Source organism: Lactuca sativa, chromosome 8 (assembly GCF_002870075.4).
Source record: "Lactuca sativa cultivar Salinas chromosome 8, Lsat_Salinas_v11, whole genome shotgun sequence".
Lineage (NCBI taxonomy): Eukaryota > Viridiplantae > Streptophyta > Magnoliopsida > Asterales > Asteraceae > Lactuca > Lactuca sativa.
The window spans coordinates 112560072-112632160 of record NC_056630.2 but is presented as its reverse complement, the minus strand read 5'-3'; the positions used below and the strand labels follow the sequence as shown (position 1 = coordinate 112632160).

At 36.6% G+C, this 72089-nt stretch overlaps 2 protein-coding genes across 2 annotated transcripts; both read right to left on the bottom strand.

The window, feature by feature from the left end:
* Positions 1-18247: 18247 nt before the first annotated feature.
* Positions 18248-20133, bottom strand: LOC111880346 (zinc transporter 1). The gene is made up of 2 exons (XM_023876769.3): positions 19467-20133; positions 18248-18809 (listed from the first exon to the last, which is right to left on the bottom strand). Exons 1-2 carry the CDS (start codon positions 20098-20100, stop codon positions 18421-18423), a joined length of 1023 nt encoding a protein of 340 aa, XP_023732537.1. The 5' UTR covers positions 20101-20133; the 3' UTR covers positions 18248-18420.
* Positions 20134-45151: 25018 nt separating this feature from the next.
* LOC111880318 (pumilio homolog 2) lies at positions 45152-50047 on the bottom strand. Its single transcript, XM_023876739.3, has 9 exons — positions 48787-50047; positions 47273-48468; positions 47044-47185; positions 46849-46956; positions 46530-46742; positions 46327-46437; positions 46045-46239; positions 45771-45945; positions 45152-45687 (listed from the first exon to the last, which is right to left on the bottom strand). Exons 1-9 carry the CDS (start codon positions 49438-49440, stop codon positions 45650-45652), a joined length of 2832 nt encoding a protein of 943 aa, XP_023732507.1. The 5' UTR covers positions 49441-50047; the 3' UTR covers positions 45152-45649.
* Positions 50048-72089: the final 22042 nt, after the last annotated feature.

Genomic DNA, 72089 nt, shown 5'->3' with positions numbered 1-72089 from the left:
GATGATTATAGTAGATATGGTTATGTCTACTTAATCAAGCATAAGTCAAAAACCTTTGAAAAGTTCAAAGAGTTTAAACTGAAAGTGGAGAAACAGTTGGGCAGGAACATTAAGATGCTCCGATCCAATCGAAGAGGAGAGTATCTTAGTACAAAGTTCCTTGACTATCTTAAGGAATGTGGAATTGTTTCACAACTGACACCTCCTAGGACACCACAGTTGAATGGTGTGGCTGAGGGCGAAATCGAACCTTGTTAGACATGGTTCGTTCCATGATGATTCAAGCTTTGTTACCAATCTCATTCTGGGGGTATGCCTTAAAGACTACCACCCATATCCTTAATCTAGTCCCTTCCAATAAGGTTGCCAAAGCACATCACGAGATGTGGACTGGGAAAGTTCCTAATTTAGACCACATCAAGATTTGGGGTTGCGAGGCTTTCGTGAGACCTGAGACTCAGGAAAAGCTTGAACCTCATAGTGAGTGGTGTATTTTCATCGGCTACCCACATAAATCCTTCCGTTACCTCTTCTCCAGACCCAATGAGAATGTGGTCCTTATGGCAAGGAGAGGGGTCTTTTGAGAGAGAGAATTTATAAACCAAGGAAACGGTGGGATGCAAATTGACCTTAAAGAGCTTCAAGAGTCAAGTGGTGAAGGAACCTCAAACCCTAGCAATCAACTTGTGGAGGAAACTCGTGTTGAACCAACTGACGAGTCTGTACCTCTGAGGCGTTCAACTAGAGTTAGGAATACACCTGAGCATTATTATGGTTTCCATATTACTGCGGAAGGTGACACATTTATCATTGATAGTACACTGGTAAATTTGGATGAACCTAACAGCTATAGGGAAGCCATGGGAGGCCCTGAGTCTGCTAAATGGAAAGAGGATATGGACAACAAGATTCAGTCCATGTATGACAATCAAGTTTGGAACTTGGTTGACAATGTACCGGGCTGTAAGAAGGTTGGGTGCAAATGGATCTTCAAGAATAAGACTGACATGGATGGCAAAGTGCACACTTATAAGGCGCGACTGTTTGTGAAGGGCTTCACTCAAACTCAGGGAGTTGATTATGATGAAACCTTCTCACCAGTAGCAAATATTAAGTCTATTAGGGTTATGCTAGCCATTGCTACATTTCATGATTATGATATGGAAAATGGATGTCAAAATCGCTTTCCTTAACGGAAAGTTGGCTGAGGATGTTTACATGAGTCAGCCAGAGGGTTTTGTCAGAGCAGAGTACCCTGATAGAGTGTGCAAGCTTGAGAAATCTATTTATGGATTGAAACAAGCATCTCGCAGTTGGAATCTTTGTTTTAATGAGAAAGTCAAAGAGTTTAGCTTTTCAAGAAGCGAAGATGAGTCCTGTGTATATGTCAAAGCTAGTGGGAGTATAGCTAGCTTTTTGGTACTGTATGTGGATGACATACTACTCATAGGAAATGACATCCCAACTTTGCAGGAGATTAAGTCATGGCTTGGGAAGTGTTTCGCTATGAAGGAACTTGGAGAAGCTGCCTATATCCTAGGGATAAGGATATTGAGAGAAATGAGTAAAAGACTAATTGGACTTAGTCAAAGCACCTATGTGGACATAGTGTTGAAAAGGTTCAACATGCAGAATTCCAAGAAAGGTGACTTACCGATCCAGAATAATGCCAAACTGAGTAAGGCTCAGAGCCCGAGTACAAAGGCTGAGATAGCTGAGATGAGTCGATTAACATATGCTTCCTCTGTTGGCTCAATCATGTATGTTATGACTTGTACCTGCCCTGATGTAGCCTTTGCTTTGAGCATGGTCAGCAGATATCAAGGGAACCCTAGCAAGGCTCACTAGACTGTGGGGAAGAACATTCTCAAGTACCTGCGGAGGACCAAGGATTGGGTCCTTACCCTTGGTAGGAGTGCTGACTTGAGAGTAGTGGGGTATAGTGACGCTATCTTTCAAACTGATAGGGATAATTTCCGCTCACAGTCGGGCTGGGTCTTCACCATGAATGGAGGAGCAATTACTTGGAAAAGTTCCAAATAGGAGACAGTAGCTAATTCGACTTGTGAATCAGAGACATAGCAGCGAGTGAAGCGGCGAAGGAGGTGATATGGCTAAGGAGCTTCATCGGAGACCTTGGAGTTGTACCATCTATAAAGGAGCCTATGGAGATTTTCTGTGACAGCAGTAGTGTGGTTGCCTTAGCCAAGGAAGCGAGAGATCATGGCAGATCTAGACACATCGACAGAAAATATCACTTCATAAGACACAAGATACAAGATGGACTCCTTGTGGAAAATAGGGTATCATCAGAAGAGAAACCAGCAGATCCCCTCACGAAGGGACTGACTAAGGTTAGGTATTTGCAGCATGCGAGGCGCATCAGGTTGAAGGATGATATTAGTTTTACAGATTAGATAGTTATTTCTGAGACTTGTAAAATGTAATTAACATTTGATGATTAAATAAAAATTTTTGCTTATTTATAAGTAAGGTGTTGCTATCTTGTGTCAATTGTTTACTATTTTTTCAATTTTGCATGTTTTGACTTCCAGATAAATTACTTTATTCAAACTTTCCACAGTCAGTCATATGTTTGAAGTAGGTAAGAATCAAGACTGTCATGAATTGGGCTTGTAGATGTCTAAAGTGTTAGACATAGAAAAAGTTGTTGCAACATTCATGAGTGCTCATAAATTCTGAGTATTGGATTAAACCCATTCTCACTTGTATCACTTCATGGAATTTATCTCGAGTGATCATGAGATGATAATATCATATAAGTCTTCAAACCTAGAGATATGAGTTGTTGCCTATGAGTTGGTTGTGCATTGATTATACGAAAACGCATCAGTAACTTGATGTTATACAACGTGCATTTGTGTATGATTCAACAAGTAGTAGAACAAGCATACGAAGGTTCGTGTCGAGTTTGTCGCCATAAACTACTAATGTTTCGCAGATAGCAGGTTAAGGCGTACAGCCTTTTCGTTACACATGATATCGGCATGATGAAGGCTCAACCAATCCATGCCGATAATGACGTCGAAACTTTTAATTGAGACCAGCATGAGATCGATAGAAAATGAATGGCTATCTAAAGTTAGGGTACACCCTATGAATATACTGCTAGTGCTCTCTGTCTTTCCATTAGCCATTTCTACAGTGAACGGTTCATTAAGTGCTCGTGATTTTTGCTTAAGTAAATGAGCAAATTTTTGGTTCACGAAACTCCTCTCCACTCCACTATCAAATAGAATGCATGCATAAGACTTATCGAGGAGGAACGTACCAGTGACCACTGTGGGGTCGGCAACCGCTTCCTCATGGCCTATGGCCAGAACTCTTGCCGCTCCACTGGCAAACCCTACCTTCGGGCAGTTTCTCTTGAAGTGGCCTACCTCGCCACATCCATAGCAAGTTTGGCCCACTCCAGCACCGGGGGCTTGGTTGATTGGCTTCGTCGGAGCTTTACAGAAACGGGTTGTGTGCCCCATCCCGTTGCAATTCAGACACTGCATCTCCCGGCATGCGCCGACGTGATGGAAGTTGCACTTGTTGCACTTAGGCAAACTTCCAGTGTACTGCTTTACCGGAGCAGCAGCGGCAGGTGCTATCGCAGCATGTACTGCCACGACCTGCCTCTTCTTGGCAGCCTTTGCCTTCTTCTTGTCATCCCAAAACTTCCGCTTGGATTCAGCGGTTATCGCAGGTTCTGAGATGGCCAGGGTAGTTGTTGCGGCCGGGGTACGAACCCCATGGTCTATGAGCCGCTGTGCCAATTGCTTGGCACTATCAAATGTAGTGGGGTGTGATGCCAAAACATTTCCCTGGTATGGTGGCACCAGCCCCCATATGTATCTTTCGATCTTCTTTCCCTCTGAAGGAATCATGGTGGGACAGAGGGCCACCAGCTCGCAGAATCTGGCGGTGTAGGTGACTACGTTGGAGCCCTTCATGGTTAGGCCCCACATTTCTTCCTCCAGCTTTTGGATCTCGCCCCTCGGGTAGTACTCCTCAATCATGAGGTCTTTCAAAGTTTCCCAGCCCATCGCATTAGCCACTATAGGAGATAGTGACTTAACATGTCCATTCCACCATGTTAGGGCAATGACTCCGCCAGTCCCCTTGAAGGACAATGGATTGCAGTTGGTGAAGTCCTTGTATGAGCACTCTTTCAAGCACACCGGGATTTCACCATGAGTTGACAGGACAGGGGTTCCTCCTCCAGTGGAACCAGATGAATGATATTGAGCCATGGCTGTAGCCACAGCTGCAGCTACAGCAGCATTTAAGGCTGTCGTGTCGAACTGAGGAGTAGGTGGTTGAGGAGGTGGAGGAAGTGGTGTTTCGTTATTGAGGTTTCTCCTTGGATTTCTGCGAGGCGGCATCTTTGATCTATAGTTTATGAAGAAGAAAATATTGATAAGATTTCAATGGAAGAATTGATGAGAATGACTCATGGACTAACTCTCCATAGCCCAATGATACGATTGAATGGAAATCTAGAACTAATAGATGATCACATTTGGATAACAATTCCCATAAGATTAGGTACTTGTCAATATTATTGGAATTATAGATGTAATAAGTTCGGGAAAAACGGCCAACTGAAAGAGGCCTTACATCGACCAAAATGGGAAAATTTGACAGCATTACAACCTAACCAAGACCTAACAGGCCTATGATTTATAAAGATAGGAAATTAGACCAGAGTTTTACATAACTAGGTTATATCCAAAAGTGAGAAGTTGATGAGAATCTATCGGCCATGAGAACTACCAGAGTGAGTCCTTGATCCCGACAGAAGACGTTCTATGTCCCTCATGCGCCTGTCAGCTCTTGCTTGCTGAGCTCGAAGTTCTCTGACTTCAGCTTGGGTTTCAGCGAGTTCCCTCCGAAGAGCTGCATTGTGAACCAGAGCCCTTTCATGAGCAGACTCTAGTTGGCGAATGCGGACAGTGTTAACACCAATGTTGGCGTCAATCTCTAAGACTCGATTGATAGATGATTGACCCAGTATCGTGTTCCGCGAAATCCTACGAACCATGATGGGTAGGACTCTATCAGCAGAACCTCCCTCAGTGAGGTTGTAGAAACTTCTGTCTCCATTGTAGGGAATGGGTTGACCCTGTTCATGGCTCCATGTATTCAAGTTTGTTGCCCACAGAGGTATGGGTCCTTGAAATGCTGGACGAGGGCCAGGGTTTTGATCAGCTGGAGGCAGGTTGTTGACTTCTGGCTCTGAGTCAGAACTATCAGAAAAGCCTTCAGCTTCATGATCATCCAAAGGAATTGGGTGATCATCTTCTGGTTCATCTTCTAGCCATCCTGCATTGCTGTGGTTAGGATAGTACGGGTCTCCGGGAAGGTGGAATCCAGCCATTAAATCTACGCGAGAAGGGAGGTATAAGAATCTAGCACATAAGTAACTTATAGTAATGCAAAATACTCCTATAGTATTTTAAGTTTAGGTTTTATTGTTCTCATTGTGGTATTGTGGGTAAGTTTTTAGACTTGTTGCAACCTCACAACCACACTTAGGCACATGCTAGTCAACCCTCGGATAATATAGTTGATCAGGCTATATCTTCCTAGTTTTGACCATATGTCTCTATGTCTAATTGTGTTGCCCAACAATCGTAATACTTTTGTACTGTCTTAGTGACATTGATTTTAGTATGAATGTAGGCACGTATACTTAATTAAATATTTTAAATATTTAAAGTATAGACTCTTAGTCAGAGTATTTTATCCCAATGTATTTATAGTTAGTATATCTTTTATGGGTTGATATACTCAATTCACTATAAACAATGCTCTGATACCAATCTGTCACACCCCAAAACCATGAACGGCGGAAACATTCTGGGGCGGAGGACGTCATGTATAGTATCACAACAATGAATAGTAGTAAACAAGCAACAACATCATCCATTGCATTAATAATATAATTTCATACATGTGTGTTCTGTCAAGTTATACAGACACCAAAATATACATATCAAAATAAAAGATGAGTCTTGAACGAACTCCATCTTCTCAAAAGCCTGGCACCTGTACCTGTCTATTGGTGACCTGAGAATACAAGTTATTTTGAAAGTGAGTATCAGCTTAAAGTTGGTGAGATCATAAGTATATTAATGTATGTGTTTGTATGAAAGCATTTTTAAGATGTTTTGTAAAATGTTTGAACTCTCCTAGAAAACCCTATGTTTCCTACTAACTGTAGCCTTCTACCAAGGCATCTAGTGTCTGTGCGTGTGTCTCTTGTTAGAGTGTGTGTTTTCTCAATTCTGACTATCATTAACCAAAAATATAGTTTTTACATTACCGTGCATCGTGTGAATATTCACGAAGTGAATGTAATGGGAAAATATTATAGTACCGTAGTATTTGTAATAAGTGACTACCATTGTACTAACTACCTTAAAACAAAAGATGTTCAAAGTAACATGTGATCGACCTGTATCCTGCTACCGACTCTAGTAAAACGACGATGTAAGACGCCGTAAGAAATGACATTTGGCACCCGTAGACTTGCAAGTCCCACTGTAGCGAGCAGCAAGGTGTAGGATAGTCAATCCAATATAGATCTATACGCAAACTCAGACGCTCCCCAATTAAGGAGATTCGGGATACAAAATCGGTCATGGCAGGAAGTGTCATGACCCGCTCAATGGTTCACATAACTGCATAAATGTACATGTGATAAATGTGCTGACTGTAAGTGTACTCTTTCTCTGTCTAGCCTATATGTACTATAATGTTCTGCGTGTGCTAGCTGTAATGTATGTTATCTCTCTATCTAGCATGTATAGTTAATGTACTGTATGTGCTACTCGTACTGACTCATGAATGAACTGACTCATTTTATGTTTCATTGTTCTAGTAATAGTATTTGTATCTTCCTGTGCTACCCCTATGGTAGCTTACTAGTAATGTAACTGGTATGTATGAACCTGGAAGTATACCCTTGCTACTCAAGGGTATTGAACTAACTCGAAGAACCTTTATGACTATATATGTACACATGATATATAACTAATATATAAACGACCTTCGGGCGGATACCCGATACCTTACCAGACCACATCCTATCGGGGAAAAGGAAATAAAGCGAGTTGGCCTTCCTAAGCCTTTTAAACATTGCTTATATAACTATACATACATAGGCATGCCTTTGATAATAAGTATAAAAGAGCTTAAGTATAAGTATTTGATAATTAAAACAGTTTGTAGCAGAATAGTTTTATAAACAATTTGAACAGTAAGACAATCACTGGTTTTGTAGTTATTAATCACATGTGATTGATGTAATAACTATAAGTATTTAACTTGTATTCCCCCCTATGAAAGCATTTAAAAACATTTAAACCATTGATTAAGGGGTATGAAGTCACCTGTAGTGAGTGGTACGGATGAACTGAAGATGTAGGATTGCTAAGTGTCAAGTGAAGTCTTGAACACACTCTATGATCCTAGTTAACATATAATATCACATATATGTATCCAATTAGTCTTTAAACAACTAATAAACAAAGTCAAGACACCCTAGGGCATGCTAAACACCATATACAAGTGTTATAAGTCTCAAGGATTGCATCTAAGTGTTGTAGGGAAGGGCTAGTGTGTTTGGGATTCAAGGAACACTCCATTAGGGAGTTTACGGTTTTGTGGTCATAACCAAAAGGGTTTACGGTTGTAAACCCTTGAGTTTACGGTCGTAAGCTCACCCTCTTTGTGACCATTTGTTGTTTGAAGCCTTCTAAGCTAATCCAAGCATTCCTACTTCATGTTTAAGCCTTAGGAAGTGTTTTGTGGCATCAATACACTCCTAAATGGAGTTTATGGCTCATGGACCATTTCTCCATGAGTTTACTGCCGTAAACTCCGATGGAACATGGTTTTATGATGTTTTCAAGTCCTAAACACTTCAAGGTAATAGTCTAGGTTAGATTCTAGGCATAAGGAATAAATATGGGGCATTTATACACCTTTTGGGGTGTTTACGGTTTTGGGAGATCCCCAAACCGTAAACACATATAAATGTGAGATTTTTGTGCTTTTTGTGTGATAAACTCATCAAGGAAGGATCTAGACAAGTCGCTAAGGCATTGTGGAGCATCTAGGCACCCTAAGGCACCTTACTTGGTGTTTACGGTTTTGGGAGCCTCCCAAAATCGTGAACACCTTGTTCTTGGTGTTCTTGGGACATTTCCTTGATGTAATGATGTATAGCAAGATTTAAAAGACTTTAGGATAGTAGTACTTACTTTGTGGAAGCTTGAAATGAACTAAAAGTCCAAGAATACTAGTGTGTGTTCTTGGTGTTTTGGAAATCTAATCAAAACATGAAATTTGATGGATTAAAAGATGTATAAACACTAGTTGTTATGATATAAAAACAAATCAAGTCGATAAATACTCACGTTTTCGGGAAATCGGGCAAAAACCAGGATGATAGTTTAGAGTGTTTGGAGTTTACTCTTGAGGGTGAAAATGAGAAGTGATGTGTTTTGGGGAGTAAACTCATGCTTAAGCATGAGTTTACGGTTTTTGGGGTAGTTTACGGCCCAAACATAAATGTTTGGCCGTGAACTTCTAAGCTACGTGGTATTCGCGGTTTTGAAATTTCAAGACTCGAGGCGTTACATTCTTTCACCTGTTCATTTAAAGAATAATTATTATAATAGTCAAACGAACTTTAAATTTGTTAAAAACAAATAGAAATGAAATTGACTTATAATAAGAAGTGATTGACTTTTAGGGTTTGACCGAATGAAAATTTCGGGTTGTCACAGCCTGGCAGCCTCCTGCTCTCCAACGATGATCGATAGTGTTGCATAGAAACAAACTGTCTCATCTCCGTCTTGAGCATGCTCAAGTAACGAGTCATCTGAGCCTGCTCAGATGCAGAAAACTCGGGGAAAAACATAGCCCTCTCCGTGAACATCTTGCTGATCTTCATCACCGTCTCAGTACCCTGCCTCAACTCCAAATACTCCTAGGCCAACCTCTCTCGCTCCACCAGCGGAACATATCGGGAGTGGAACATCTCAGAAAATTTCTCCCAAGTCACAATATCTCTTTGCTCAGCATAATAGGAACTGGTAGCGACCCTCTACCAATCCTTTGCTCCAGTCCTCAAAAGGTTTAGAGCACACATGACCTTCTAGTCAGCAGGGCACAAGCAAATGAAGAAACATCCCTCCACGTCAGATACCCACCTCATGGTGATAATCAGGTCCTGCACCCATCGAAAGTCAGGGGCTTCGTATTGTTGAAGTCCCGATACTGAAAAGCCTGACCCGACCGAACACCCGCAGCGGCCACGGCTGCAGAGGCTGTAGCAGCAGCAGTCTCAGCAACGGTTGCATATTTGTCATCAAAGAACTCCATCGCGGTCTTAATATATCCAAATAGCTCCGGTATCTGATCCCGAACAAAGGCCACAACCTCCTCATGGAGAATCCTCCTAATCCTGGCATCCAACTCATCTGATCCAATCTGCCTGCCAGCTCCTGATCCTGATCTGGATCCTGTCTCAAATCGTCTCATAGTCACCATGTTGAAAAATACACTAAGAAGATATTAGATAATATGCATATCATAACGGGGAACCAACTCCGACGAAACCCTAGGGGCTGTGACTTCTCTATTACGCGTACGAGTCATGTGTTTTCAGTATTACAAGACCATGCTACCTTCCACACCTACCCGTAGTTGTCTTAGAGAGACATCACAACACCCTAACAATATTTACTAGCATACTCATACACTCAATCCTCACACCCTAGAGGAATGCTATATATATCTCAAAATTGGTCGGCTGACCTACATGACTCATCCATGAAACTTCCACCAACCCTTCAGCACTCATGTATGTTATCCATACATAACACTGGACCCTATAGACATTCGAATAGCTGATCCTACCCTAAGCCCTTCATCAAACAAGAACTGGAAATAATGCCAAACCAAACATTCTTAGGCTATAAGCTCTTAGTTATGTATAACCAAGATGCATACACTAAGCAACTACAATAATGATGTCAATTCCATTAGAGAAGAATCATGGGCTATCAAGCATCATATAATCATGCAATTCTATCATGCAAAACCTGAAGATCCCTAGCCTATCATTAGCATGTTGTTCTAACATATCACAGTATCAGATAATAATATGATATTTTGGGGTCTACTTACTGGCTCCAGTTGCTCGTACACATCGCATCCTCCTTGATTATTCTGAAAACCATTTAAAAATTATTTTGAAAATGTTTTTCCTTAGTTTGAGACTGGATTCACATGAGTGTTCCTCAACTTCACTCAAACCAAGGCTATGATACCAACTTGTAACACTCATAAAAATTCATAACAATTTAAACTTTTTCAACCAACCAAAATCATAATTGTTTATATTGTAGTTTTCAAAGTAATTTAGACATCAGATTTTTTTCCCAAAATCATAACACACAATATAAGGAGGTGCATGATCACGCCTTCGCCTTCCCGTGATCTTCTGAGGTACCTGAAATATAATCCAAAACTGTAAACCCAAAGCTTAGTGAGTTCCCCCAAAATACTGATACATAAAAAATGGCACAAAATAAATCACAGCATGCAATGGGTCCACAACTAACATACTGGATTACCCATGAGCCCACAGCATAAGTGTGGCTTGCCCCATCGGCCCACAGCTTATGTCTAGCTTGCTCCCCGGCCTGATCAGTCCTCGGACTAAATACTATTAAGCCCTCAGTTGAGTCGGACAAGCCTTTCCCAGCCCTCAGCTCATATCTGGAATGTTCATGAGCCCTCAGTATGAGTCTTTCACACCCTCCCTGGCTCTCAGCTCATAACTGGTATGCTCCAAGGTTTGTTGGCTACAATACGGAGCAGCACAACCTCAACCAAACCCACATGGTATGTCGACATATAACATATAATATCATATACAGATAAACAGACAATATCATAGGTAGTCCTATAGATTTACCAAACTAGCATATCAAAACTAGCATGCATATCTATTCCATACTCAGCATATCCACAATGTCAGGTTATCAACCAATGGGCCGGCCTTGGTGCCTTCAACCTGAGAGTACAATGAGGAAAACTCACCTCACAAGCATAGAACTTATATGGTCTGACTTTGAATCTTAGCTCACAACTCAAATGCCTACAACCATCAAATGACAATTCTATCAAAACCCAGAATACGCAAAATACCCTCAAGGCAGCTTGGTCAAAGTCAAAGTCAAGGTCAACGGCCTAGGTTGACCCAACATGCCGTATACTCTTTTTACCACGTCATGTTCCACGAAAAGTTCCACAAACAGGAAATCTTTAGCCAACATGTCATGTTTGCCAAATTCCCAACAGCTTAACATATTCAACTTCCTTTTCGACCCCAAGAGCACTAAGGCTTAGATCTTGACTACAAATGCGGTTAGGAAGGATAAGTTTGCAACTTTATCCTTCGGGACCGCAAGAAAGTCCAAAAACCCAAACTACATGCTAAACCATGCAAGGCCTCAACCATAAAGTCCTCAATCCTTAAGATCTAAAGTCCCCTCCATCCAGAAGTGGTTCACCCACCTAAACCATTCCAAAGATATGTGCTTTATAATACATACATGTCACATTCTTGTCTTGCACCAATATTAGGTTAAAAAGGGAATTCATGACCTACTTTCTATTCATGGCATCAAAACGCTAGTTGGAACCAGATCCATGCCATTACAAGGTCTCCTTGACCTAAAGATTCATAAAGTTGCAAACTTTATGATATCCCTCCATGCATCAACCCATAACAAAGAGAAAAGGGGACATAACTCAAGATCTAGTGACTACTAATGGTCAAAATAGAGATTTGGACACTTACAATGGTCCAAGAGAGTGCTACACTAAAGTATGATGCTTGCTAGCTAAAACCTTGCTTCCTTCTTTTACTTTCTTCCTTCAAAACACCAACTATCTTCACAAATGGGAAAGAAAAGATTAGGGTTTCTTCATTGAGCTTGAGAGGCAAACTGGGGCTGAGGGTGGACAAACCCTAGCTCCCATAATCCTTAAGTAGGGGACTAAAACCCGGAGTATTAGGGTTTCACATACAGCAGTCAACACGCCGAGCCCAGAGGGAAAACATGTCGTGTTTCTCATCCAAAACATGTGTCTTTTATTGTCTAGACACGCCGTGTTGGTGCCTCTAACACGTAGTGTCTAAACCCCAAGATTGCAACCACCAAACCAATTATCATGACTTGAAGGAATTATAAGTACCTAAACATCGGGATGTTACATAGAGTCTATATCAATTTTAAGTGAATGTTACGGGCCGAATAATAATCTTAAAATTACTTCCTTCTAGAGGCCAAATCTTTGTCTTCCACACAAGTGTCAGAATCTTGGTCTTCTATACAAGTGTTTGGCGCCAAATCCTAGTCTTCCATACAATATATAAATTTATATGCAGTCAGAGATCATATACACAGTTGAATAGATGATCCGCCTAAAAGCAACCAATCAGACAAGAACACTGTAATGAAGCTTAAGACTAAGATTTCTCAGGCTATCTAACATAATCACCTATAGCCATTACTGAAATTATCCTAACCATCCAGTACAACATAAACATATAATATAAACACACTCATATGTTGGCATATTACATATCCATGGTGACTAGTCTTTCCTAGTTACCCTACCATCTCCCACTTCCCAATTAAGTCCTTCGATGTTTAATCATACATAATCCTGATAACTCGCCTTCCCTAATTACCTTAACTAAAAGTAAGTCCTGATCGTATTACAATCAATAGGAAACACCCTACCAGTCCAGCATACCAGGACACCAAGTGTCCTATACCACATATACAAAACAAGTAGTGATCCTAATCCACTAGCATACTTGTACTCTAACACTACCACTATCCTAATATACAAAGGATATACAATAGGATACGTGGCACAGTGAGAAGACTCGCCTGAACCGAAGAACTAGAGAAGCAAACTAACACTCTCATTCCTTTCACCGATCAATCCCACAAACCGACTAACAACAATTAAAGATCAATCCTTAATTAACAGCCCAAATCCTTCAAGTTTAACCCAAGGTCAAATTAGTCAAAAGTGAACAGTCCACAAAATTCAATGGTAAACCAAGGTAAATAGCCACCATGACACTGACACCACTTGGCTACGTCGTGGGCAAGTCAAGACAAAACAGACAATATGTAGGACATCGCCATGTAGTGGGCCCTCCTTGGACACGTTGTAGGCTTATCCGAACGACACAATCTCTAATAAGATCTCCACCACGTCATGGCCCTCTTTTTCCACGTCGTGGTTACTAGCAGATCACTCAATTCTTAATTAAAAGATGAATCCATATAGGTCAAGGCTACACACTTCAAATCTAGTCCTCCTCATTGAATTAATGGATAATTTTTCCAACTTTATCCATTAGGACCTCACCCAAAGCAAGATCGACAACCCTATGTCTACAATGTGTTCTATCAAGGCCAAAACTTGAGTCTAGGACCAAGAACACTGAAACTAAGACCTTTTACTCACTTAATCAGAATTCTTTGACTTTAAAAGTGTCATAATGATCTTTGGAGTTTCCCCAAACTCCATGAGCATCCATGAAGGGACCAAAATTAATCATTAATGACCATAAAAAAAGAATCTCAAAAGAACAAGGTCAAGGTGCAAGAACTATACTTCCAAAGGCCTTGATACTTGAACAAGATGATGGATCTTAACTTGCTCTTTACTTCCTTGCACCAAGAAGAAGTTCATTCCTTCTCAAGCTTCACCAAGTCAAGAAAACAACTTCAAGATCACACCACCAAGCTCAAAATCATGGAAGAGAGGCTAGTTTTTTGAAATGAAGAGATGGAGGTTGATGGATATGACCTAATCCAAGAATTAAGATGATTAAATATGGGAGAAACACTAAAAAAAATCAACAGTTTGGGTTGCAACAGCCACCACGTCGTGGCATCCTTCTTGCCACATCGTGGTGTCCATCTAGGCATGTGCCAATTACATCCCATGCCACGTCGTGGCATATGGTTTTCCTCAAAACCATATCTCTGACCCCCACCAAGCCTTTAGTTGATTCATTCTAGGAAACGCGTGTTACATCTCTCTTGTAATTCGATGGCTTGTCCAAGAACATGTTCTTATTTTTCTTCTCATCATCATCTCATAATTTTTAGAAAAAATAAATAAATAACTGATCAATGATACTCATATCAATGCAACTATAAAGGTTTTCGTAAATTTTTTTTCAAAAAAAAAATATTCCCTATATCCCATATTTATTGTCCACTTTTGACTTTTGAAGTATTTATTCTTTAACTTTGACCTTAAATATTTTTATTTTTATTATAAATAACTTGTTGAAATTTATAACAATGAAAAGACATTTAAAACACAATTCATTCATATATTTTTGTATCAAATATTATATATCAAAAACAAAAATATTTAAAGTTAAAGTTGAAAAATAAAGACTTCAAAAATGAAAAATAGACAATAAATATGAGGTGGGGATAGTGTTTACCGGTTCCAAAGAAGAGTATGTATGTCATATCTTTGAAGATTAGTTGGTTCATCGTCGGATGAATATTGATAATAATGATTTTCTTTTATAACATATTTTCTAATGGACAGATTCTTTTTTTTAAAGAGTTGAATGTAACTGGAAAATGTTGGAATGGATTTGGAGATCGTTGGAATTGAATTAGAGTGAGTTGTGTTGGATTAGTGTCTAAGTCCATAACTATTTTGGTATGTACTTGACCCGATTATGAGCATGGTCTTTTTGGGTTGCCTTCACCATAGCAATATGTAGGATGATTTAAGGAGAGAAAGGTTTAAATATGATTTAATAATATATTATGAGAATAATATATTAAAGGAGAAATCATATTGTTTAATTAATATTAGTCAAGAATTAATTGATAATTAATTTTGTGGCTAAAAGAGATTAATTAAACTTAGGGGACTGAAGTTGTAATTATAAGATAATTATAATTGGGCTATGGATCACCTAATAATATATAGGTTGGACGAATTGTATGGGAAGCCCATTAGAAATCGTCCAAGGGATATGTTTAAGGAGTCCATGGGCTGCTTAGGGCCTAAGCAGTCATATTAGGGTTTCCTAGTTGTAAACCCTAATAGCCTACATGTATATAAAGGGCTCCTATGCCCCAAAAACGTGGACAAGTCTTCCATTAGGGTTTCCAGCCGTTTTTGGGCAGCCTCTCTTCTTCTCCTCTTCATCCAAGTTGCATATGGTGTTTGTGACTCCATTAGAGGTGCAGCACTTGAGGCACTAAGCTTTCTAAGGCCAATCCAAGCAAGGAATTGATTGTTATTGCTATATAACAATCAAAGGTAATTCTATAAACCCTAATTCAGTTTGTAATTTGTTAGATCTGAGTTTGTTAGTCTTGGATTCAAAGCATGTACAATAGAGAAACCTAGATCCAAGCATTAGGGTTTGTATGAGCACATAGGATTGTTCTTATGCATAAAACCCATCAAGTTGGTGGTTTTAAGAGTAGAAGATTGTTGTTTATATAGTTCAATTAAAAATTATTATTATTATTATTATTATTATTATTATTATTATTATTATTATTATTATTATATATATATATATATATATATATATATATATATATATATATATATATATTAAAGAAGGCTAATGCTTAGGAACATTAAAGTTCCTAGGCATTTGGAAAAATTGGTCTTCAGATTATGTATGTGGTTACAATTCTGGGTCGTTTCTTTTAGGTAGTTATATTTTGCCATTTTTTATTTTATGTGTACACGTATTGTTTTGGGTTTCTTTCATCGTTTTCTCCACCAATAAGGATTCGCTTTTTGTTACTCTATTTCCACGGTAACCGCCCCACCCTTCTCTTCCGGTATATTCTACTATCCCAAAACCCATTGCCTTCATCTCGATCGTTCCTCAACCATCTGACACTGTTTCTCTCTGCAAGCGATTCAGAACCACTATCACCGCCGTCTGCTCCAGTTCGTCTCAAATCCACAGCTTTAAATTTTGTTGTTGTTGTTGTTGTTATTATTATTATTATTATTATTATTATTATTATTATTATTATAACTAAAAAAAGGGGAAATGACACATTAGTCCAACAATATTTTTTGAATTTGCCAAATCAATCCCTTTAAAATTTTTTTGTGCTTTATGGAGGCATAAGGTGGATGTCGACCAAGGTTGTCGAACTCGTTACTCGGCACCTGTTCGGCCGACTACCGAGTAGCGAGTACTCGGGAATACTCGAATTTAGTAATTCATGTAGAAATATTTTTAGGGTAATTATATATGTCAAAATCATAAGTTGATTAAAATATATAACAAAATTAGATACATGTGAATACACAAAAACTAAAAAAATACATAATGGTCTCACTTCGTGAATAATTACTAAAAATTTAATATATATATATATATATATATATATATATATATATATATATATATATAGTAATAATCACATGTGTGTGTGTTAAATAATATATCATTAAGTATATTACACATATTAATCATCGAGTTTTACAACACTGCTCAGTTCAGTAAGGGGCCGATTGGAGAGTACTCGGGATTTTGTTACTCGCATCGGTAAGGGGTCGAGTAGCGAGTACTCGGAGGAGTAATCGTCCAACTCGGTGAGTTTTACAGCACTGATGTCGACATGCTTATTTCTTTCCACTAACCTACAATAACATGTCAATTATATCACACAATCATTAGAGAATATATGGATGTCCACTCATCATGACATGGTAGACACGTGGCTGTCTATTTGGACCAGTAGGACTATTTATGAGTCTTTCTTTCTTATAAACCCACCTCCTCCACCTCCATTTACACCACAAAACACACACATACACACACACGAGATACCTAGCTTCAACTTCGATGACCATTGATCCATTTCCTGATGTCACTGTGATTCTTCTTCTTTAACCACATCTTTCTCTAATTTTTCCAATCATTCCATTAATATGATCTAAATCATACTATCAGTTTTTCTAAAACTGAATACACATAAACAATTTGACTTTTAAAGTTAAAATCAACCTTAAAAGTCAAAACTGCAGAAATGCATACCATGAATGACGTCTAAGCTTCCATTTGGCATTATGACCATAAAGAGTAATGATATTATGATGCTTTATATCTCCCATTGCTTCCAATTCTCTCAAAAATCCTCGATCATGTTTTGTTCATTTTTTTCATAGCTTCTTCGCAACGAAAGACGTTGAATCGTTAATTGTCAATTTGTAAACCATTTTGTAACCTCCAAACCTGATTTGGTCCTTGCTAGTGAGTTTCATCGTCTTCTTCAAGAAAACATTCGATTTTAGGGTTTTATCTTGGGTTATCTGAACAATACCAGCTTTACACCTGTGAAATTAGGTCAACACCGAAACAAAATAATAATAATAATAATAATAATAATAATAATAATAATAAACATCAAGAACGACATACCAGAGGTGTCTTGAATGACAAACTGTTTTTTCTGCCATCAGTGTGATAACAGAGAACTAAGTTATGGTGATCTTTGAGAAGATAAAAGCTAATACATAGATGGTGACGTATAAGCCCAGAGAAACCCCGGTGTTTTTAGTCATGGCGTTTTGAAAGAAAGGAAGATGAAGATGAAGAATTTGCAAATAGTATCCTAAAGGAGTGAGATGAGGTGGCAAATTAAAATATATTGTACTATCAGTTTTTCGTTTTTCTGAAACTAAATCCACATAACATTGACACCTAATCACCGCAATAGATGAGGTGGCAAAGAAATTGCCGGCTTGCCCTTTTATTTATTCAAAAATGACCAATTAGATTTGACAAAACAACTTTATTCTCTCATAAAACATAGAGAAAAAAAAGTTAAAATATTGATTAGTAAATTAGAAAAACATTCTTGGAGTAATGAGTCATTTTCACTTAAAAAATAACTGGGAGATAGAGAGATTGCATGCAGCTACCCAACCCATTCATCCACATGATGGTACCGTCCTAAACCTGCTCCAAGAAAAGGTTTGACACCGTGACCATAATATTATAGAGTATATAACTATATATAATCTCTTCTCCACTTATGAATTATATATGATCTCTTGTGCCGTAGAAATAGAATGTTCCTTAATCAAATACGTATCGGGCAACATATACACGTATACACAAGCAGTAGATTACATTTCCATGATCCCTTCAGGAATATTCATTATTACACACCGCAGGCAATAGAAAAGAAACTTGTTGAAGCAGAAGATTATACAATAAAATGGAGTACATTAGCAAATAACATCCACATACAAGATCCGAATGATTAGAAATCCTTTTGAAAGTTACCAAATCATCACAACTGCAATGACTCCAACACCAAGAAGCACAGCAAGGAACTTGAAAAATGGTTTGTCAAAGTAAGCGTCTTCTTGTGGTTTGAAACCTTTGGCTATGAGATGATGAATAGCTACATAAACAAAAACCCCAGTAGCAATCCCCATGCAGATGGCATACATCCAATCAGCTACTACCCCTTCGGTTGTGGCATTAATGGCGATTCCTATTCCAACCCCAATAGGGCTTGAGATTGCAAAGGCGAAAGAGTAGATCACGGTTAATAAGAATGGCCTCTTTGGTATCAGTCTCAGGAGAGCGATTCCCATCGCAACTGCTGCAAAAATCTTGTGCAGAGAGATTGTCCATAGGTTTCTCCATGCATCTGTTTTTGTTGCTGAAAAGCAACATCAAAATATCGTTTTTTAAAACTATATGAATACATGTTCACGCTATTAATATTGATCATAGAGTTTGATTCAGAGTACAAATAGGACAACAATTTTTGAAAGAAAAGGGTTATATCAGCTAGACAACTAGGGTGATAGTTTCCTATTTCATCCCTTCAGAATTCAGACTTTTGGTTTTTGTTGTACACTAAAAAACCAAACAGAGAAAAAGAGAAAAACACTAATGATCGATGCAAGTATATACGTACGTAGTTCAGCCAACTGAGCCTATGTCATAACCCCATATGACGAATGAGATTCTTCGACGAAAACTAAACAAAAGTTACTACAAAACATTCTAAGACCCATTTAATTTACAACCTATAACATAAAAAGATTCCCAAGATCTACTCTCTTAATTAAGCTGTGTTATGCCTAAGGATTGGAAGTCTGTTAGAGAGTTATGGCTACCTAGCTCTAAATCGAGATTTTTTCATGACTATAAAACAATTCATTATCTTTTCCATATATTGACAGTTAGCAAACATTGAAACATATAGTCGAGTAGATCACATCAAGTGTTTGTTTGTTTTTCCTGCACTATTATCATCGTATGTGTAATTATGAATATATATAACAAGCACACAAAGGGAGTAGAAGCTTACATGATACACCAACAGCAATACCCTCGAAAATAGAATGGAAACACAATGCAAGGATAAGTAGAATGGTATCGCTTAAGGATGATGTCTTAACAAATATAGGGTGGCTGTGATTTCCATGTTCCGATGGATCCCCACCCCTCATCCTCCCCTCCTCCTCCTCCTCCACCACCGCCACTTTATTTTCCCCACCACCACCATGACCTCCTCTTCCGACAACATATAATATCACACAATCACTAAACATGGTGAGAAGGTAACCAGCCGATGCCAACATGAAAGCAAAAGGGTATGTTTTTGTTGTAAGATCACCAAAGACTTCGTTAGAGTCACTCAAGAAATGCATGAGAGAAGTCCCTAAAAACACACCGCCGGCGAACTGAGTGCCCAACAATAGAAAGCTTTCGTTCCATCTGTAGAAGTAAGGAGACACCCCACCAGCAAAAGTGGTGACAAACATAATGATCAAGCAATAAACTTTCACCAACACCAACCCTTTCGCACGCAAATCGAGGGTGCCCTCCTCATCATCGTGGCTGTGACCACCATGACCGGTGGTCAGGGAAAGGTGTAAAGAGAGAAAAGTGATTAACAAAAGAGCTGAGTTTGACTTGATGAAATGGAAGGAGATAGCCATGGAAATGATTAGATTTACAGTTAAGCTCTTTAACACTTGTTTTCTTTAGTTATATATGTATGTAGTACCGATTTTCAGATTAGATGGTGTTGTTAGAGTGTAGTACAGTCTTGACTTTCCAATAGGTGTACTGCACCACAGTTGTCATTGAAGATGTCAACGTGAATAAAACTCTACAATATATAAATAGAAATATCGGGGGCATATTTTAACAATGCCGGAACCTAATGTATCCAAAACTTCCCCTTGTGTTTTCCACATACGTTTAAAGAAAATAGGATGATGTCCGAAATGACGTTGATTTATGAATTAATGTATGATTATCCCTGCACCAACACCATCGCATGTTTTCGCCTTTCGGGTTCAGTATTGAAGCAGCCATCAGTTTTTAGAATAAAATTGAAACCCTAACTTGTATGTCACAATATCATCTCTCTTAAGACATCAAACTTCTTTAATATTACACGGTTGCAAAGGATAAGATGATGTGTTAAATGATGTAGATCTACGGATTAATTAATGTATGATATTTCTCTAACATAATCTTATGTTTCCGTATTTAATTAATAATTGAAGAAAAATGATTTCCTTGCTATAATATCGAAGTCCTAACTATTTTTTATAACAGACGAGTGGATCATTTGTGACTATAACATACAACCTTCAATATCCTCTAGTTTCATACAACTTTAGAAAGTGATGAACGTTTTTTAGAATAGCGATTTCATTAACAACTCTCTAGCAAGAAACTAGAGGGAGGAAACCGATTAGAGAATGATGAAGTAATTAATGATTCAAACTCAGTGGCTCAGTCAAATCCGATAGAGATGTAATAAAACAGACAAATAATATTAAGAAGAGAAATTAAATATTTTTTTTTTATTTATCTTCCTATCCATATAAATTGTTTTTTACTTATCTTTCCGCTCATATAAAATGGTGACAACTGTTATATTTTTATCAAACTAATAATATTTTAAGACATATTTCATCATTTCACATAAATAGATATATAAGTAAGAAGAAAAGTAGGAGTATATATTTCACATGAATATATATATATAAGTAAGAAGAAAAGTAGGAGTATATTTACTTTCTCTATTGAGAATTATATGTTGTAAATAATAAATCAAATTATTATTATTACAGTCACCAAGTTTCGTCCAGAAACCAAATCAGTTCTTTACGATCAAATATGATTATAAGAAAAATAGAAGGAAGATTGTTTCGTTGTTGGAAGAAATTAAGATTACATAACAGCAAATAAAAACCAACCTCGAGTAGTTGATCTTGACTTGTAAAATACTTCATGGAAGAAGCTCATGTCCTTAAAGGTTTTTACGTTACTCTAAAGTTGTAAGCTTTAGCGTAAAACTCAGGATTTGATGCAGAATATTTTCCGTTCCAATAGTTAGCAAAGAAGATATAAACGCAAATCGATTATGTAATATATAGCAGTAGAAACACTAGAAGCCCGCAAAAAAATTTTGATATTTAACAACAACCCTACCATGGCTCGCCACGTGTCACGTTAAGTCTATCCTTATTTGTGGCTACTTGCTTTTCAAATAACTTGATTCTGGAGGCTTCTAGAATGCTCTACCACAATACCCACAAAGTGAACACAACCCGGTCAATGTTAATTGGGTTGGTCCAACCAACTCAACCTGAATTTGCCAAAAAGAAAGCTCTCCAGTCGATGGTGGGCCTAAAACAAAATGTCACGGGTAGCACGTCGGAAAAATTGCACTATGCTTGAAAATTTCTCAAAAATATTCTGTTGCGCCAAAAAATTTGAAGGGTAGTACAGACTACCTTGGGTCTCATTAAGGTATGCCACTATCCTCAATCCCAATGAACAATGCATATTACGATGTGCCAAGCACACCTAAATTATGCACATGCTCCTACAACTAGGCAAGATATTTATGTGTGAGCTTGCCTCAATCTCTTGATACACTAAAGAATTTGAAAATCTATCAAGAGAAAACACTTATAAACCCATTTTAGACTTCTTCTCCCACCAGTGTGGGATTAAGAAAAATAGACAACTTTCTTATTCCTCTATAATTTCCAACATCGCTTACTTTAGTTAATAACATAAGTTGATCGAAAAGTTTGATTATAGGGTCGAAATATTAAATGTGCGTAATTAAAAAAAATTAGTTATTCTTTCATAATTGTTCACTATGAGTTTTTATATTTTGAAAATGATTTATAATTGCATTGTTGCTAATATATGTTATCTGATACATTTTTTCAATATATGATATTAGACAATCATCTATAAGTCAGTTATTAATAGTATTGTGCAAATCGTTATATATTTATCTACTTCATTTTTGAAAATACGCATTCCATTGTGGAAATCGTTATATTATTGTGAAAATCGTTATTTATCAACTTCATTGTAGAAAATACGCACTCCATTGTGGATATCGTTATTTATAAATTAGTCACTAATATTATTCCGTAAATCGTTATTTACAAAATATAGGGTTAGTGACATAAAATCGCTCATATTTACATAAAATGTGTGGTGATGTCCTGAGTCCGTTTTTATGTTTACTAATGCCTCACATTTCTCTAATTTTTTCCATTTTAACCTTTTAGCGGCTTATAAACAAGTAGTCGGTCACCTTATGTAAATATGAGGACTATTATGAAATGTGTGGTTGTGTCCATCTCCTTCTTAACAATAAAACCATGGCAAAACAGCAACAATTGGCATCTCCATCACCGACACCACCACCACCACTATCAGGCGTCGTCTTTGACACCATATATGACGCTCACCATCACCTCCCATCTCTGAGACCATCTTCAACACCCTATCCACCTTCAATGCCATCCCCTCAGACAAAACCTTGTTGCCTCGATCAAACGATTATGATGATTCCAACATTGATTCCATCAGACATTTCTGATAGCGATAGAGATTTGAATCATATGGAGTGTGTTATCAATTCTGTGGTTTGTATATGTCGATTTCATGGTTTGTGTGTGTCGATTTCTATTAGTGGTGGCCGGTGGTGGTGGTGTGTGTGTTTACGCCGATTTTCAATGGCGGTATTTTGTATATATTTGTGTCAATTTTCCAATGGTGGTGTACACCGGTTGTGGTGGTTTGTATGTCTTTGTGTTGATTTTTCGGTAGTGGTGGACAGTGACGGTGACGATGGTTGTGGTGATGTGTTGTGGTGGTGGTGGTAGTGTAACGTCCAATTTCGGGATATTTCTAATTTCAAGATAAAATACCATAATTTGATCGAGTAAATGTCTTAGGCTTAAAGGGAATAAAGTTTAGACCTTATTAGATGTTGATAATGTTGGTTAAGTGATTTAATCCCCTAAAGGGGTGATTTAAGCCCCTAAAAGTGTGAATTAAAGTCAAGGGGTAAACTAGGAAAAAGTGATATTTGGAACTCTTTTCATGAATTTATGAATTTATTTTTGGTATCTATTAAGTCAAAAGCAATTAGATAGGATATGGGTCTTGTTAATACATTTGCATGCATATAAAGATCACCACGGTATGGTAAGTTGTGCAGCCCAAGCCCAATAAAATTCGGGTTTTCTTCGTATTTAAAGGCATTGTTTAGTGATTTAGGTCATTTTGCATCCTCCAACTCATCAAGAGCTCTTTTGGAGAAAACCCTAGCCTCCCTTTTCATAGTTGATCTCCTCATTTCTCCTTGAACCTATTTTGGTGCATATTCTAGGTGTTTTAAAGAAGAATGAAAGAAAGTTTGTGCTTGGAAGCTTGAATCTTGTGGATCTCTACCATCTCTACTCTTTTGGAACCTTGCAAGTTATAAAGATCCTTGATTTATTGTGTTTCATCTTTGGATCTAAGAGTATTTGGAGTTTTAGTGCTTAAAATGCTTGCTTTGGCCCTTTTATGGATTGAGTTGGAGTTTGGACTACTCCAGGGTTAAAGGTTGAATCTTTAAGTGTTCTAGACCTATTATGGTGCGAAGATTTGGACTTTATCTTCAATTGAGTTTCATGAATGGCCTTTGTGATATTTTTGGTCCAATGGAGAGATATGGTTAGAGATCTCATTGTTTTGGGCCTTTGGAATGTATAAAGTTGGAAAATTTATCCATGAGAATCATTAAAAGAATCAGATATGAGTTTTGGGGCTCTGGACTTAGTGGTTAAGAGCTTAATAGAATAAGTTGTTTTGGGCGTTCACCATGGTGTGGTGGTTTGCATACCCCACATCTGCTTTTTCCTTTAGTGACCACGACACGGCCAACGAGATTGGTTGTGGCGCGATGTTTGATAGTTGGTGGACTGTTGACTTTGACCGTTAACTGTTGACTTTTTTGCCAATCTGAGTTTTCGTCAAAATTTGGTAGAATTGAGTTTTTCACTAAGTACTAGTCTTGGTTTGGCATTACGTAACTCAGGATAGTTTCTCTTTTGCTGAGGTTTCTATAGAGTTTTTGTTGTTTAGTTCAGGTGAGTCTTCTCAATATACTATGTAGGACACTTGTTATCATGTTATGTTAGATTGTCTTTGTGACATTTGTATGAAAGACCATAGGGGACCATAGCAATTGTATGAAAGACCATGGGGGACCATGGAAATTGCATGAATAACCATGGTGTTGTGTTTTTATTTAGAAAATGGTTTTAAAACTCAAGATTTTAGCAAATGGAACACTTTAAAATTTGAATAACATAAAACTAGTTTAAACACCCTAAGGATCTTCTTGCAAAATTTGGAAAGAAAAAACATAAACCAAAGAAGGAATAAGAAGAAGAAAACAACCTTTGTAGCCTTTGAATCCTCAAGGGGAGGCTTGAATGTTTATATGGAATGAAATTAAAACTTCATCATAGATATCCACCAACAATGATCCAACTTGATGTAGATGATAATCCAAAAACTCTTAATCTCTTAAGCTTTATGTGCATCTCACAATAAGAACTTAAAGATAGTAGAAACAAGTAAGCAAAACATTAAGTCTTAAATAAAAAGGGGAGAGTACTCATGCAACATGCATCTTACGGTTTTGATACAAGAGTGAATGAAGGCTTAAAAGCCCTAAAAGTATATTTATTACACAAAAGTTCTTAACCACTTAATCACTCATCTACCTACCCTAGTATATTCCCCCATACTTATAAGACATGTCATAACTTTTGATTAAACTAACTCAAAATCCATATCTTCTTCTTTTCTTACAACATACACTTATAAAGCATAAAAATAAGACTAGTTTTTTAAATTTTATAAACTTTTTTTTATAAAATATCAACCTTAACCTTTTGGTAAAAGACAAAAGTCCTTATAGTCCAAAACTTTTTACATGACTTAATAAATCATACCATATATATATATATATATATATATATATATATATATATATATATATATATATATATATATATAATGTTACTTATTAATGAAAATTTATATTTCCATGAAATAAATAATTTTCAATTAATTACAAGAGTTTACTGAATATTTATTAAAATCAATTTCTAATTAATAATCAACTGTATCAAGTTGTTGTTACTGTGACACTTTAGGATCGTATATTTTCTAGCAAAATCATTTTAAAATGACCCTTGGGCATATAGATCTTTCAACCTCCAACTTGCACAAGACTCATTATCGAGTAATATAGACATTGGTAAATGTTTAGCAAGATTTCACCGCCCCTAGTAATACATGACTTTATGTCATTCTATCAACATCCAATTCCCCAAAAGCTCAAAGTTATAATTGGTGTATAAGTTAAGTTATCAATTATCATTTTGTCACAGACATCATGTTAAACATGAGATACAGATCGCAATCAATCTTATTAGGTATTCAACTTTTGGTAAGGCACTTTATATGTCTAACTCTCAAAAGATAATAGGAAAAGCCTCTTGCATAATTCACACTATACCTGAAAATGGATTTTATGACTGCCCTTTTAAGGATAGTATTTGACCATATCAAAGCATAGCACTCACTAAACTTACAACCCACTATGTATCTCAGGTGTTAAGAATACAAAGATAGTACCTTTTATCAAGTATCACTCATGATAGCAATCCATGAGGTGAAATTGATGTGTTTCAGTTCAATACAAGTTATCTGGCAAGTACCTATGAATTTTGGTTACAACCACTTGCCAACTTTCATCTAATGAGAGCCAACCAATCCAATTCATAGTAGTCTTACTTCGTAATTGCTCCCACAATTATAACCGACTATGAACTTTTAGATTAATAATATTAATGATGGATTAAACATGTTAATATAGAACACAACAAGTATTAATGTGATGATCATATCCCAATATATCAAAATAATATAATTGTTGTTGTCTTAATGTTCCACTATCTAAATACTAAATCCAAATAAAAATCCCATTTCTAGAATAATGAAGTTTTATAATTAAAGTGTGACCATTCATACCCAAGTTAAAGAAGGACTTTATTAATGGGTTCGACTACATTTAATTTGCGTAAATTTTATGAATACTATCATCTCCATATTTAACTTTACTTTAAGTATAGTTGAATGTCTTGGAGAATATGATTGGTGTTCTTATGTGACATAGAGTTACTTAGCTTGATTAAGTATACTCTCGTAGTCATAAAGATTTCTATGTGATCCTTGAATGGCAAGAATCAACATAGATTTTCAACGAACTCATTCATCCAATCGCATTTGATTACAACTTCTAAAGTAGTAGTCTATTTTGATTTTGTAGTAGAATATGTAATTATGTTTTTCTTAGACCTTATTCCAACAAGAATTACTCTTCATTCCATAATGAAGTCATAATCCGATTATAATTCATAATTATATCTATCAATTTTGAAGTCAGCATCTTATGTAGCTCTTTATATGAAGATCTTATTTTAAAATGATCATCTCATATGCATTCTCATATTGCTTCTTTAGTACTCTTAGGATGTTCTTATAGTTATCCAGTGACTTAATGATGCAGCATACAAAAACAAAGAAAGATAACCAAGAATGAACTTGTTGATTCTAAAAGAGTAACAATACAATCTCTTCAAAACCACGTTGATTCTATGAATACCGTGGGATTGGCTTCAAAATCTGGGTTAGCACACACAGAATTTGGGAGAAAATTGAAAGTTCATAAAATTGATCATCGACCAGATAAATTTCATCAGCAACAGTTAAATAAGAAGCAAAAATTAAAATGGAATCCTAAAGGTCCGTGGGCGAAATACAAAACCCAAAAATTAAGGAAAACATAACAAAAATTTTCATAACTCCATTTAGAAAGCGATTTATGGACAAAAAAACGATTTATTGGGACTTATCTAAATGTGCTCCTTGCTCCAAGCTTCGATTTGACTGGTCGTAGACCCAAAATGGAGCCTCGTAGCCAAAGTTATGGTCATTTCTGTGAAGCCCCTTTAATCACATGGTGGTGGGCCTCTAGAAATGCAAGGGCCCAATCCTACACACTAGGGCCCGCATCACCCCCTCCTGGGTAGAAAAAATTTGACATCGAAGGTGCACCACAGTCATCATCTGAAGAATCCCCATAATAAGGAAGCAAATGTTTTATATTGAAAACATCATAACAACGAATTTGACTTGCAACTACAAATGGTAAGCATTGGAATTAATCTTCTCCACAATCTCCACTGGTCCAATCTTCTTGGCTAACAACTTGTTGTACTTACCATCTAAAAAGTGATCTTTAGTCAAAACAACCAAAAGAAAGTCACGTACTTCAAAATCAACGTGTCTGTGTTTTTTATCTGCATCTTGCTTGTACTTAGAGTTATTTCAAACAAAGTTGTCATGAACAACCTTACGAACATCATGTAGTCCATCAACAAAATCCTACACTTTCTTTGGAACAACACTAGAAATAGGAAGTTACATCAAATCAAGTGGTCATCTTGGCTTAACAGAATACACCACCTGGAATGGACTAAATCCAGTACTTCGGTTGATAGCATGACTATGAGCAAACATAGCTTGACAAAGCTTCTGATCCGAGGCCTTCACATGATCACCCACTAAACACCACAAAAGATTACCAAGGGATCAATTGACAACTTCTATTTGGTCATCCCTTTGAGGATGATATGCACCACTAAAATTGAGCTGAGTGTTCACCATTTTCCATAAGTTGCGCCAAAAATTACTCAAAAACCTAGTTTCTCGATCTGACACAATAGAAGATGTCAATCCATGCAAACGATAGATGTCTCGAAAGAATAATTGGGCCACATTAACTATATATGTTGTCTTTTTGCAAGAATTAAAGTGCACGATCTTAGAAAAACGATTAACAGCCATGAAGATTGAATCATTGCCCCGTTGAGTATGTGGTAAACCCAAAACAAAATTCATGCTGATATCCACCCAAGGTTGTGATGGAAAAGGCAAAGGCATATAGAGTCCTACATTAGTAGATGTGCCCTTTGACACCTGACAAATTCGGCACCGTTTAACATATATATCCACCTAGTTGTGCATAATAGGCCAAAAATAAGATGATTGCACCAATTGTAAATTGCGATCTCGCCCGACATGCCCTTCACCATGCAACTCCCTGATGATTTGTAGGCAAAAACTAGAATCAGGGATGCACAATTGATTGCCTTCGAAAAGGAAACCTTCATGCACTAGAAAATCATACCTCTATCTAGATTGTATACCCTGCTGAAAAACAGAAAAATAAGGATCAACCGTTAGCTGCTCCATGAGGACATCCAACCCCGGCACACCAACCCTCATGGAAACTAGCAAATTACTCCTCTGGCTCAATGCATCAGCCACCCGATTCGGCATTCCAAACTTGTATTTCACCATAAAAGTGAATTTTTCCAAGAACGACATCTACCTCCCATGTTTGTGTGACACCTTATCTTGACTGCGAGTATGTGTTAAAGAATCATGATCTGTGAACAAAACAAATTCCTTATGAAACAGATAATGGCACCAAATGCTTTACATCTTGGACCACTACATAGAACTCAACATCATAATTGCTATAACGCAGCTTTAACCCCGTCAACTTCTTAATAAAATAGCTAATCGGTCGTCCCCCTTGATTTATAAATGCTCGAATCCCAACCTTGGAAGCATACGTGTGTAACTCAAAAACTTGAGAAAAATCTAGCAATACAAGAATCGGTGTTGTAGTAGGCTTCTCTTTTACCAATTGGAAAGTTGATTATGCCGCTTCGGTCCAAGTAAAGGTCTTCCCTTTCGCACAATCAATCAATGGTGACATAATAGAACTAAATTTTGTGATAAACCTCCTATAGAATGAAGCAAGACCATGAAATCTTCGAACGTCAGTGATGTTAGTTGGAGTTGGCCATTGCTCGACAACTGCTATTTTAGACTCGTCCACCTGTATTCCTTCCCCAGAAACAACATACCCCCAGAACAAGACTTTAGGGACCACGAACACACATTTCTTTATAGTTGCATATAAACTATCTCGTTGAAGTACATTCAAATCCTGCCTTACATGGCTGACAAGCTCACCAAAAGTAGTACTATAAATAAGTATGTCATCAAAATAAATGACTATAAGCTTACCAATAAAGGGCATGAACAACTGGTTCATAACACGCATAAACGTACTAGGAGCATTTGATAAACCAAAAGGCATCACCAACTACTCATACAATCGTTCACGAGTCTTGAAGACAGTCTTCCACTCGTCCCCAGACCTAAGTCGAATCTGATAGTACCCACTCTTCAAGTCCAGTTTCGTAAAGACAGCGGCACTGCTAATCTGGTCAAGCAGGTCATCAAGTCATTGAATTAGAAATATGTACCTTACTATGATCTTATTGATGGCGGGACTATCAACACACATACACCAAGTACCATTCTTTTTAGGAGTCAACAAAGCAGGAACAATACACGGGCTCATGATCTCTCGAACATGACCTTTGAAATTAAGTCTTCCACATGTCGTTGTAACTCCTCATCCTCTCTGGGACTCATTCTGTAATGTGGCCTATTAGGCAACTGGGCTCCTGGTTGTAAATCAATACGATGTTGGATGTCACGTAAAGGTGGAAAGCCATCAGGTAATTCATTAGGGAAAACATCAGCGAATTCCTTGAGCAAGGGAACCATATCTTCAGGAATTCCAACCTCTTTAGCCACTTCCTTCTCTAGCAACACAAAAATAACACCTTCGACCTCCAGCTCATCTTCAAACTGTGTAAGGGTCAATAGAGCACCCAGAGGTTTAGGAAGTGGTTCCTTCGGCTTACTGGGAACCAATCTTCACACCACTAAACAAGAAATTGTAAGTATTGGTCTGCCCATTATGATCTATGTTACGATCATACTCCCAAGGTCTGCCCAACAACAAATGACAAGAATCCATAGCAACCACATCACACCACACATCATCTTTATACGTGGTACCAACATAACACTGAACAAGGGCTCATTTAAATACAGTTACCTCACCGCCCTTTAGATATAAGGTTATCACAACTTCCTAAATCAATAACAAAGCTACAAACCTTGCCCAAAATAGTACATGTTGACTGGAAGATGTTGTGCTTTAGCCAATCATCACCAACTACTTTTTGGTGTAAAACAGGAGCGTCTTACCTCCAAATTCACCCCACATCTCCGGTTACAACTTCTTCTTTGAACTGAGGCTCTTCATCATTCATAGGGGCATCTTCATAATTTTCACCAGCATCATCATTTTGCCAATCATCTTACACAACTAAAAAATGTCGTTTTCCAATTAAAACACTTCGAGCTACTACTACTAGCAGTTTCCCTAGAAGTTGGTCCAGCACTGCTAACTGTTGGTCTTTGTTCGTTAGACGCAACACGCGGTACCATACCACCCGTCCCGGAACTTCCTCCAGCAATGATGATTGAAGACTAACTGCCCACCTGAAGACTTTGTTTCGCAAAAGCCAGTGCCCGTTGGTGCAATTTAGGAATAGATATTGGGTCAAACATATTTATAGAGTCCATGATTTGGACCCATAGACCCCTAATATATCAAGCAACGAGTTGTTCTTCTGTCTCCTGAATATCGTTTTGGGCAATCAATTGGTAGAACTCAGTTGTATAATCATCAACTGACCTTGCATCCTACTTTAGATTTTGCAAGCGTTGGTACATCAACCTTTGAAAATTATGGGTTAGGAAGTCAGATCGTAAAAACTTCTTCATCTTCCTCCAAGTAATGACCTTTGACTTGCTGAGCCTATCTCATGTCAGTTTAAATTGTTTCCACCATGCAGATGCCCTTCCATGTAGCATGGTAGCGATCAATGACACTCTTTTGATTTTAGGGACTTCTCTGAACTCAAAAACTTCCTCAACAGTAGCCAACTAGTCGATGAACCCCTTCGGATTCAAATTGATACCATCAAATTATGGGATATCAATTTCATTCCCGCCTCCCAAATCCTATTTTCACCCACACGATCACACCTTTTCCGCCTTTCCAAGTCGTCTTCAGAATACGAGTCGTCGCTGCCGCTGAACCGGGTTCCCAATCTCACCATTTTCCACCTGCGAATAAGTTCGACACCTTTCCCTTCATCGATTCATCAGTTCGACCATCTTGTCAGTCAATTGATCAACCATTTGATCCACCCTCTCCTCCATTCGTTCCATAATATGTTCTTCCAGTTCTTGCTCATGAACACTGGTGGGTGTCTTGTTTCTCCTCAGAGGCATTCTGAACCAAGAATTCGGCCTGATACCAACTGATGCAGTGTATAAAAACGAACAAAGATAACCAAGAATGAACTTGTTAATTCTTAAAAAATAACCATGACAATCTCTTCAAAACCACATTGATTCTATGAATGCTATGGGATTGGCTTCAAAATCTAGGTTAACAGGCACAAAATTTGGGAGAAAATTGAAAGTTCATAAAATTGATCATCGACCATACAAATTACATCAGTAACATTTAAATAAGAAGTAAAAATTAAAACTAAACCCTAACGGTCCTTGGACGAAATACAAACCCAAAAATTAAGGAAAAAATAACAAAATTGTTCATAACTCCATTTAGAAAGCAATTTATGGACTAAAAATGGGTAAGTCCCCTACAGGGAGTTATCTAGATGTTCTCCTTTCTCCAAGTTTCGATTTGACTGGTCGTAGGTCCAAAATGGAGCCCCGTAGCCAAAGTTATGGCCATTTCTGTGAAGCCCCTATTGTCACATGATCGTAGGCCTCTAGGAACGCAAGGGCCCGATCCTCAACACTAGGGCCCACATCACTTAACCATGTATTCAATTGGTATCTCATGATGTGTTCATAGCAAGGTCATATACAAGGTCTTATGCATAATATGGCATAAATAAAAAAATTATTTGCCTGGCAAACAAAATATAAATCATTTTATCTTTCTCAAACCAATATGTTAAGTCCTTTTGAGGCTAGCTTAAACTTAGTGTAATGTAGCAATGCCAAGATTCCTCTATAGGAATTTCCTATGTTAATCTCTATTAAGATACATTGTCAATATATCCATAATGATATAAAACCTTTAACATTCATCTTTTATCTATCTTTGTAGATTTTACATTCCAAGAATGTATCTTGATATTCCTAAGTCTTTCATTTTAGAAACACATTACAAGTCAAGATGAAAGATCCTAGCATGGTCAGAATGTGATTTCTCATGATTAAAGTATGTCTATTTATATAATATTGGGAATATCACTATCATCCCACTAGTTCTTATTAAACACACATGTTATCGTCATTTTGATATAAAAGCATACCTTGTATTTTTCATATTAAAATGATGATTCCAACCTTGAGATGTTTGCTTTAAATTTCCACAAATGGATCTTAAGGCTTACACAATTTTCTAGGATAAATGGATTAAGAAAACCTCTAGGCTAAGCTAAATAGATATCTACAAGTAGATGTTTACTAAGAAAAGTGGGTTTTTCTTGAAATCTATTTTTCATATCTCATATCAAAATATGTAGTTATGATAAATAATATCCCTATTGATCTAACCATAGTTACTTGAGAAAGAGTTTGATCGTAGTCAATGAAATGAGCATAATAAGGACCATAGTCAATTCCATGAGTATGAAAAAAAATCCTTTCATAGCATGTTTCAGCATAAATGTGTACAAATATTCATATATGTATTCTTTCTAGAAGAATTACTACACCTTCTAGCCTTGTTATAGGAAGGAAGATTAATCAAGCCCATAATTGATTATTAGACATGCATTACATCTCACTGTTCATGATTTTAATTAATTAATCTGGTTGAAAGTCTTATATAGAGTTTTGGTAATTGATGGATTTGCTAGAAACCATCAAGAAGGACTCACCAATGAGAGATTCCACATTTCTCAAGTCATAGATAATTTATGCTATTAATTCGAACAGTTTTTTACGAATAGATGTTATTCATGTTCAACAATTCCATATTGAAACTAGTGCCAACTTTTACAGCATCAGGATATGGCTCTTGAGCTACTTCAAGTTCCATGTGTCTCTCACTTGCTTCATCATTAGAAGCTCACTTTCTGCCAACTCAACTTTCATAGGAATAAGAAAACTTATTCTTGGTGGGTTTGTATATAATAATCTAAACAACCTTTAGAATATTCTACAAATATGTAATTAGTATATTTGGGTTTAGAAGCTTTAGTCTAACATAGGCTTCAAAATCCTCAAAACATCAAGTAAGATAGGGATGACGCCTTTCTTATTAAAAAAATTCGTCTACTTATTAGTTGGGTGTGTACTCAAGGTACTAGTGATAGTGATTAAGGTATAATCCCAAAAGGATAAAACGAGGATATTTCTACTTATTAGAAAGTGAACTATATCATGTAAAGGTATAATCCCAAAAGGATAAAATGAGGATATTTCTACTTATTAGAAAGTGAACTATACCATGTAAAGTTTAATTCATTATTTATTACCACTAAGGCTTTAAATGGTTCTATTGGTTTGCATATCTACTTTATATTTGAAAACTTCAAAAAGATTTTACAATTATGTTTTAACATGCAAAATATATCCACAAAAATTATAGCTATTAATAAAGTTGATTTGGTATCTTATGTTAAATCTCAGATATTCATTAGAAAGAAAGTTATACATCATATTTTATAGTTCCTTAATAATTATTTTCTCTACAGTTTAGAGAAAATATCATTAAGAATCATTTTTATATAAATAAGATTCACACATGTCAAATAAACTATATTACTTGCCTTCAAATATCTCTTTCTTGAAGTTGGAATATATGAATATCATTTATATAATAAAGATAACAATGTCTTAGATAAGTTTTAATCAAACCAATTTTAATTCAAAAGTGTTTGCATATCGAACTTGTCACTTATAAAACATTGATATTTACTTTATAATTCTTATTAAGAAATCTAGTCTAGGTTAACCTTTGTAACCCGTTTTGAAATAATAGAAGTGTATTATTTGAGTATTATGTGATTTGTGCTTAATTGCTTAATTATGTGGTTTGATTAATTAAGAATAAAAATAAGCGTCAAAATTTAAGTGTAAAATAAACTTGATATCTTTGGATAACGTTGTAGTAGTTGAAACGAGGTTTCCGAATATATCTAGAACGCCCAAATCTGACTTCGTATGAGGAAGTTATGATTTATCGAAGTTTCGGCTTAGCGGTATGCAACCTGAAATACTCGATTTGAGATCGAGCGGTTTCTAGCCGAAACAATCTAAACGAGGATCGAAGGTCTCGTTGTTGGTATCGAAGCGATGAAAAGTTAGGCGAGAACATACGTCAAACGAAGAAGTTATGAATTTTTAACGAAGTTTTTATGTCCCGGCCTATTAAAAATAAATAATAAAAATAAAGTCAAAATTAGCCGACGAAGTCTAAACGAAAGTTGTAGAGCGTAGTCTCACCTACGCGTGGATATAAAGAACGTCGAAAACGGAGTTCGTATGAAGAAGATATGAATTTTCAAAGTTTATTAAATAATTAATAATTAAATTTAATTATTAAATCCGACATTATCCGAAGGGGAGTCACCGGGATTATCCGAAGTACGCCCAGCGTACTGCTGTACGCCCCGCGTACAGCGAAGCATGACGACCTTCGCACTCGAGTTCTTCGGATGACGAACGCCATGACGATTTTGGACGAGTACGCCCCGCGTACTCTGAGGCTCCAGCCTCCTATAAATAGGATGCGAGGGTTCCGGGCTTATTTGCTCATTTCTCCTCGTTTTTGTGCCGAAGCTCTGCGCGTAAACCCCCGATGCCATCCCGACACCCCAGATCTCATATCCAAGTTAAGAAGGAAGTTTTGCGATCCCGAGATCCCGAAAAGTGCGATTCCCGAGCCGAAGCTCTGCCCGCGAGAAGTTCGATTTTTGTAGAGATCTTCCAGATCTGCTGAGGATTACTACTTCTGCAAGCCGTAGTGTTGTCCGATCATCTTCTGATCAAGTGAGTGTATACTACCTTTCATAAACACGATAATAATACAAGTATGGTTTGAGTGTATTAAGTATATTGTTGTTTATGTGTATAATTTTGTTGTCATAAGTGTGAATGTATATTCATTCTCTTCTATCTCATAGATCTGATTTACTTTCTATGAAATACGTGTTATGTGGGTGTGTCTCATCTGTTATGTGGAATATGTATTGAATGAAAATGATATACAGGTTTTAAACTGTGTATGAAAATATGTATTTTTATCTACTAATATGTTGGGTAGAACATGGGTAGATAGTTGGTGTGTAATAAACAGATGAGAGGCCTCGATGTTGTTGTTGTTGTTGATCTAGTTATTCAGCGGAGTATGGATAACGACCACGGACTCTTTCTAGACAGTCCTGTGGAACGCTAGCAGGTTCATAACCTGTAGGTGTTGTGAACGATGTGTTCACCGGTGTACTCTATCCCCCTCATGGTTGCCTTTAGGATATCTATTGTTGAGGAAACCCCTTAGCAGTAATGTCTGTCCCGATGAAAATCCTAGATTAGGTCCCTTGAGATAGATGTTATTTTAGGGACGTAAAGGGAGGATAACGGGAATGGGTAATCGGGATAGTGATTGGTTGGTGAAATTAAATATAATTTATTTATTGTGGGTTGAAAACCCTATATGCTCACCAGGCTCCCAAGCCTGACCCACTCAGTTTTATTTGTATTACAGGAAGTGGCGCAAGGGCGTAAGATGGATGAATCATCGAGTTGTTTTGTTTAAAAGTCTGTATATGTATATATTTGTTGAAAGACTTGTAATGTTATCGTTTATGCTTTATAGTCTGTATCGGAACATGACATCCCGAGTTTTGATTATATAATGAAAATGCATCTCTTGATGAAATGCTTTGATAAATATTATTTTATCATGTTTTGTTTTGGGAACAAATTCCGCAACACTTTTAAATCAAAAGGATTTACTCTGAAATTATTTTAAAAAGCATAAATGAAATCGGTCTTTTCTGGCCGAGATTTTGGGGATGTCATTGTTTGCTGATTAAATATAATAATTATATTATTGTGGGTTGAAAACCCTATATGCTCACCAGGCTCCCAAGCCTGACCCACTCAATTTTCTTTTCATTACAGGTAATGGCACAAGGGTATAAGTTGGCAGACTTGATGAGAGATTTTGGATTATAGATCAGTAGTCATAAATAACTATTGTAAGGTCAAATAGACCTTACAATAGTTATTTATGACTACTGATCTATAATCCAAAATCTCTCATCAAGTCCGCCAACTTATACCCTTGTGCCATTACCTGTAATGAAAAGAAAACTGAGTGGGTCAGGCTTGGGAGCCTGGTGAGCATATAGGGTTTTCAACCCACAATAATATAATTATTATATTTAATCAGCAAACAATCAACCCAATTACCCATCCCCATTATCTTCTTAAGGTTTTACCCTAAGAACCAACCATCCTTCATTCATTTATTCGTAAGGAATTGGCATGAATTCCATTGTTGCTAAAGTTTATTTATCAAGTACTAAATCCATAGTTATCAGGTGCTAACTCCATAGTCACCAAGGTTCACTTAACAAGCGCTAACTCCATAGTCGCCAAGGCTTACTCAACAAGCGCTAACTCTATATTCGCCAAGGTTTACTCAACAAGCGCTAACTCCATAGTCGCCAAGATTCATCAAATAGGCACGAAGTCACATCGTCGCCAAGGTTTATACAATAGGCGCTAACTCCATAGTCACCAACTATCCCATCTACCCAAGTTCTACCCAACATTTTCGTAGATATAAATACTTACACAGTTTAAATCAGTTAACACTGGTATAAAACATCAATTCCACGCCCATCTCAAATAGACAAATAATATATAAACACATATCATGTATTTCATAGCAAATACTTCATATTTGTGTGTTAGAAGAACGTAACTACACACTCACGCATATAAACAACAATATACTTAATACACTCAAACCATACTTGTATTATTATCGTGTTTATGAAAGGTAGTATGCACTCACTTGATCTGAAGATGATCAGACAGCACTACGGCTTGCAGAAGTAGTATATCTCCGCAGATCTGGAAGATCTTCACAAAAATTGAACTTCTCGCGGGCAGAGCTTCGGCTCGGGAATCACGCTCTTCGGGATTCTCGGGGCTTCGGATCTTGCTTCGGGACTCGGGATTGAGACCGGGGCTTCGGGACACTTCGGGCACGCAAAACGATGCAAAACGGGAGAGAGAAGAGAGAAAAAGAGCAAATAAGTCGGCTGCCCTCGCATCCTATTTATAGGAGGCTGGAGCCTCGGAGTACGCGGGGCGTACGCGTCCGAAATGTCACTGCATGCGTCATCCGAAGAACTCGAGTGCGAAGGTCGTCATGCTTCGTTGTACGCGGGGCGTACTTCGGATGAGTCCGATGACTCGTCTTCGGATAATACCGGGATTTAATAATTAAATTTAATTATTAATTATTTAATAAACTTCGAAAATTAATATCTTCTTCATACGAACTCCGTTTTCAACGTTCTTTATATCCACGCGTAGGTAAGACTACGCTCTACGACTTTCGTTTAGACTCCGTCGGCTAATTTTGACTTTTATTTTTATTATTTATTTTTAATAGGCCGGGACAGAAAATTTCGTTATAAATTCATAACTTCTTCGTTTGACGTCCGTTCTTGCCTAACTTTTCGTCGTTTCGCTACTAACAACGAGATATTCGATTCGCGTTTAGATCGCTAAGGCTAAATATCACTCTAACATAAATTCACTTTTTACGTCATTCAGCGTTGTGCCGGTTCTGTCGCGAAACTTCAACAAGTCATAACTTCTTCGTTATAACTCGGATTTTGGCGTTCTTTATATGCACGGAAACCTTGTAACATATACTAAAACTTAGTTAGGATTATTCATCCTAAATAATCTTCTATCAAAAAGTCATTTTTTTGACGCTTATCGTCTCTAAATTGACTAGCCCTGATCTACGGGCGTTACAAGTTCCAACTTGCTTGTGCTCAGCTGGTTACTCTTCTGTAACTATATGCAAGCTAGTTACAAATATTATATGAATATTAAATACCACGTACTTGAGTGTTATATGGAAAGTATGAGTTATATCTAGTAGATACATAAAGTACTAGTCTCTCCAGACTTTCTTCTCAGATAAGTGGGACTGTTTCTCTTGCAGTGTCCCGTTTCTCCACAGAAGACATCATCCATCTATGTGGGACTTGTTCGACTTCTTGGTTTTAAAGGTATCATTTCCATGAACTAAAGGCCTCTTAGAGCACACATGGTGACTCTTTTTATCCGTGCATTCTTTCCATGTTCGATCATGTTCAAACCTAGTAGCTCTGTATCTATGGGATATTTGATTCATCTGATGAAGCATGTGAATGTTTCTAAGCCTTCCAGCTCCTCCTAGGGATCAGGAATAACTAAATACATTATCGTCTCCAAAACATCTTCAGAATCATTGCAATTCTTCCACTAAGCATTATATTCAATTTTGTTGTTAACATCAGGTTGTTTAGGAATATGTCTTTTAAGAGTGTACAACTTTTGATCTCTTTCGAGATTCTCTTTCAAGACATGAAGTCGGTCATAAAAATTATATATGTAGAATGTTATATGGTCATGCTGATTAGCAAGATCAAAGTGGTGCATGGTAACAAGATTAGTTTTTGTTCTCATCTACAAAAAGTTTAACAAAATTCATTTAGTATTTTTAATAATTAAATCATTAATAATTAATACATTTTTAATTTCCAAAAACATTAAGTATTAAAGTCTAGGATCCAAGTTGCAAAACAAATAAATGGTTAGGTGGCCTTAATCTCATTCATTTGAATCCAACTAGGCAGATATCGTGTATCAATTACATTCCACTATATAATTCCTAGTTTTATGGGATCGCTAATAACAAAATTTAATAAACGAGTTTGATCTCATCTATACCTCAGATCCCATATGTTTAGGTGATGTTTATCAAAAAAATATTTTTGATCAAATCATCCAATTTAAAAAATTTGTGTAATCGGTCTATAACTTGGTTATTGAAATCGCGAATACACCCCGACCATCAAAAGATAACACTACGTGGTTAGGTGAAATTTATCCCACAAGCATATCAAGAGCTATGTGAGTGATTTTCAAAACGAATTGCATAGATTTGAGGTTTATAAGGGGCCCTTTTACGTTTTATAATTCTAGTTTTAAAAACATGTGATATCATGGTTATTACATACATATAATAATACATGGTACCAATTTTCAAAAAAAATCACTTTTAAAGGTTTTATATAAATATCTAGTTTTTATATAATTGGTGCAATTCAATATTAAATTTAATATCTAGTATTAAGTTTGAGTTAGAATGCTTTAGAACCTTTATATCTTTAATAAAACTTTCTTTTATTAATTAGATATTTGGAGTTTGTATAAGTTACAAAAATCACCATTTTTAGACTTAAAATTTATTATTTCAAAAATTGTCATTATTAACATTTTTATAAAACCGGTTTTTATTTTAAAACAATAGCTTGTTGCATCTTATGTTCACATTATAAATTTTGAAAACCAAAATTCATGTAATCATTATTTGTCCAAAAAATAGTTTAAGTTTAAGAAAAGATAATTTATCAACCACACAACAATTTATGTAACAACCCAATATTTCAAGTCAATGTAATGACTTAAAGTCAAATATTGTAACCTATTTTTGATAATAAAAATAGCGTCCAAAAATGAAATATTCAAAAATCTCAATTTGAAAGTACTAAGTGGTAGATATCGTAACAACGTTTTCAAAAATATAGAGAACACTGAAATCCGAGTTATAACGAAGAAGTTATGACCGGTCGAAGATCTGCGGCAATAATGGTAAAACATTGTTAAGCGTAAAACGCGAAATTTCAATAAAATGCTTTATATCCTTAGGTATCTAAATGAAAGTCATAAATATCATTAATTTGTAAACGTACATGAAAAGAACGTCCAAATCTGACTTTGTATAAGGAAGTTATGATTTTCCTAAGTTTCGGATATAGTAGTAGACAGCTAAAAACTCGAAATAGAGATCGAGCGACTTTTAGCCGACACAACCTAAACGAGAATCGTAGACCTCAACAATAGTAGTACAAGGGTATAAAGACAGACAAAAACGGACGTCGGATGAAGTTCAGGACACGAATTCACACCCTGTCAGAGGACTCACGACGTGAGCCTGAAGCTCACGACGTGAGCCAGTGATGGATGGGTTCCAGAGTCGGGCTGTCAAAAATCGATTCAGCGGATGGATAAGAACCAAGTTCACTACGTGAACATCTTCATGTTCACGACGTGAACTCCAAAATTACTCCCTATAAATAGAAACTGAGGGCTTTCGTTGTGGCTGCTCAATTCTACTCTCCTTTCCACTTTTACTCTGTGTTAAGCATCCCGAGACTACCCCGACGCCCCGGTTACGTGTCCAAGCTTTGACGAAAGCCCGAAGTCCCGAAGTTCCAGAGAAACTTGCGTCTTTCCAGTCGAAGTATTGCCCGAGTTAAACATCATTTTCATTAAATCGTCACTTCTACCAAGTGAGTTCATACCCCTATCACTACGCTTTTAAATGCTTTTTAAACACTTTTAAACATTTTTAGGGGGGGGGGGGGGGAATACAAGTAAACACACGACAAAAATCGTGTGAAACATCAATCTTTTGCTATACTTTTCATACTATTGTTATAACTATCATATGAAGTTGTTAACATGAAAAACATCACACATCACAACTTTACCCTCACGGGATACAATATGTTTTTTATAAATAGAAATATGTTTTATTTATATGTTTGCATACTACATCATACCAAGGGTAACCATTTCAACTATAACATTACGTTTATACAAGAAAATTACAATTCATTATTATGCTTTTGCCAACACTGTAGAAAGGGTAATCATTTCAGAAATCACTCATATACATTTTAAGTATGCGTGACTTAATTGAGAATCCGAGAGACATTCGTTTTCACTATACCTATCAAGGTACCACTAGAAAGCTCTGTTTTATAACTAGAGTCTCCCGTCCGGAGAACGTGATAAGTGTGTATAGATCTATACGGGACTGATGATCCTACACCCTGGTTGTTAGCTACAGTCGGACTGACAGGTTAAGGGTGACAAGTGTCATAACATTTCAACGCCTGAAGAACGTCGCTACAGGAAAATCTATCATAGTACGGTTATGAAAACTCACAGGGTAGACAATTATTATGATATTATGTTTTTACGGGAAAAGTAATATTACAGTTATTTTTACGTAAAAATACAAGCTTCCTATAGTTTTGTTTAATAATAAAATTATACATCATCATTTTAAGTATGACATGTTTACTTACAAGTTACAGTCTTGGGCATTTAAGACTACTTTTCAACTTTAGGAAAATATAGGATTGTCCTGGTTCAATACATTCATTTCATACAAACAACGATTCATAACTCATTTTATAAGAAAATATCGGATTTTCTGGAAAACAAATGTGAACTTTCGAATGGCATACATTTACACAAATATCTACTTATAAACTCACCAACTTAATTGTTGACACTTTTTCTTTGAAATAACTTGTATTCTCAGAGAATCGCTAAACACCAGGTTAGCAACTACTTTTGGGGACTAATGCTCTGGCGTTAGTAACATCTTTTGGAGCATCATATTGTATTTGACTTTTGAAACATATAATACAACAATCATGTAAAATTTTCAAATATATATTATGGTGGTGTGTACTTTCTTTACTATTCAATTGTTATGATACTGTACATGACGTCCTCCACTCCCGAATGTTTCCGCCGCTCAGGTTTGGGGGTGTGACAGATTGGTATCAGAGCATTGTTTATAGTGAACTAACTATATCAAAATCATTTTTGATATACAACTATAAACACAACTGGGCAAAAACACTCTGATTAAGAGATATACTTTTAAAAATATAGTTTTATTAAAAGTATGCATGCATACATTACATAACGGTAACGGTATCATAAGGAAAACAATATCAAAGTATTATAGATGAGTTGTGCACTACAAGTATGCCTTGGAATATGTAATCGGGACTGGGATGAATATAGCCTGATCAACTATATTTATCCGAGAGCCGACTAACATGTGTCAGGGAATAGTTGCAGTGGACGACAAATCTAAAACTTACTGAACATATAATCTTTAGAATCAAACATAACATTTAGAATACTATAGGAGTATTTTGTAAATACAATAGTTTAAACCTCCATATCACTACCGCATAGCAACATCTTATATACTAGGATACAGATCTAACAGATCACTACAGCATAACATCCTATATACCAGGATACAGATCGAACAGATCATTACAGCATAACAATATCCTATATACTAGGATACATAATCGAGTAGGTCGGCATTGGTGCCTTCAACCCAGGAGTACAGTGAGGAAAACTCACCTCACAGCCTGAAAGATAGCTAAAAAAAACATTGCTCCGAATACCAACTCTACAGGTCACCTATCCATCAAACAATGACCAAATCTTAGACTACAGCTCAAAATACCCAAAATTCCCCTAGGTCAAATTTGGTCAAACTCCAGGTCAAGGTCAAAGTCAATAAGTCAAAATCAAAGGAAAATCAAGTTGCCCGCGTACTCAGCTCTTAAGCTGGGCGTAGTCGAGAATCAGGAGAACCATCGGGGCTTCAGCCCAATACGCACAGCATACCATTTGGTGACCCCATTTTCCCTTCAAATAAGCTTATTCTATTAAGACATTCCACCCAAACACAGATCTAGACTCAAAAAAATGATATGAGTCATAAAGTTTCCACCTTTATGACTTTCCATGAATATACAGGGCCCAAAAAAACCCTAACTCCATAATCCATTTAGACATGAACTCTTATGATGGGCGTAGTCGAGGATTTGGAGGACCATCGGGGCTTCATCCCAGTACACGCAACATAGCATTTGATGACCCCATTTTCTCGTCAAATAAGCTTATTCCATTTAGACATTCCACCCAAACATAGATCTAGACTCAAAACATTGATTTATGTCATAAAGTTTCCACCTTTATGACTTTCTATGACTAGACAGGGCCCAAAAGCTAAAACCTTAACTCCATAATCCATTTAGACCTTCAACTCTTGCATGGAAGGAAAAGAAGGGCCAAGATTACATTTTTATAAGTTTAAACACTCCAAAACGTCCAAAAGGACAACTCATTTGGTTTAGAGAAATCCATACTCACTTAGACCAAGAATGTGAGACTAAAAAGCACAAAACTTCATATCTATCAAGATCTAAGCAACTAGTTTATCAAGATTCGAACTTTATACCTCCAAATGATGCTTGTGGGTGAGGTGTTTCTGGATCTAAGTGGTCTTGATCTTCCAAAGTGGTTCTTCAATCTTCTCCTTGCTTCAATGACACCAAAACACACACTTTCAAGCTCAAAATACGCACAAGAGATTAGGGTTTGCTATGGACGAAATGAGGAGCGAGGTTGATGAGGGGAAGAGATCTTGGGAGTTAATGATGCTTAAATAAGGTTCAAACCCTAAAAATCAGGGTTTGAACATCCACCACGTACGCCCAACATATGCTTGGATACACACAACGTACGCATGCAACCCGCGTTTCTCATTTAAGTGCCACTTAGGACCACTTTGCAAACAAATTACATAATAAGAGTCAAAATTGTAAATTACCTTAATAATGAATGTTAGAGAGAGAGAGAGAGAGGATCGGTTAGGCTCACGAGCTCAATGAATTGAAGTGAGCCGATCTCTAGCTTCATTCTTAAATCTTAAGGCTCGAATCGAGCTCAAGTTTTTCTATGAAAAAGAGCTAAGATCGAGCTTGTTTGGATTCGGTTTGACTCATTTACGCCCCTACTAAATAACGTCAATGTCAAATGAACTTTTCAAAATTCACAAGTTTGGTCCCCCCCAAACTTCAAATATTCCATATTTACATTTAATTCATCTTGAAACTTTTAGAATTGTTTATTTTGTTTATTTGGATTTTATTTGTTTTATTAACTTCAACTATTATTATTTAGTTAGTTATTTATTATTATTATCTTTACGATTTAACTCATTTAAAAGGTCAGACTTTTAAAATCCAAAATACTATTTCTTTCTGGTTTCAAAAAGAAATGTATTTCTTTCTAGTTTTAAAAAGATGAAAACTTCCAGTTTGCTAAATTCAATCGAACTAAAAATAAAATTTGATATAAAATTAGAAGTTAACATTGTTCTGTTTAATTCGGTTTTCCACCAAAACCAAAATCGAACCAAAATTTTCAAACTCTAGTTCAGAAAAGACAAAGATTAAACTATTTGGATTCGCCTAGTTCACTCATAAGCTAAAATCTGATAACTTGACGTTGGAATAAAATTTAACATGATTCGGTTCTTCAATAAAACTAAAATCGAACAAAAAAAATCGGCTTTGCACTTTGAAAATACTTTATAAAAAAGCTTTAGTTTGAGCTTTTTCACTTTTCAACTGCTTTCAAACTATTGGAAAACCTCTTAAAAAACTCATAAAACTAACAGCCAAAAAAAGCAAAGAAACATAAAGAGATTATAAAATTGCATAAAAAAACTGTTGAAATAGCATACGTGAAAACGATAACTCCCACCTTTCTGCCTACAAACATAATAAACTCTCTTCGATATGGGCAACATTTTTGTACAGTCACAAAACTACCACACCTTTTTTCCTTTCCAGTCATCTTTACACCTCTTTCAAGAACAAACACACTGTCATCATCATCATCAACATCATCATCACCATCATCATTATACTGCCTCTGCATTAGCATCAGGAGTCTTACAAAAAGACCCCTAAAGCATATCTCAGATTCTTATAAACTATGTATATAAACCTTAAAAAACTACAGAATTTACAGTTTTCACGTACAAGCAAACTTTATTTGCAAATTTGGCCCTTATCTATTAGAGCCTCTTTCTTCTACTAGGAGAAAGACAGAGTGATGAAAAAGGGTAGCTCAAACTAGCCTTCGTTAGCTGTACAACTTCGTTTCCTATGCCTCCTCCTCTTCCTCTTATGTTGCATGTAGCAACTGTGCAGCAATTCTCCTTTCTGCAATCAATAAAATAAAACTCCATCATTATAATACTACATTTTAATAGAAAGAAATGAAAAAAAAAAAGGTGAAAACATACCTCCAGCAGCAACAAGTTTCTCTACACGAGCTACAATATGTTTTCCATAAGTGTATTTTTTAAGCGCATTCAAATGAACCTTAATTCGAGACAATATGTGCTCACGCTCTTGGTCGCTACAAGTTTCAAGTACTTTTTGCACCACATAATTTGCAAATTGGTCCTTCATCATTGCCTGAATACAAAAAGAAACCCAAACATTAGACATAACTCAAAAAAAACAACAAACTTTATAAAAAATGAAAATGGAAGGAGGGAGGGAAAATAAAAAAACCTGAAGAGGCTCATTTTCATCAGTAGTACCAAGCATCTCATTCACAAGTAGCTGGCGTTCACTTGCATCACCAAAAGTCAAACATTTTTCAACAACGTTTGACGCAAACTTCTGTTGACTCATTTGTACAATCTTCCCGGCTAATTCTTGAATTATTATCGATCGTTCATTCGGTTTTCCATGTTCCAACACATGCTGTTTCAAGAAAGTTGACCAAAAAATAAGAATGATTTCAAGAAAACTTCAAGATATTCAAATTTAAAACAAAGCTATAAAAATCACCTGAACAACATAATTTCCATACTGATCTTGTGCTAGCATGCTTACACAGTTAAGTATTTCATCCATCACCTTGCTCTGTGTTTTTGGATCCTCACAGTGCTCAAGCACCCTCTGGAAATCACCAAAAGTTAATTAATATTCTCAATTACTTAAAGATAAGATAATCAAAAGTTATAACAAAGATTATTATTAGCATTTCTAACCTGTATGACACGACACCCATATGGATGGGTTGAAAGGGTGACAACTTGATCATAGAAAGTTGTTATAATGAACTGAATGTGATCTTCAGGAACACATTCAATACATTTTTGAATAACATGATTCCCATTTTGGTCACGTACACAACGCATGATGTGGCCATCAAGCTCCTCCACCATCTTGATCTTTTGGTCCATGTCAACAACTTCAATCGCCTATAAGTTATATCAAAAAGATTAATCTCTAATTATATTTCATTATGTAATTGAAATGGAATGTGTGATTCCATTCCTTACGTGATTCCGGCGTACCAAACTTTACCTTTTGAATAACTCGGCAGCCATACATTTGAAGGCTAAGTGTCAAAACATGTCCCATTAGCTTTCCAGCCAATTCCCTTCTTTGTCCTTGCATTCCATGCTCAAAGAACTGAAACAACAACAATCATCCAATCAAAAAAAAGATGGATTTTTCAGGTTGTAATTTGAAAATAAGAATATAAATTATTCACAAAACCTTTTGAATCACATAATTTCCAAACACATCAGTCATCAAAGTTAGAGCCTGAGGAAAAATCTCCTGAAACACCATGTTTTTGTCTTCTGTAGTTGCAGTTTCAAGTTTCTGTTGAATGAAACGGCTTCCATACTGGTCCGCACTAATAAAATAATAAAAAAAAATTAAATATAAATTTTTCATGAATAAAAAGAAAAAGAAAAGAAATTGAATTTTTGTATGTAAATACCTGAACTCAACAACATGACCTGTGATTTCAGAAAGCTCAAAACACTTTGTTTTATTACTCTTAAACTCTTCTAACAAAGAAGAAGCAAAGGTATTATCACCACCATCTAAATGCCAATGTCCCATCACACCACTTCCCCCACCTAAATTTCTCATTTGAGGAGAGTATCGTGTGTTAAGTTCACCAAGCCTAATTGGGCTTCCCGGCCCACCCGGAGAATTGGGTAGTGGGCTTGCTAACGGGCTACCCGGATACGATAACCCAACCCCAAAACCCGGGTTCCCATAATACCCATGATGATGTGGACTAGCAGATGCCCCTACGTATTGAACACCTCCATACTGTGACTTTTGAGGGGACAATAAACTTCCTAAATATGCTTTTTGAAGGAGTTCGGTGTATGAATTCCCGAGATTGTAATTCCGGTCAATAGTCGGGTCATTCAGGGCAGCAATTTGGGCAGCAGCAGCGTATTCGGTTGATCTTAAGTACTGGAGATACATCGGGTCCATGAAAGAAGCTTGGAGTGCGTTTCCAGTCATTTGGTTTCCCATTCTGTTCATGGCTTGTGATTCCAAAGGGAATCGCGATTCCATTCCAGGGTACGCCATGGCGGAAGCTGCTGCTGCGGTTTCAAAAAGTGGTGGGAGGTTTATGTTTCCGTGCTGATTGGACATCATTTGTGGTGAGTTTATAGAGTATCCACCGTCGAATTGCAAGTTACTTGAAGATCCATCGAAGTACAAGTTATTGTTCTTGTTGTTTTTCTGATTCCGATGATAAAAAGCATTCTGATCATCGGAATTAGGCTCATCAATCACACCGTTTGAGAGATTCATGGCGGAAAGAGCGTTGACCAAGTCAGATTGTTCTTTGGGGTGAGAAGTGGGCCCATTGAATATATTTGGGCTATTAGGGTTTCTTCTATCGGGCGGGTTGACCCGCCCACCCCCTATTGGAGTAGGGATGGGGCTAGGCACCCTAGCAATGTGTTGGGGGTCAGGGGTGGTGCTTCTTGATAAAGAAGCACCTAAAGCTGCAGCATAGGAGTATGATGTTGGTGGGCCCTTTGCGCCATGTGGCTGTGCCAGCTCAGCATCACCTGGACTTAGAGTTTCATCGGGATTTTCAAAAGCAGTACGGCTGGCAGGTCGAGATGGGTGTCCGGAATGTGGAGCGGATCGGCTCAAATCATCCTGCAAAAATAATCACATTTTAGTTGGCTTCACTGGAATGGAATTGACAGGTAAAGGAATTAGTGATTACATTCCATGATATGTTTGGTTGGTTTGTAGGTAAAAGTTTATATTATATGTAAACACATTAAAAATTACTTACTAAAAATGGTTATATTGCAAATCCAAACAATCCATATGTGAAAACATCAAAAATTGACACCCCATAAGCAATGGTTTTCTACCTCAAACAAGTATAATGTTATCATTGGTAATAACTGAAGTTAATTTTATGTCATACACATCAAAAATTGTTGTAAAAAATAAATAAATAAATACCTGGAAAATTTCAGCAAGGCTCTTTTGTTTACTACCTAATCCTAAACCAGGCAAACCGATCAACCCATCGCCGCCCCACTCAGCCGAAACCTTGACTTTCTCGGCATCGGAGTTATCATTCTCCTGTTTCTTTGAGTTAAAGCCAGGCGGCATAGAAAAAAGCGACATACCGCCGCCGCCACTTCCGCTGCCACCGCCTCCGTCGGTCTTATTTGCTTTCCTTCTGTCTCCGATTCCGCCCAACCCCGAACTTCCACCGCCCTGCAACCTCTGAGTAAACCGCCAATCTTCTTTCGACAATAGTGGTGGTGGCAATCTAGGGTTTAAATTCACGTTTGAATAATAGTAAGATAAGTAAGCTGGGTCAGCCCTGAGTTCTTCCTCGGACGTGAATCCATTGCCGCCGGCGAATTCAGAGAATGGTAGACCGTTGTTTTGTCCATGATTTGTGTTAAATAGACCACCGACTGCACTTAACGAACCCTCTACGGTGGGCGGTGCTGAGCCACTCCGATACATGTTTAGCTCCTTTTCACGATCATCGGCTTCACGTCTTTGTTCACGTAGCAACAATCCTATCTCCTCGAATTCGTCTCCAAATGAACCATCGCCGCCGCCACTGATCATAGGTCTCCTACCCAATTCGGATAACATCTTGACAGATGAAATTATGCGTTCATATCGCAAAGAGTAATACAAAACTATGCAAATTATACCAGGGAAGGAGAAATAATTCACAAAATTAAGAAACTCAGATGATTACACAGCGAAATTATGTCGGCTTACAGTATAAAATCGAATCTTTGATCACTCACGTACCACAAACCCTAAAAACCCTAAACAAAACAAAATTAAGGAATATAATTTGAACACCAAAGAGGCTAAAAATCAGCACTTAAAACCCATAAAGATCGAAACTTCGATCAAAAAACAGAACAGCTGAAACACGCTTACACCTTGAACAAAAAATTTCGATGATCAAAGAACAAAGACGAATGGAAAACAAAAAAGAACAATTTTTGGCAACATGTTCAACTGGTTTCACATTGGATTGCAAAAACAGCAACTTCGGAGAAAAGGGTTGCCAAAAAACAAGAAATATTTAGGTAAATGAAAACCGATGGTGATGAAGGTTCTGTTTGAGTTATATGTATCAAGAAAAACTGAGAGCAAGAAGTGAAAGAGATCGATCCGGCGGCGAATTGGTTCTTACAAAGAACCCCTTTAGGGTTTTGTTTTTCAACTACTCACTGCTATGAAGAGATTAAATACAGTAACTTGGGTTTTTTCTTTTTTTCTTTTTTGTTTATAATATTTTTTTCATAATTTTATTTTTGGAACTTTAGTTGTGTCTGGATCTGGGCTATAATTTGTTTGTAGAAAGTGATAAATCAGTAAAGGAATATAATTTTTGCAGGGGCTTGATTGACCAAGTGACAAATATCTTCTAATAGATAGATAAGAGAAACATGGTATTCTTCTAATTTATATCCATTTTAAGATGTTAAAAATTCAAAATAATGTATTCTTATATTGGAATTTTACAACGTAATGTATTATAATTTATTAGTCGATCAACTAAAAATTGTATTACATAATCATTGTTATGATTTTGAAGTTAATCATCCAAAATATGTTACGATGTAAACCAGATGAAATAAGACCTATTTTTCATAAACTGTTTTTTTGAAGTACCTTCATCAAAATCCTAATTGATGCTTAAAAAAATTAATAAGAGCATCTCTAATTCATTTTTATTTTTTATTTTTTCTCTAATTTTTTCTTTCATTCTTCTCTAACTCTTCCTAATTTATTCTTCTATTTTGGGATCATATGATCCCAAAATGGGAATAAAGTATGCATTGTCGGTTTTAGTCTCTATGTTTATATATTAAATTATATTAATTAATTATAAATATAAAGTTTGTTTTTTTTTATCAAATTCATATAAAAAATTAAATACATATTGAAATTTTGAAAAACGATAATGTATTTTACAAAAGCTTATAAGTGTTATAAATATAATCTTATTTATTTAATATTATTGTAATGAAAAAAATATAGATTATATATTTGTTAAAACAAAATTAGTAAAAGATTTGTGTTTGACAATTTATGTAATTGGAATAATGAAATATACTAAGAATATATTTTTTTTCAGGTAAAAAATGAAATACGATTGGAAATGAAATACTATTTTTCATATTTTTTTACTACATTTTTTTTGGGAAAATGACAATGGATTGGAAATGGTCTAAGGATAACTAATTTTATGTTTTTTATATATTTAAACATTAAACTCATTTTTGTTTTCAATTTATCATTAAACCTTTTCAGATTGTACAAAAAAATATTAGTACAACCAATTTTTATAAATTAAATATATTTGTTGAATCACTAACTTTTTTCTATATTTAGTCGCTAACTTTTTTCTACGTAACATTTGATTGAAAATCACGAATATTTAACATTTTGAAATAGTGATTTCTGATATGGATATAAAGATGTTTTGAAAAACTTTTGTACGAAAGAGAAAAACTTGATTACGTCATTTGCCCTTAATTAAAATATGTACTTTTAGGATTTAAGGCTTACAAAAATGTTGTGTCAGATTTAATTTAAAAATTACAATTAATGACTTGTAAGGATAACCAACCTTTGAATATTTTTTTTATTACTTTTAATTTTACCTTTTAAGAAAAATCTCTAAAAAAAATTGATCAACTATTAAAGCTATTAGTTTTTATTTTAAACAAAAACCTATTAACTAAAAAATTACTAGTATTTCAAATAGATTTTTGGAGCTTTTGCCTTTGAGTTTTGTATAAGTTTACATTTTTAAAAGTTAATCGTTACTTAGAAAAAATGTCTATATGAATGATCGTTAACTAAGACATATCAAATTTACATATGAATTTAAATAAATATTAACATTTTAAAAAATGTGACCAATTCACATGGGAACATAAATTAATTTACTTGTTTTTTATGTTATTTTAACACTTTGATCAAGTGAATTAATGATATTCATTAGTGAATTTACTCAAATTAATGAATGATCAATAAATGTTAAAAAATCAAGAAAAAAAATATCATTACCGGTGCAAACGAGTCAAATTATTTGTGAGCTACTTAAGATCGACTCATTAAAAGCTCGACTTGAAACTGATTTTAAACAAACTCGAGCTTAATATTAAGTCCGTTTATTAAACGAGTTCGAGTTCGAGCTCGAGCCTATGTTACTAAGTTCGATTAGGTTTGCGCCTAAACGTGCCTATATATAATATAATTTAATATTATTTTTATATATATAAATAAAAGCATATTTGGGGAATTAGGGGTTCAAGGTATTAGTAAACAAGCTTCTTAATGAGTCCGAGTCGAGCTTAAGCTTATTTAGGTACGTTAGACAAAAAAGAAGTCGAGCTCGAGCCCAAGCCGAGCTTGTATAATTATTTAAGACCTCGAGCTCGAGCCTCATCTAACATAACGAGCCCGAGTCGAGCTTTACTAAACTCGGGTTCGGCTCGGCTCGTTTGAACCCATAAGTATCATTATCATGTAAATTAATATATGTAAAAAAAATATAAACATGATTTATATTTATAATTTAATCTAAACATTCTTAAATCGTTTTTTTATAAACTAGATACAGTTATCTTCACCAGGGCCAGCCCTAGGCAAGTTCAAGAGGTGCTCATGAACAGGGTCCATCCTCCAACAGGGGCCCAATTTTTTTAGCCTTAATACATATGTCCATTAGGGGTCAAATTTCTTGCCGGAAAGAATCAATATGAAGAGGGTAGTATATTCTATCCATGCAGGAGGGCACGAGAATTGAAATGCTTTGAAGAACGAAGCGTCAAGACACAAGACTCTAGAATCAGTATGTAGAAAACAAGGAGTCAGTTGCAGTTGATATTCTTCTCAAGACACGTGATTTCTGAATATATATACTTTTTCAATCGATTACCAAATATATTGACATTTTCAAAGTCTTTTTCTCTCTTGCAATGTTTGAATACACCTTTCAATCGATTTATGTATATCATCTCACCCTCTGTCCTGATTTCTTCTTATACCTAACTTTGGATACCGAAATAGCAAAATCTAAAGGTGAAGATAAGAGAGAGTTGGACATATTAGCATTCAGAGGTATGTTTTTCGATTTGATTAACCTCGTCTGATATCTTGATTTCTAATTTGTTGAACTTGTGCATATTTTACTGTTCTAGTGATTACATTCCGTATTTTTTTTCATTAACTTCTAGTAAATCTAACTCTGAGTTTATACATCTGATTCAGGAGGTATATGACATGGGTATATTTTTTATGTTTTGTTTTCTTATTTTCTACAGTTCTATAGGTATGTCGTTTAACTTAGTTTTTGTGTGTGTTTATATCAGTAGTTTACTTCTTCATCCAAGTTACTGTTTTTCTAGGGGATGTGAGCATCATTTTTGTGTTGATTCAAGAGGTATAATTTTCTTTTAATGGTGCTATTGAAAAAAAAAATATGATTTATGATTCATTATTCTATTATTTTTCCATATTACTTGCATTTTTAAAATCAAAACATAATCATTAAGTTTGGTTTATTGGTAAGGTTGTATCCCCGACAATAACCATTGGGTGTTCTAAATATAAAAAAAACAAAAAAAAATGACATACTAAAAGAAGGGTCTTTAATATTTTGTTAGAAATCACATTGTTAGGGAAGAATGTTATGTTGGATTAGTGTCTAAGTCCATAACTATTTTGGTATGTACTTGACCCGATTATGAGCATGGTCCTTTTGGGTTGCCTTCACCATAGCAATATGTAGGATGAATTAAGGAGAGAAAGGTTTAATTATGATTTATTAATATATTATGAGAATAATATATTAAAGGAGAAATCATATTGTTTAATTAATATTAGTCAATAATTAATTGATAATTAATTTTGTGGCTAAAAGAGATTAATTAAATTTAGGGGACTGAACTGCAATTATTGGATAATTGAGTTATTGGGCTAAGGAATGCTAAAGGAACAAGCGGTGAATGAAATTATGATGGGAGCCCATCATACTTTCGTCCATGGCCTTATCCAGAAGGTTCCATGGGCTGCTTAGAGTTTAAGCTGTCCATTAGGGTTTTGACTGAAACCCTAGCAGCCCACACAAGTATATAAAGGACCCCTTAGGCCCCAAAAACATGGACAACTAATTCTTAAGGGTTTCCAGCCGTTTTTGGTGTCTTCCTTTCTTCTCCTCTTCATCCAAGTTGCATATGGTGTTTGTGACTTCATTAGAGGTACAGCACTTGAGGCACTAAGCTTTCTAAGGCCAATCAAAGCAAGGAATTGATTGTTATTACAATATAACAATCAAGGTAATTCTCTAAACCCTAATTCAGTTTATTATATGTTAGATCTAGGGTTTATAGTCTTGGATTCATTGCATGTACAATAGAGAAACCTAGATCCAAGCATTAGGGTTTGTATGAGCACATAAGATTGTTTCTTATGCATAAAACCCATCAGTGGTATCAGAGCCTTGATTGGTTTCACTTGTATGTGATGTTTAACTGTTTTGTTTGCTAAAAAATCGAGTTTTTGGCCTCTGCCCGACTCAACTCGGCGAGTCAGTATCTGGACTCGGCAAGTCCAAGTCTGACTCGGCGAGTCTGTGCGTCAGGCAGAGGATATTTCGAGATTTTGTTGCTGTTTTGACTTGGATTTGATGCCTAAATTGTTTTTTGAAGTTAAAATCCGAATTTTATCTTAATTAAATGATTATCCTTGCCAAAAACAATAGATAATTTCAAATATTTTGAATATTAGTTGTTTATTTGATAAATATGCATTGTTTAAATTATTTGGTAATTATCTTGTGACTGAAATTGGAATAGGTCAAATATAGATAATCCCTAAATTAATTGTTTGATTTATATTATTTGTTGTTTGATCCCTAGTAAGTTTGAATAGTTTCAATTTACTCCCTTTAGGTTTTATAGTTTAAATTTGAACTTAAAAGTTTTGTTTGTGAAATTTAAATAAGTTAAACCCTAATGTTTTGAAAAGGTTCAAAACTTGCCCTCAAGTTTTGGAATTTAAAAGTTGATTAAAAGTTTAATTTTGAAATGTTAAATTCTAAAACCCTAATAATTTGAAAAGTTCAAATCACACCCTTATGGTTTTATTAATTAATTAAAGTGTATAATTAAAAGTGATTTAATAAATCCATAAAATTTTGGTTTACATTTAATTAAATTAAAAGTATAATTTACTAAGTTAAACCACCTAGTATTTTAAAAGTGTAAAATACACCCTATACTATATATAACATTAAAAGTCTAATATTATATGTATGTATGAGTAAACAGTCAGTCTTACCGTTAGTAGGCCTCATTCACGAAGCTGGTCTATAAGGGGTGTTTAAGGAAATTGCCTATAAAATGGCGATTGAATGGGTATCCACTCTTACCCACCGCACTCTTGACTAGTGGAGGGTCGTTAGCTGAACGGGTATGATAGGACAGAAACCTTCCATTATAAGTATAATGAAGTACAAAGTAACTAAATACTTTTTCAAATTCCCAAATCATAGTTACTTTAGTAAAAATGTGAAATTGTATGCTAATCCATAGAATTACACTTCATACCCTTGCCAAACGTTAGTGGAGCGTGTGTGGTTAACCGACACACTAATTTGGGGATGACATTGGTAGCGAAGGGTGACTCGATGTTTGTCATAGATCAATGGAGCGTGTGTGGCTAACCGGTACATTGATTAGGTGATAGTAGCATTGGGTGCACCACGTGATTCGTATGGTTATTCACACCTTATTTGTGATCCTCGGCATCCCAGTCACAAATAGAAGGGCATAATCGAGATTAAACATGCCATTGAAAAGTTCAATGAATCTCAAAAGATCTAGGAGTTTCAATTCATTTAAAACTTAAACTTCCATTTCGTTTTTCATGGTGGAAATTGGTAAATCGTCATTTACCTACCTTCAAATATTCTGCAACTAGATTACGGCATCCCTCTTCTAGGTTGTAGAATATCGTGTTGGATCCTAGCCTTAATAACTCATTTGGGTGTTTTATTAAGGACTCAATCAACTTAACTTGAACTTTCTCCCATTTTTGTAGATGTCTAGTTCCGACAATCATGGTCTTCCCAAATCTCATGGAACAAGGTTTCCAAATGAAGATGACGTTCTGAGATACGATCAAGGAAATGAGAGTCATGCTTCACTTCCTCCACCTCCTCTAACTGTTCTCCCTAACCCACAAGTTCGAAGGCTTGAAAAGTTCAAGCTCACTCAAGCCTTTTTGGCAAGTAAACGCGAAGATGGGAAACATGTGTGTGCACACGTCTTAGAGATGAAGTCACACATTGATAGGTTAAAAATGTTGGGTGTCGAGATATCAAGTGAGTTGGCTGTTGACTGGGTTCTTCAGTCACTTCCTGAATCATATAGTGAGTTCGTTAGAGAGTACTATATGTTGGTCCACGACGTGACCCTTATTGATCTCACCTATTTGCTTATAGCTGCTAAATCAGCAATGATTTGGCATGCTAATCAAGCAAATTTGGCTGGTGAATCAAACTCCCAAACTTCAATGGACACTGACAACATTGGAAGTCCAGAAAGAACTGAGTCTGTGATTGTCCGATGTGTTGTGCCAAAGGAGTCCATTTGCTTTTATTGCCAAGAGAAGGGGCATTGGAAACGAAGCTGCCCTATTTACCTGAGAGATCTAAGAGATGGGAGAGTCAAGACGTATGGCTCTACTTCAGGTAAAATCCATTATCTAACCTTTTAAGTTCCTATTCTAGATTCTTAATACATGATGTGATAAGATTACATTTTGATGTTTTGTAGGATCGAAGAAAAGAGAGGAAGCTTAAGGGAAGAAGTGAGCTGAATCTGATCGTGAAGAAATGGATTCCGATCGCATTACTTGAAGATTGGATTCTTAAGCTAATACTTGGAGTTAGAATAGATTGTTAAGAAATATGTAATAACATAGTTTTTCAATTGAATTGCATTGTAAGGACAAATTTTTCCGCAATAAAATGAATTTTGGTTTTATCTTATTTATTTATCCTTGCAATGGCATGTATGAAAATTTGATGTTTGAATGTTTCTATTATTAGCACTAATGGATTTGATTCTTAATTATGTTATTTGTGGAAATGTCAAAAGTTTACCAAATAAGGAGAGTTTCTCATCGCCCAAAGTTTCAAATGGACAGAAACTTGGAATCATACAATGTGTATTGTATGATGAATGAAAAACTTTCACATTTGGGAAACTTAGACTAATTCTCTGACAAAGTGTCAATTGAAGGACTAGGAGATTGAGTACACTAGGTCATACGTTGATCAAGTCTACCACAAGAGTGACAAAGATATTCGTCATGATTTACTAAGGTTTAGTAAATATGGTTATACTTATAAGATTGAGTATAATTCTGAGTTAACTAAAAAAGTTTCGATTAATAGCAAAACGAATAAGAAGAATCAAGAAGGCAGAAAGATAAAAGTTTCTCCATTCTAAGAAGAAGGGAGAGTACCTTTTATTGTGTTTTATGATGAAGTATTAATGATTAAGAACCATATCTCAATTGATCCTCTAAGTGAGTCTTAGTGCATTTTCATGTCTAAGAAGAGGAATCGAGAATTGTAGAAATGGTTAAATCAAGAAGTCAATCATACTTCGTTCCAATATCAAGTCTTAGAGTCATACTCCAAGATTGTGACATTGAGTGAAAAGTCTTAAGTAGGTTTATAACACTCATCAAATGTGGAATTTGGAAAAGTTTTCTTATTCTTGCACATTTGAAATTGGTAAGTTGTGCTGTCTTGGATAAGACAAAGACCAACTAGGACCAATTATGTGAAAGTGTTTTGTCTTGATAAAAACTACACTAACTCTTGAATATTTGCTCTGTCAAGAAATGTTTCTTGACAAGAGAATCTTATATGTCAAGGAGTCAGTGGGAGTCTTAATGGTCTTGAAAGGTTTCAAGAACAAATCAAGAATAAACCTTATCGATCATCACTAGCACACGACTTGAGGTTTACAACCTATCGTGTTGACATTATTTTGTTTTTGTGCCATTCCAATTGAGTTAATTGTGTATGTGAGTTCTATGAGTTCTCATTTGAATGCATACTAGTGCCTTAGTCGATGGAAAATACATTGATATGTAAGGACAAGTTACTAAACTACTTGGAAGACATGGTGGGCACTTGTGTTACCATAAGGCAAGAAATCAAGATTAAGAAAGTTCAGTCCATATGAGTTTGGATTTGTCGCAAACCTTGGTTTTGGAAAATTCACATGGATAGGAACTCATACACCATAAAATCTAAGTGTCATAAGATTCCCTCCTTCATGAAAATGACTGTGAGGAAATGCTTTCACTAAGAGAGATTTAAGAAGATAGCAATTGTGAAAAATTTTATTCTCAAATTCGATTATGGTTACGACATCCCTTTCCATAGTTCGAATTGTGAGATTTGGCAATTAGTTTGAACATTTGGAACTTAGTAACATAAGTTCTAAATTTTTAAACACACATATGAGTTATCTAAAGAAAAGGTGTATAAGTTTAAGAAGCTTAGATAAAGGCTTATCGAAGCATCTGGTATTAGAAATATGAATTTCATAAATTCAATAGGCATTGTTTTCTGGAAGTTCGTTTGTTTTCTGAATACATGTCAAAGCTAGTTGGAGCATAAGTGTTATGCTTATATGTTAATCATCAAGATAGTGGGAGCATAGGTGTTATGCTTGTATGATTATTATGGCGAGTATTGCAAGTTAGCAATATTAATTATAGAAAAACAAGGATTCAATTTGCAAAGTTGCATGGGTTGAAAAGTTATTTTGCTATAATTAAGGGAGAGAATATTATACTTCGTTTCAAAATCTAAAGCTTATATTGAGAAATTTTAATAAATTTAGTCAAAGGATACATAGTGTGTTCTCAAATTTTGATTATGATTACGGCATCCCTCTTCATAGTTCGAATTGTGAGAATGTGACACATAAAATATTATGGCAAAAGATTGATAAAGTATCATAACTTTATGTAAGACATTATGCATTGTGTCCCATACGCTTCAGGTATAGGATCGATTGCAAATGCTATAATATTTGACCATTCTAAAATTTTCCAAATGTCTAGCACATTAAGAGGGAAAAAGGACTAGAATCGGTTTTGACTAAAATAATTAAACAACTATCAAAGGACGGTCCAAAGTTCGCTGAGGATTGGTCACTTGTGAGTAGTTGGAAGTATGGTATTGGATGGACCATATTGACATTATTATGTATAGATAAGATTCTATTAAGAATGAGTTGTCATATGGCAAATATGGAAATGTTTCCATATTGGGAGTTGGATGTTGAGAGTCTATGTCTAGATTAGAAACTTTTATGCAAGAAGGATGTTCAAAGGAATGTACTTTGAATGCGAGACTTCGCGTCTATGGAACTGTCTTGTAACAATTTCTGATGGAGTACTTTGTAATTTCATTAGCCAAGTCTTGGTGACTTTTGTGCTATGACTTTACGAAAGGATCGTTGCATAAACTGTTAGAATCTAGCATATTCTAATAGTAGCAAAGAACCTTGTGTTCTTACACCAACGATAAGGATTGGGAATTGTGAAATGAGCATTGTTGGAAAAGTTTTCCAATTGATTTATTTCACAAAGTAAGGACCATAGGAAACAAAGTGTGCATGCTTGGAGCATGGGACAATTGTTGTTGTAATTCAAGTAACGAGTTGATTATCCGAAACACTAAATGATAAATAATAAGTAATCAATACGGTGGATAAATAGAAGTGTTTTATTTACTCTCACAAGTTTGAGCCATATAGGATTAAGTATTATTGTTATGTTTCGGTTTGCATGTTTTGACTTCCAGAATAACTGGGTTATTCGAATCTCCACAGTCGGTCATACGTTGGAAGTAAGTATGAAGGAAGACTGTCATGAAGAGTCTGTAGATTGTTTGAAAGGTTTGGACATATCACAAGTTTGCTGCAGAGTTCATGAGTGCTTTGATAAGATTAGAGTATTGGATTAAACCCACGCTCACTTTGATCACTTCATGGATTTATCACGAGTGATTGGTGAGATGATAATATTGTATATTCTTGAAACCGAGACGCGTGAGTTGTTATTTGTTGGTCGGTTGCGCATTGATAATAAGTAAACGCACCAGTAACTTGGTGTTATAAAACTTATTGTTGTGTGTTATTCGATCAGTGAATGCAAGCAAGCATATGAGTCGAAGTTTATCCATTCCTTTTACCCAAAGTGGGATAAAAGTGATATATGTGGGCCTCTCGATGATTTAGTGAAGAAACCTAAGCGCTTGGCCAAGCCGGGACTAGGTTGATGTGTTCAATTATAGTCGGTTGTCAGTCATCATAAATCGGAAGTTGGGAAACAGTATAGAGAGAATGATTGAAATTCATGTCTTATGTCTATACGATATCTTGAGAATGGAGGAATATATGATCCCTTATCTAAAGGACACGCTATCTGATAAGATCAGAGTTGACATCGGCTTTTGAAAGTTACGATTGCTGATCAGGTTCTGAAGTTATACGGAAAATAGTTATTAGACTTATCCAAGTGGGAGACTATTGGATTAGTGTCTAAGTCCATAACTATTTTGGTATGTACTTGACCCGATTATGAGCATGGTCCTTTTGGGTTGCCTTCACCATAGCAATATGTAGGATGAATTAAGGAGAGAAAGGTTTAAATATGATTTATTAATATATTATGAGAATAATATATTAAAGGAGAAATCATATTGTTTAATTAATATTAGTCAAGAATTAATTGATAATTAATTTTGTGGCTAAAAGAGATTAATTAAATTTAGGGGACTGGACTGCAATTATTGGATAATTGAGTTATTGGGCTAAGGAATGCTAAAGGAACAAGCGGTGAATGAAATTATGATGGGAGCCCATCATATTTTCGTCCATGACCTTATCCAGAAGGTTCCATGGGCAGCTTAGAGTTTAAGCTGTCCATTAGGGTTTTGACTGAAACCCTAGCAGCCCACACAAGTATATAAAGGACCCCTTAGGCCCCAAAAACGTGGAAAACTAATTCTTAAGGGTTTCCAGCCATTTTTGGTGTCTTCCTTTCTTCTCCTCTTCATCCAAGTTGCATATGGTGTTTGTGACTCCATTAGAGGTGCAACACTTGAGGCACTAAGCTTTCTAAGGCCAATCAAAGCAAGGAATTGATTGTTATTGCAATATAACAATCAAGGTAATTCTCTAAACCCTAATTCAGATTATTATATGTTAGATCTAGGGTTTATAGTCTTGGATTCATTGCATGTATAATAGAGAAACCTAGATCCAAGCATTAGGGTTTGTATGAGCACATAAGATTGTTTCTTATGCATAAAACCCATCATGTTATACTAATGGAAATGATATAATTATTGAGTCATAAATTTTGTAGAAAATATTATCGGATAAAGCAAATGAAGTTGCAAGTCTTTGGACAAATATCCAAATAATGGAGTTTGCAAAAACAATGGATATGTTTCCTATTGTGATGGTTGCATATAAAAATTTTTCGACGGTACCGGTTACGGTTGTTTCCGGGGAAAGAAGTTTGTCAAAGGTAAAGCTCTGGAAATCATATCTTTGAAGTACCATGACTCAAGAAATAATGAATGGATTATCTTTGAAGTACCATGAAGCTATTGTTATGATTTTTGTAGGTTTTGGTTTGTATTAATATTGATTTTGTTTAACTGTAAAATTAATTAAATTTTTTCCTCTATAAAAGTTTTTATATATGGTACAAACATAAGGGCATAAAAATCATATCTTGTAATGTGAATTCCGGCCCTGATATTACGAGACTAGATGAAAATTATAATTTTACTGTTTATATTTTCAGAATTTACTAAGCCTTTTATTATTAAATTACACATGGCCTCCAAATTCTCGCGGTCGATCTTGATCTTCACAGTATGAATCTCAAAGATGTAACATCCCAAAAATAGGAGCCAAAATTTTCATTTTTAAAACATACAATTTGCAGAACATTAGAAACAAAACATTCACAGATCATGTCATTTCATAAATGATGTTGCTTGTCTGGAAACCATTTCATAAAACATAATACTATCAGAGTACAAAACCCAGGAGGATCCCATAGTGCGGAATACAAGGCATGTGTGTGATGTACCGCTACCGTGTCGGCTCCTTCCCCTTCGAAGAAGAGGTACCTGAAACCAAAACTGAAAACTGTAAGCACGAAGCTTAGTGAGTTCCCCCATCTTACCACAAACCACGCAATCACATATCATACACACTACCAGACAATTCTGGGGTGCCCGACCTACCCGGTACGGCCATTCTGGGGTGCCGACCTACCCGTGTCAAGCCGTTCTGGGTCTTGACTACCCATGTCAAGCCATTCTGGGGTGCTGACTACCCATCAGTCCCAACAACCGATCCTCGGGGACTATTTCACCCCCTACTGTTACTATCACATATATCATAACATAACATATTATCAGACATGTTTGGGATGTCCGATCTACCCTTCGGTCCTAACGACCGAACTTGGGGACTATTCCCCTCCTACTACCACTATCACATATAACATAACATGCCAACATATAAACATATCTTCACATACTATCAGACGTATCTGGGGTGTCTGACTACCTTTCGGTCCTAACAACCGAACTCTACTACTATCAACTACAACATACCATGCTAGCATATAACATATCAAGTAGTAGCAAACCTAGATGATATCACATAGACAATCATCTAACATACAACTCCTACTGGTGGGCCGACATTGTGGCCGTAGACCCACCGCTACTGGAAGGTAACTCATCTCAAAGTAGCTGCTGATCTGCATGGGAACTGGCTGTCTCCTGCTGCTGCTGCCCCAAAAATCCTCCGGCTATAATCCCCACAAAACACTCAGTCAAATGCTACTAATCGACCTCAGGGTAAAATGACCATTTACCCCTAACTAAGCCAAGAGTCAAAGTCAAAGTCAACTTCCAGTTGACCCGACTCGCCGAGTCCCTATCCCTTTGCCTGGCCATTGTCCCGTCTCTACTCATCAAGTTTGGCATCGACTCGACGAGTTTTCCTTCTAAACTGGTGTCCAAACATCCTTCATCCTACTCGCCGAGTTGTATGAACAACTCGTCGAGTTCGTCTTCATCAAAAGAACACTCTATGCTGAGACTCGCCGAGTTGTATGAACAACTCGCCGAGTCTGTTCTTGAGGCAAGAAGATTGCCTTGGACTCGCCGAGTTTCTTCATGGGTGAGTCTGGCTTCCGACTCACTAAGTCACACCCCATGACTCACTACTCCACTCCGCAAACACAAAAAGGGGAAAACTCGGGGACTCGCGACTCGACTCGCCAAGTCTGCCACATGCAAATACTATATCCTCGATTTTGCTTGAATCCAGCTCATACCATACATAGATCTGGGTTTCTAGGGCCTGATTAACACGTAAAGTTTCCAACTTTATGTGTAAATAAACACCAATAGAGGGTTTAGGGCTCAAAATGCACTAAAAGAGTAGATCTAGGGCTTTCATGCAATATGGCTCCATAAAGGCAGTAGATCCAAGCTCCTGGAGCTCAATCATGCCTAGATCTAGAGGCTAAACAACTTATTACAATGCCTAATACACAAACAAGCTTGGGGAAAGGCTCAAGAAGGACTTTCATGGAGCTACAAGGGACAATAAGCATGAAAACAGAGGGAAACTGAGTTATACATCAAGGAAATCACTGAGATAACACAAGGATGCCTGGCCTCCTTCTTCTCTTCTTAATCTGCTCTCCTTCCCTCTCCAAATCTTCAAGAAAACACACCAAAATGCTTCAATCTCACAAGGAACAAGGCTTGAACGAAGTAGAGAGCTCTGAGGGTGAAGGGGGCGAGCTTGGGGCGGATAAGAGGGTTTAAATAGGGTGCAAACCCTTGGAATTTAGGGTTTCATCAAACAGCGGGGACTCGCCGAGTTGCCAACTTAAGCATGCTCCCAAACCCGTCTCTACTCGGCGAGTCGGGCCTACAACTCGCCGAGTCCAAGGCCAAAATGCAAAATACATAGATAAATTTTTGCATACCAGGAACCAGGTGCTACAAATCTCCCCCACTTATTTTAGACTTCGTCCTCGAAGTCTACTGCTCGATCCTGAAACAGCTTAGGGTAATGCTCCATCATTTCTTCCACCGGCTCCCAAGTCCATTTCGAACCCTTTCGGTGCTGCCATTGCACCTTTGCTAATTCCACCCTCTTGTTCCTCGGATCCTTCGACTTTCGGTTGAGGATTGCGACTGGGCGCTCAATGTAATTCAGGCTGTCATCAACCTGTATATCCTCTAGCGGTACCACCGCTGAATCATCCACTACGCACTTCCGCAGCTGAGAGACATGGAAGGTGTTATGGATCTGACTGATCTCGGCTGGCAGATCCAGCCTATATGCCACCTTGCCCACCCGGGCTATAACCCTGAACGGACCAATGAATCTCGGGCCCAACTTTCCCCGCTTCTTGAATCGAATGACGCCTTTCCAAGGCGACACTTTCAGGAGAACCATATCCCCGACCTGGAACTCCAGGTCTGATCGACGCTTGTCGGCGTAACTTTTTTGCCGACTCTGCGCAGTCTGAAGCCTGCTTTGAACCTGCTGGATTTTCTCGGTCGTCTTGAGCACCACCTTGGTGCTCCCCATGACCCTCTGGCCAACTTCACCCCAACATATCGGGGTCCTGCACCTCCGTCTATACAACATCTCGAATGGGGGACAGTCAATACTCGCGTGGTAGTTGTTGTTGTACGAGAACTCAGCAAAGGGAAGATAGGTATCCCAACTACCACCGAAATCTAGCACGCATGCCCGCAACATATCCTCCAACGTCTGGATGGTCCGCTCGCTCTGACCATCCGTCTGCGGGTGAAAGGAAGTGCTAAAATGCAGACGAGTGCCCAACTCATCATGAAACTTCTTCCAAAACCTGGAAGTGAACCGCACATCTCGATCTGATATCACTGACACTGGCACCCCATGCCGCGCCACTATCTCCCTGATGTAGATATCGGCCAACTTCTCGGCCGAGATACTCTCCTGAATCGGAATAAAATGGGCACTCTTGGTCAACCGATCCACGATGACCCAAATCGAATCTACTCCACGCACCTTCCTGGGAAGCTTTGTGATAAAATCCATCGTAATATCCTCCCATTTCCATAATGGGATATCCAATGACTGCATCTTGCCGTGCGGTCTCTGATGCTCAGCCTTGACCTTCCTGCAGGTCAAACACCGCTCGACGTACCACGCCACATCCCGCTTCATGCAGGGCCACCAATAGTCTAGACGAAGATCCCGATACATCTTCGTCGCCCCTGGATGAATAGAGAATCGGGATTTGTGCGCCTCCTCCATCAAGATTTAGCGCACGCCTCCGTGATACGGCACCCACACCCTACAGTGTAGTGTCAATAACCCTCGGCTATCATAATCGAAGGAGGTGACTTGACCTACTATTTGCTCACTCTTCCGATGCTCCTCCTTCATAGCCTCCTGCTGAGCTTCCCGAATCTGCTCTAACAATGGAGTCACCACTGTCATCTTCGTACACACATCCCTGATCGGTGCCGCCTTACGGCTAAGCGCATCGGCCACCACGTTGGCCTTTCCCGGGTGGTAAAGGATCTCGCAATCATAATCCTTCACCACGTCCAACCACCGACGCTGCCTCATGTTCAGATTCGGCTGATCCATGAGGTACCTCAAACTCTTGTGGTCCGTGTAAATGGTACATCGAACCTCGTAGAGGTAATGCCGCCAAATCTTGAGGGCGAAGACCACCGCCCCCAACTCTAAATCATGTGTCGGGTAGTTCGCCTCATGAGGCTTCAGTTGCCTCGAGGAATAAGCAATGACATGACCCCTCTGAATCAATACTGCGCCTAAGCCCGAGATGGACGCATCACAGCATACCACAAAATCCTCTACGCCCTCGGGCAGGGCTAAGATTGGCGCCTCGCACAATCTCTGTCTCAGAATCTCGAACGCTTCCTGCTGCTCAGGCCCCCATCGAAAGACCACGACTTTCCTAGTCAACCGTGTCAGGGGTACGACTATCTTGGAGAAATCCTGAATGAATCTCCGATAGTAGCCTGTTAATCCTAGGAAACTCTAAATCTCGGATGGAGACTTCGGAACCTCCCATCTCATCACGGCCTCTACCTTGGCCGGGTCTACTGAAATCCCGTTTTGGTTGACGAGGTGCCCAAGAAACTGCACCTCGCGCAACTAAAACTCACATTTTGAGAACTTTGCGTACAAGCTCTCCCTCCCCAAGGTCTCCAAAACCTCTCTCAGATGCTCCTCGTGCTCCTCCTGCGTCTTGGAATAAACCAAGATGTCATCAATGAAAACTGTCACAGACCGATCCAGCATCGGTCTACACACGCGGTTCATGAGGTCTATGAGGAAGTTAGTTGTCTAGTATAAGATCCTTTCGGTGGTACTTTTCAGGTTGTAGGGTTCGATCTATGTGACGTTGAGAAGTGATTTCAAGGGCAAAATCTAATTCAAGTGGGGGAGAATTGTAACATCCGGACTTTCGTACACCTTAATGTGTGTTTCATGAGTGGAATCTACGAGTCGTGAGTCCGACTCGCCGAGTAGGGCCGAATTGCCAGCGGGGATTTAATGAGTGGACTCGACGAGTCAGAGAGCTGACTCACCGAGTAGGTGTTGGGCAGAGAAACCCTAATTTCCAAGGGTTGGGGCCTATATAAGGAAATTTATAGCCTCATTTGCGGCTCACCTTCATTGAGAGTAAAACCTAACGTCCTTTTGAGCTAAAGAGTGTGAAATGAGATAATTTTGGGGTCTTTGTTTCATTTCTTTTGAAGAGGAAGAGAGGATTCATCAAGGAACAAGAAGGGGGCCAGTGGATCAGTGTTATTTCGTCCAAGAGCTTCTGGAGAAGGTAAAAAGTTCCTACTTTTCTCCTTGTGGTGATTAGATCTCATGTTTTGATGAATAGGTCTTTCTATCACCTTTTTGTTGAGATATGGGTACATGGAGTTTCTTTCTAGGCCTAGACTTCAGATATGGACCTTGTGAGGTCCAGAGCAGTCACTTAAAGAGTTATTATGTTTTGGTGCCTTTTGGGGCATGTATTGGCATTATGAGCCTTATATGCCATGTTTGAACGTAAAGGTTGCAGCTTTACATGAAATCGACCCTTAGGATGGTAGATATAGTGTTTGGAGTGATAGATCTGCCTTAAATCGTCTGAATGAGGAATCTGATTGAAGGGACTCGCCGAGTCCATGGCCTGAATCAACGAGTCGGTGAGGGTTTGTCCCGATGGGTTTGATTGTGCGATAACTCGGCAAGTTGGGGGTCAACTCGACGAGTCCCAAGAGTGCACTCGACGAGTCGGGTCAAACATGGACTGTTGACTCGTGTTTGACTTCTGTTGACTTTAGGGTTTGGTCAACATGAGTATTGGAGACCATGGAGGGGTAAAATAGTCTTTTACCCTATTCAATAGATAGATAGAGAAGAATAACATTTGGTTATTGAGAGTCGAGAATCGAGTATTAATTAGAGATATTTATCGTATGTGTTACGCAGTGGCTTGTTCGAGATTCGAGTTCGAGGATAATTGCTTGTTGCTTGCAAGGTGAGTCTTCTCACTATACTTACCTTGAGTAGTACCTTTATGTGATTGAATTGTTTATGGTGATTATCTGTGTATTTGATATTCTGCATTATGTCTTTGTGATTTATTTTGAGTATTGTTATTATGAGCTTACTAAGTTGGGCCGGAGGGTCCCTCTAAGACACATTGACCGGAGGGTCTTATCGAGTTATAGCCTAGAGTGGCTAATGAGCTGTGTGTGGTATTTTGGGGAACTCACTAAGCTTCGTGCTTACCGTGTTATGTGTTATGTATTTCAGGCTTTTCTCAGGATCGCGAGAAGGCACCGGCTTGATTGTACACACCAATGAAAGAGTTATGTTTTTGAGGATCCTGGATTTTAACCAAACAATTATGGAGTTGCGAATTGTAAATTGAATAAATAAGATTTTTGTGAAATGTGTTATGAGAATTATGTGATTTTAACAAAGGCATTTCACATGTTGATGGGTGAAATTAAAAATATCCAACCTTCAATCAACTACAAATTGTTATCTATATCTCAAATTTAATTAGAGATTTATCTTTACCTTCCGAAGGGAGAATAAATGTACAGAGAAACGACCCTAACAAAGGGATTTAGTCTAAAATTAAAATCCGATATCTTGAGGCTGTTTTCTTGAGAGAGAAAGAAAATATGAGGGGAAAAGAACGGTGCTTGTGGAAGGAGGTAGTGTTGATAGTGTAGACTGGTTCTATAAAATGTCTCCAATAAAGAACCATCCATTGGCAAAAAAATACTTTAAATAACCCTTCACTCAAAATTCTATAGCATAACCTTCATGGAAATCACAATAGCCCTATTTCAAATGACAAAAGCTTTCCAACGGCTGTCTACATATTTTTCTCGATACCTATTAAAAAATCAAACAAAATGAAATCAAGAACTAACAGAAATTAAATGAAGCAGTTAAAGAGGGAGAAAGGAAATAAGCTCTGAATTAAAATAAAAACAGTGAATGAAAAGCTTTGAGAAATCCCAATTTCAAGAATCCCGTATAATCATTCATAGTTTCTCCTATTCGATCTTAGTTTCCCCAACTTCAAATGGAATCATTTACCAACTACAATTTGTAATCCTTCAACCCTACATGTAAAATCCACTAGGTATTGAATCGATGTTTTGGAGAAGGTGTGAGGGTTTGAGAAAGAGAGAAAACGGTTTAAGGATAGAGAGAGAGAGAGAGGTATCTTGGGAGAGCCGTATTATTAAGTGTGAAGGGTTTATGGGAAATAGGAGAATCGGTGATGGTGGATGAGAGTTGTTCCCAAGCATCTGTGCAAGAAAGCTACATGTGTAGCTCGGTGGAAGACATGCAATCGTGGAGAAGCTTTGAAGCAGGCGATTGAACTTCACAGAAGAGCTTTCAGACTCTTTTCACCCGTCAAAAAAGAGGTCTGTGTGAAATACACGAAGGCTCTTTAAGAAAAAAAAACATTTTTGTATATATCTTTATACCTTAATAAGCATTTAGCATGTTTTGCTGAATTTTAAGAGGTATAAAGCTTATTGCATCATATACAACAAGTTTATGCACTAAAAACTTATCTGGTCAACATGGTATCAGTCAACAATCGTTAACCAACATTCCCTAATTTTAGCCATTTGAATTGGTCAAAATCAAATGAACCAGTTAAATCAAAGTTATATAGCATCTCAGACTTCGAATTGCACAACGCCTTGGAGCATCCTCTCCTCCTTCTCATATTCCCTTATATGTTGAATCTCACCATGCTCTCCCGTTCTCCACAAGCCTACACTCCACCACCACCACCTACATCCCCTGATCCCTAAAATCATGATATACCTCTCTTGCTCTTCCCCTCTCTCGATGCCTTCCACCTCCTTCACATGTATCTTCTTTATGCCCTAATTAAAGTCTGCATGTCTTTTGTCTCTTTCCCTATTCTCTTCAGTCTCCAGCAGCCATTGTTCCCGCCACCTCCTAATGACGTTGCTGCAACCTATAAGAGGGTTATTAGCCGTCCCTTCCCACATAAACCCTCATGTCTGCACGCAAATGTTCTTCCCCCTTAAATGGAAGATATGTAGGATTCCCCGAGATTTTTTTCAGAGGTAACATTGTTGAACAAGATTCTCTTTAATTTCAATCAACAAGTTTTTTGAAAAACCCTAGCCAAAATTCCGCATAAATTAGTGAAATCGATGCTCCATATGGTGATTGCATCTGTTTCGACCTCCGACCTCTGGCATGGGATTACTTGGATTACCTGTAATTGATGGCCTCTATCTAAATCTATGTGTATGTCGTTTTTTTTTTGGATTTAGATCTACGTATAATATTCTTTTTCCTTCAAGTTTATGATTAAAGGTTTATTTTGAATAGGTTCTTGATTTGAATGATTAATGTACTTGGAAATTTTGGATTCTATTTCAAGGTATATGACTTATTTAAGTGATGTTGAATAGATGCATAAACTATGAGGTTTTCAAACTGTGTGTCTATAAGACATATTAATCTATATGTGTGTATGGTGAAAGTATGTGTATGATATGTTTTTTGTGTGTGTATGTGTCCCTGATGGTTGATGGATACATGTTTGAATGTTAGATCTGACTTGAATGTAATATTTGTGGTTATTTCAACAGGTTATGCAACATCTTTTCAAGACAAGCTTTTTTTGCTTTGACGTTACATCATGCTTGGTAAAATGAATTTTTTTTTGTTTTTTTTTTAAGGTTTTTTTGTGAATAAAACGTAGATTATGTTTTGAAGCTTAATGTTTTTGTGAACTTTTTATTGTAAAGATAAGGTGATGAACATGTCTTTTTTGTTTCTGTATATTTTTCTTTATTTTTTTACTAGGTTATAGCCCGTGTAAACCACGGTTTGGCAAAATAATTGAATTTTTATAGTAAAAACTTATAATTATTAATGAATTATTTTAAATAGAGTATTAATTAAGAGATTTATGTTTTTATTTATGTAAAATTATAATTGTTGATTCAAATAAATATGTAAAATTATTTTTCAATATATATTAGTCATTTATTAGCTTTTAATTAATAAAAAAATGATTTTGTATAATGAAATGTTAAATTAATTATAAAAATAAAACAAGCACAAGTGAAATAAATTATAATTGATATATGGCAAATAAGAAAATTAAGTATTTGAAATAAAAAAATATGAAAAAAATACAAAATTACAACTAAAAATTAACAATAAAGTTTTATTAAAAATAATAAAAAAAAGACATTATAAGAAATAATATTCTAGAAACTACTTACAAATTTCTAAAAACTTTTTTATACACAACATTAGAAGTTTTATTTGTAGGTCTACCATCCTTATCTAAAATTAACAATTTTAATCTTTCTCTACTTTTAACTCTAGATAAAGCAACATATAATTGGCCATGTGTAAAAACCGGATCTTTGAGAAACAAACCAACCTTAGATAAAGACTGTCCTTGGCTCTTGTTAATTGTCATTGCAAAACAAACGGCTAATGGAAACTGTCTTCTTTGGAATTTGAATGAGATTTTTTTTTTCAGATGGTGTTAAGGACATTCTTGGAATAAAGGTCCGATTCCCACGTTTGCCCAAAGAGATCACCTGTAGTCTAGTGCTATTACATAAGCCATTTTTTTGATCAATGTTTCTCAGCAATATAAGTCATGTAAGAATTGTCATACTATTTATGATGATTTTTTTTGCATACCTATATGTGTGGGTTGAACAACATATTGACTGATATTATGATTCATATAATTATTGTAATAAAAAAGAATATTATATGTATAATAACAAAAGAGTTATGCATACCATTTGATATATTGGATAGTGGAGTCCTACAATTGATATTTGCAGGAGATTGCATGGGATTACAAAATGCAGAGTATTGTCTGTTATTTGATAACGATGTTCGATCATTATGCTGATTGCTAAAAAAAGCTGGAAAAAAAAATTATAACTTATGATTTATATAATTATTGTAATGGAAAATAATATTGAATGTATAATTACAAAAGAGTTATGCATACCATTTGATAGTGGAGTCCTACAATTTATATTTTCTGGAGATTGCATTGGATTACAAAATGCAGAGTATTGTCTGTTATTTGATAACGGTGTTCGACCATTATGCTGATTGATAAAAAAAAGCTGAAAAAAAAATTATAACTTATGATTCATATAATTATTGTAATGGAAAAGAATATTGTATGTATAATAACAAAAAAAAGTTATATATACCATTTGATATATTGGATAGTGAAGTCCTACAATTTATATTTGCAGGAGATTGAAAGTTTGGAGAATTATATCGAGGAAAGTTTTCAGAGTTGATGTGTTCCTTGTGAGAAGAAACAGACGTGACTTTATTTGAAGAGTTTATATCTTGACGATGAGTGATGATATTGGCTACAAATAAGTATAAATGTAGTTAATATTGTAAAAATATATAACGACAAATAAATTTAAAACTTGGTTGAAATATTTAACAAAAAGTATATGAAATAATTACCGTTCTCAAAAGTGTGAAAAAATTATGCAGTAAATGAACTATTTT

What these genes read in the sequence shown, in the direction of transcription:
- LOC111880346 (XM_023876769.3), bottom strand. Translation starts at nt 20,100, where the DNA reads ATGGCTATCTCCTTCCATTTCATCAAGTCAAACTCAGCTCTTTTGTTA. An exon ending in TATTGCTGTTGGTGTATCAT is followed by an intron (nt 18,810 to 19,466) that starts GTAAGCTTCTAC and finishes GTTGCTTTTCAG; the next exon opens with CAACAAAAACAGATGCATGG.
- LOC111880318 (XM_023876739.3), bottom strand. Translation starts at nt 49,440, where the DNA reads ATGTTATCCGAATTGGGTAGGAGACCTATGATCAGTGGCGGCGGCGAT. An exon ending in GCTGCCGAGTTATTCAAAAG is followed by an intron (nt 46,743 to 46,848) that starts GTAAAGTTTGGT and finishes TATAACTTATAG; the next exon opens with GCGATTGAAGTTGTTGACAT. An exon ending in ATGAAAATGAGCCTCTTCAG is followed by an intron (nt 45,946 to 46,044) that starts GTTTTTTTATTT and finishes TTTTGTATTCAG; the next exon opens with GCAATGATGAAGGACCAATT.